A 69177-nucleotide genomic window follows, 5' to 3' on the forward strand; every position below is an offset into this window, starting at 1 on the left:
ACTCCAATAACTTCATTTAAAAAATAATTCTAGGGGCGGCTGGGTGGTTCAGTCGTTAAGCCTCTGCTTTGGCTCAAGTCATGATCACAGGGTCCTGAGATTGAGTCCTACATCAGGCTCTGCGCTCAGCAGAGAGTCTGCTTCTTGCTTCTCCTCCTTCCTCTGCCCCTCCCCTGGCTTGTGCTTCCTCTATCTCTCAAATAAATAAAATCTTAAAAAAAATTCTAAGTACAAAGAGAACCTTTTTTTCCCCTTAATAATTTGAGACTAAGTTGCCTACTTGATGCCCTATCACCCACCCCACCCCACCCCCAGCAAATATTTCCAGCAAATGAAAATATTTTCCAATGTAACCACAGGACACCCAGCAGAATCAGAAGATTAACATCGATACATCACTACCATGGAAACCTCAGACCACATTTAAATTTTGCCAGTCATCCCCATAACTTCCTTTATAGCAAAAAGGTCTAGTTGAGAATCATGTGTTGCATTTAGCTGTCATGTGTCCTTAGACTCCTTCCGTCTGGAGCACTTCCAGGGTCTGTCTTTGATTTTCATGACTTGGGCACCTTTGAAGATCACAGGCCAGTTGTTTGGTAGAGTATCTCTTTATTTGGATTTGTCTTAGATATCCTCATGATTCCACCCCAGTTATGCGTCTTTGACAGGAACATCACAGGAGTGATGCTAGGATCTCAGGACATCCCATCACGTCGTATCACGTGATGACCACTGTCCTGTTGTTGGGCATGCGCACTCTGATCATGTGATCAGAGCCTGTACTGTTAGTGACCCCACCGCAGTCCACAAGGCCCCCCTCTCCAGAAGCCACACTGCTGGGCCATTTGGTGAAGCAAATCCACGAGCCTCAGTCCCTGGTGATGAGAATAACTGCAGCTCCGCCACATCGGCTGTAAAGCTAGGGAGAGAGCTACAGAAAAGCCAAGCCTCCTCCTATCTTTGGCTTTGACCTATAAACAGATGCATATACATTTCTAGGCCCAGACTCAAAAGGGTTTATCTTGTCTCCTTGTTTGTCCTCACTCTGCTCCCTGGTGGACCTCTTAGTCTGCTAAACTCTCTCCACTCAGCCTTGTCTTGTATGAAACCTCACCTTCTAATTTCTTTCCTGAGTACATACTGTGTGTCAGGCACGGTGACACTGCATGTCAGTGGGGATACAGAGACCATGAAGTCACAGTGCCTGTCTCATGAAGATGGCCATTAATTGGCTTCCTGTAGGTAGGTTCTTGATTCGTTAATAACGATGGGAAGTTAGATGCATATCTTTGACAAGAAGTCCAGGGCAATTCTAACAATCGCCTCTTGAATCTCCATCACATGGAGGAGAATGAGAAAACATAAGCAAACATTGACAGCTAACATTTCCTAAGCACCTACGGTGTGGCAGGTATAATTGGAACAGCTTACATATTTTATCTCACTGGATCCTCAACCATTTTGCAAAAGAGGAAACCGAGGCTTCCAGAGATGCAGTGGTTTGCCTGAGGCCCACAGCTGTAAGTGGCAGAGCTGACATGGGAACGGCATAGCCCCTGTGCTTACAGAGTCCCAAGGCAGCCAGGGATTTCCTGGAGGGCAGGTACCTGCCTCCTTCATTGCATCCCTTGAGCCTAGCACACAGGAGGTGCTCCCTACACATCTATTAGAAGATAAATGAATGTATTAACCAACTAGTTGGAAAAGAAGAGAAGGGAGTTGGAAAAGAAGAGAAGGGAAAGATTTCCTGGAGGGAATACCTGGGACCTCTAGAGCTTGCCCGTTCGTTCCTGCAGTCAGTCTGTCAAGCTTCCGAGAAGGCAACTGCTCTGTGCCCACGACGGTGCTTATATTAAAGGACCCCAAAGATACAGGGGCCGTCTTGACTTCCATTATTCCCGCTGGCAGGCCAGGTCCCGGCCCCACTACAGCCTCACGCTATTCCTCACGACGACCCAGTGAGCCAGTCCTATATCCCCATTTTACAGATTTTGAATCTCAGGCTGGCAAAAGAGACCACCCTGCTAACGTGGCTCGGCATCGTCCACACCTAGAGGGCGCAGTAGGGAGGTCGGTCAGGCCAGGAAATACACTTCCACCCGTTCGATGCCCTGAAAATCCCACCTCCTTTCTCGCATCTCCGCCCCGCCCCTCTAGAGCCGAAGGCGCTGGAGTCTTCCGTTGCTGCTGTGGCAACCAGCGCGCCCTTTCCGCTACCTATACGTCATTTCCGGCGCGCCATCCTAGACATATCCGGGTTCCGGCCCCTGGAGCGGTAAGTTACTCTCCCTGAGCCAGTAGCTGTGTTTGGTCTGCGGGACCCGGGGGAGGTGAGTGGGGCCCGGGTGCGGGTAGAGACGGGGTGTGTGCGTGGGTCCGCGGCAGTCGGAGTGAGTGCGAGGGACCCACCGAGCCCCTCCACGAAGCCTGGCTTCCAGCTCCCCATGCTTTCGCGCTCTGCTGGCGTAGCGTAGGTTCTACGCTAGGGTAAGTTGTCCGACTTCCCTGAGCGTCGTTTTTCTTATCTGAACCGTGGGAACGCTAACACTACCCCCGTCCTAGAAGTGACTTGATGCTTACGTTAGCTTCTCAGCCCGAAGAGTCTGGCAAATACTTCGTACTGCTCTGGCCCACGACGTGCGTACTGCTGTGTGCCAAAGGCTCTGTAACGCCTAGTAACCCATCGGTTATTAGGGTGTCCAAGGAGGCAGCGGGATTATTGACTCCGTACCTCCTCTGAGAACATTTCCGTCCTTTCCACTGTTGGTTGAGTTTGGGACCAGCTGCACCCAACCACTGTGCCAGTGAGTGGAATAAGCAGGGAGAACTTTGTGAGAGAACCGATCGGAGGTAGTGAACTCCTTGTCCCTGAAGGCTGCTTGCAGCAAGCAACTGGTAGGTAAGAATCACAGTCACCCTCACATATTGAAAGTATTGTCGCGTAGTGCACCGTGCTTGGCACTTCGTGTGTATGTAATACTTAAACACTCACTGAGTATGTGGTAGAGCTGGGATTTGAACCCAGGCTGTGATTTTAGCAGTACTTTGTTCCTTCCCTAATCCAGTAATAGTAATGATGATGAATTTAATTCTGGGGCTACAGTCACAGCTACTGTTCCTTGAGCGTTTTTGTTCTAAGTGTTTTTTACTTAATTAAAAAAGATTTTATTTGTGAGAGAGAGAACACAAGTTGGGGGAGGAAGGGGCAGAGGGAGAAGAAAAAGCAGACTCCCTGCTGAGCAGCCTGATGTGGGGCTCCATCCCAGGGCCCTGCGATCATGACCCAAGCCAAAGGCAGATGCTTAACCCACTGAGCCACCCAGGTGCCCCTGAACTAGGTGTTTTTTAAGCAGCGTCTCAATTAGGTTGACTCACAGGCATTCTCAGAGGGTAATGATCTAGTTAATCTGCTTAAGAAAGAGACAGCTGAATCTCATTTCCCAGCTACCAGGAGCTGAATACTCCATGGCAATACATGGATGTCTGTTAAAGTAGTGTTTATAATTACTGCTGCTTTCAGGAGGGATTCATGTTTTGCAAGGAAAACTTTAAGTCTTAGGGTCTCACCAAGTAATATATTTCAGAAGGCATATTCTAAAAACAGTCACTCCTGGGACCGCCGAGGGTCCAGATTAATACAAACAACAAAATCTGGCATCCAGGAAGATGCCCACCCTGTTTCTGAGGCAATAATAAATAGAATAACGTGCTTGGTTATTTTCATGTGGTTTATATACATGTGAGCGTGTGTGAAGTTTTAAGACATTGACCAGGACAGAGAAATAGATGCTTAGGAGTCGCCTATTGTTGGGACTGGTCGTTTGTCCCACCTGTTTAAATAGTGTTTGTTTTCTAAAATAAGTTTTTTATATCTGCTTTATTGAACTGTAACTGATTTTAACGGACTTTAGTTTGGAGGAGTTTCGAAGGGGAGCAAGGAGCGGGGGACCTGCTGCTGCTCCCCCCGGACTTACCACAGACTATGCATGCCTTTTTTATTCCTTTCTTTAGTGACTGGCCATGTCACTGTCCCACCTGTACCGGGATGGGGAAGGCCATGTGGATGACGATGATGATGAGCGGGAGAATTTTGAGATCACCGACTGGGATCTCCAGAATGAATTTAACCCCAACCGGCAGCGCCACTGGCAGACCAAGGAAGAAGCCACCTATGGAGTGTGGGCAGAGAGAGACTCAGATGAAGAGAGGCCGAGCTTTGGAGGCAAACGGTACTGGCCAGCATGGAGCTGCTTCCTTCTTGCTTTAGGGAAGGTGGGGAAGATGGAGAGGGGTTTGGGCAGATACTCCACTAAATACACTACTCTCCTAGCCTGAGTCCCACTGCTACAACATTAGCTAGGGGGCCCAGCTTCCTGTTTGGTTGGAGTGCTGCTTTTCTGCTGATTTAACCATCTTTTGGTGTTTAATGAACAGTTATACGTATTAGGTCTTATACTCCCATTCCTTGGCTTCTGGGAGCCCAGACACTAGAGCATGGAGACAGGCATTCATCGACAGTTCCCACAGTGGACGTCTGTAATTGACTTAGGACCCAAGGGAGAGAGTTGGACCTTTTCTGGGAGGCAAGGGAAGATTTCTTTAGAGAAGCTGCCCTTGAGCTTGTATGGCAGCAGAAGATAACAAGGGGGTTGGAGAGGCACGAGTCTGCAGAGGCTCTTAAGGGGAGGTAGCAGGTATCCACAAGGAGACAGAAGGTTCTGCAGGCTGGAGTGGAGAGGAAGAGGGAACATGGTTTAAGAAGAGGCCCCTGGGGCTGTGGTAGAGGGCGGATGATGTGGGTAGCAGTTATGTCTGGAGAAGACTTTTTGATGTGCAGAATTGGCATGGAGCTCCAGTGGAAGAGGGAGCTCTGTGAGACAGAGACAGGGTCCCTGCAGGGGTGGCGGCAGGGAGATGAGGATTCGGGCGGGTAGTCTTCCTCTTCAGTGTGAGTCGTGTGTGCACTGGCCACAGCTTGCTTGACTGGAGCATGTAGCGAGTTTCGGTTTGTCTCCCAGTCCCATCTGTGGCCTATAGGCTCGAGCCCATGGAGACTATGCCTTTTTCACGAAGGAGGTTGGGGAGAAAGAGTATGGAGATAGGCTCAGCCCCTTCTCATCTGGCAAGGAAACCTACAAATGGATGATAAAAGGATCAGAGGTCAAGAATTATGGAACCCTAAGCTAATAAACGGCCAACGTTTGCTGGCCCCTTACTTGTTCTGCGTACTTAACATGCTCGGTGTCCTTTACCTTGTGAGAAAAGTACCATTATTATAATCACATTTTACAGATTAAGAAACTGAGGCAAAAGGCACACAGCCAGGCTAGGAGAATCTGACTCCTGAGTTTGGGCTCTTAGTCCCTAAGTTACATTGCATCTTTTAGGAAACAATCCTCAGTTCTCTTACTGCTGTGGGGTGTTTAAAGACAAGTTGGTCATTGTATAAAGGGAACCAAGGTTTATGACATTTTAAGTACTGTTCTTGGGATGGTCGTGGTCAGCATCATTACTCTCCACTTCACGGAGTTAATTTTTTAGGTATTTTACTTTAGTTTTCATATACCAATAAAGGTAATGGACTTGAAATTTTTCTAAGAATTTGGCCATTATAATTGTTAATATACTTTCAACTCACACAGTTTCTTTTATTGTGTTTAATGATTTTTATTTATCAGAATTTCTTTCTTGCCTGGTTTTTATACATGAAATAGGGTCCAAAACACATGCTTTTTTAAAGTAAGTTAATTTTGAAACACGTAAAAGGAAAGTTGCATTAGCATATCATATTTTGCATTTTTCCCTTTCACTTTCATTGAGACATAATCAATACACTGTTTAAGATGATATTTTGCATTTTTAATCAACGCTGCACTGAGAGGGTAACTCTTCAGCTCTATGGTTGACTTGAACACATCAGGCAACAATGTTCCGTGATTACAGGAAGCTAGATCTGGGGCCCTTTTGGTATAAGTGAATGTGTTGCTCTTTTAAAATGGATCCCTGGAGGTCCCCTCTAAGGGGTTCTCAGGCTAGCAGAGTTTGCATGAGGGCCCTGGGGGCTGTGTGTTTACCCACAGGGCCCGTGACTACTCCGCGCCAGTCAACTTCATCAGTGCAGGCCTCAAGAAAGGGGCAGCAGAGGAGGCTGAGCTGGAAGATTCAGAAGATGAAGAGAAGCCTGTTAAGCAGGATGACTTTCCTAAGGATTTTGGACCCAAGAAGTTAAAGACGGTAGCTCTTCATCTTAGGCTTGCAACTTTCGTAATTGCCTTGGGAGGTTATGCAGCCCAAGCCCTTCCTGCGGGTGGTGAGGGGGTGCACAGCAGAGGCCGGTTGGGTGGGTTTCTCCTCATGGTGGTGGGTTCCTCTGAGGTGGGAAGTGGGTAGTGCAGTCTCTGCTTTCCTAACACATGGCACAGATCTGTTTTTGGTTCATATGACGCTTTTCACGATGCTCTGACTGCCAGACCCTTTCCCCGTCATCCAAGCTTGCTTTTTTAGGTTTTTTCTTCTTTTTCTTTTTCCATCAACTAAACGTTGGGGTTTTTTTTTCTGCTCAGGGTGGCAATTTTAAACCCAGCCAGAAAGGCTTTGCAGGAGGAACCAAGTCTTTCATGGATTTTGGCAGCTGGGAAAGACACACAAAAGGCATTGGACAGAAGCTTCTTCAGAAAATGGGCTATGTCCCTGGCAGGGGCCTCGGGAAGAACGCACAAGGTAGGGCACCAGCGCCTGGCAGTTGGGCAGGAGGGCGGCGAGGCGGAAGAAAGAGGAGTGATCTGGGGTTGCCTTGCTTTTTCTCTCTTCAGAGTACTTGAACTCTGCAGCTTGTTCCGCCCGCACCAGACAGCTGTGCTGCTCAGCTGTCTGCGTTACCACACTCCAATAAAACACTTTTTCTGCAGGAGAAAGAGGCTTAGGCTTTATAAGAACGCTCAGACAGGGCTCAAACTGATAGGCTTCTTTTGGACCTGTCCAGTGTTTGTTAACAAAAGAGTTTGTTGCCAGTATTTATAAATAAGATAATTTTACTTAAGATTTCCGATTTTGCCTGGTAGGAGTGGGTCTTAGCTGCCGAGGACAGTGCTTGTGACCTCCACCACTCCCTGTTGTCTCCTGTCCCTGCACACTTCCCAGCACAAGTTGTCCTGGGCGCTGGAGACTCAGGAGCTGGCTGTCCCTGCTCAGTTATTTGTTTTTCGGGAATAGCAGTGAAACACCGTGTGTGGCTTTTTCAGTCCTAGAGATCGGAAACCTGGATGAGCAAATCCACATCCGAGCCTCCCGTCGGTGCTCAGCAGCCTGGTCTTCTGTCGCCAGGCCTCGTCCACACATTTTTGCTCACACATCCCTGGCTCCTTGATACCGAAGCCACACAGACTGAGCACTTGGCTTCTTCCCATGGAACCTTGCTCTCTCCTTGACTTGTTTCCCATGAGTCGTCACCAAGTGGCTGCAAACAGTAATAGTGCCCATAATGCAAATTCCACCCAGGGTATGCGTTGAACACATTAGGTGTAGGGAAAGTCGGAGAACCTCTGTGGAGCTGGAGATGGTGACCTGGAAAGAGAATGAGGGACTCTCCTAAATCGAGATTGCTCCAGAACTAGGTGGAGGGCAGGTGGGCAGTCCTCACTGAAACGCCGTAGTCCTGTCTCTAAACACTTAGAAGACGACCGTTATTTCTAAGGCTTCCAGGTGCTGCAGAGCAGTTGAAGTCTGGGAGACCGGAGCTACCGAGTGAAAAGGAGGGGGTCTCGCATCACCTCCCTTCATGCAGTCAATAAACTCTGACTGATTGACTCATCTTACAGAGCCCTCCTCCAAACTGTAGAATTTGGCATCCCAGAGTTCCCAGTTACATATGAACAGTTCTCTTTTCTCCCGGTATACCAAAACAAACAAAAGAATCTAAGTGGAAATGAAAAATCTGTATTTAGGACATCAATAACCTAATGTCAGCAGCCTGTTGTGAGCCCCATACATGCTTAGCAATTCCAAATCCCACGGAACCTGAACTTCTTCCAGGGGCAGAGACAGGGGCCTTCCTTCCTCAGCTGTGTTATTCTGTGCCAGGACTAAGGAAGGGTGGGTCCACTGAGTGGCTTGTCCAAATATAGGAATTGCTGTGATCTGAAGTTGTTTATCTTTTCCTGAAATTTGTCAGGTATCATTAACCCCATCGAAGCCAAGCAGAGAAAGGGAAAAGGTGCCGTGGGAGCTTATGGCTCAGAGCGGACCACTCAGTCCCTGCAAGACTTCCCTGTGGTTGACTCCGAAGAAGAAGCGGAAGAGGTAACCAGAAGTTGGGAGTCACGGGCGGGTGGTGCCTGCCATTTCTGACCGTGGTTGGTTCGTGCATTCGTTCATTCGTCCTGTTGGCCTTCAGGTGTCTTTGTCTCTGTGTCGGGCCCTGTGCTGGCAGCGGGCTGTACCGCGAGGAGTGGTTTAGAGCCCAGAGCCGGGAAGCAGCTGCAGTGTGGTTAGTGAGAGCAGGGTGCGCTGAGACGTGCCAGTGTAGGAAGTAATTGGGGGTGGGGGTGACCTACTTAAATAGGGGTGGTCAGGGAAGCTCTCCTGGGCAAGGACACCATCTGTGGACGCATGGCAGAAGGCAGCAGGTGTGGGACCAGTCAGAGGAGGCTGAGCATGAAGCTCCGAGCCTAATGGCAGAGAGGCCTCGGAGACGGCTGTGGCAGGACGGCTTTCGTCTCACATGGCACGGAGCCCGCCGTAAGCTGGGTGTCACTCTGCTCTGGGAACAGCAGGGGCCAGCTCTCCTGAGCGAGAGGACTTCCCCCTTTGCATTTACGAGGGAAAGCAGAAGGCTGCAGATGCATGTGGTCACTGTTCTTGTCACTGAGCCTCTCTTTCTGCTAATGTGTGATCGAATGGGGGTGCCTGCTCCAAGTGGGGGCTTCTGGGAGGCAGGTGCCCCAGGCCCATGGCAGACATGAGTAGGTGAGCCAGGTGTGAGGCAGGCAGGAGTGGCGGGGCCCGAGGTGGACAGGCGAGGGCCTGGCTGTCTGTTCAGCTCCAGGCAACTGTTGCTGTAAATGTGGGCTCAGTAGTGCTTGATCTTTGGATTTTCCTGAAGTGGAAGTCCAGATTGTTTTTAGGGAAAAAAGTAAGAATCTTAAACCAGTGTGAGGAAAACAGAATGACAAGCATAAAACCCACTTCCGTGGGCTGGACTCCACTGCCCTCAGACCAAATTGTCTTCTCTACTGCAGATCTTCCTACAGAAAAATTTTGTCTTTTCAAAAGGTATCTTCACCTTAAGACTCAGGATCCTGCTTATCTACCTTCATTTTAAATTAGAACCAAGGTTTTGGGGGTGCCCGGGTGGCTCAGTTGTTAAGCATCTGCCTTCAGCTCGGGTCGTCGTCCCAGGGTCCTGGGATTGAGTCCCGCATCAGGCTCCCTGTTCAGTGGGAAGCCTGCCTCTCCCTCTGCTACTCCTACTGCTTGTTCTTTCTCTCGCTGTCTTTCTCTGTCAAATAAGTAAATAAAATCTTAAAAAAAAAAAGAAGCAAGGATTTGTATACTTAAAAAAAAAATCATTTATATTGTTTTCTAAGTTTTACATGAGGTGAATTTAAAACTAATGTAGCGCCAGCCCATAGTAGATGCGCCGTAAGTGGGGCCTTTGTCTGGGTGTTCCTCTTTCCAGTCTGAGGTACCTGCTTTCTGAAACCTCTCATTTGTAAGAGAAGCTGGGTGTTGGGGAGTCTCAGGAGATGGTTTAGTATCATGCACACACACTGCTTAGCACAGAACCTTGTGTAAATCTAAGAGTACACCTAGCAAATCTCTAACCGCCCTTCCTTAGTCCTCGCACAGAATAACACAGCCGAGGAAGGAAGGCCCATCTGTGAGTGGTCTCTGCAGCCCCACCTGCTGTAAAAAGCAGCCTTTGTTGTTTGACCACCTCCCTCTGCTTTAGGAGTTTCAGAAGGAGCTGAGCCAATGGAGGAAAGACCCCAGCGGAAGTAAGAAGAAGCCCAAATACTCCTACAAGACAGTGGAAGAGTTGAAGGCCAAGGGCAGGATTAGTAAGAAGCTCGCTGCCCCCCAGAAGGAGCTTTCTCAGGTCAAGGTAAGGGACCCTTGGTTCTGGTCCAGGATGGGCCCTGGGAAACACAAGTACCCCACACCCAAGTCAGGTCAGTCACTGAACATTCTCTCAGGTCATGTTGAATCTTCTGTCTATGCTTTTCTTTTTTTTCCTCACTGGGCAGTGGTGTGCTCCCATTCCCTGCACTCCCATGCCCAGGGAGAGCTTCTGCATTCCAAGGGCTGGGCACTCCTGATGGTGCACTCATGGTATGGGAGACAGACAGTGACCCCTTCTTCCTGAAGCAACAGGCCGTGAGCTTAATAACATTGCCATGATTATAAATGCAGTGTGAAGATTTTTTTTAGTGAGTGTGTAGTTCTAGAGAATGAAGTACTAGATTATTTGGTCCTACCTGTGTGACTAAACCTTTAGCTGTTTTCTGGTTTGGTTTGGAGCTATCTTGTATATAAAGTTTTGGCTGTATTTCAGACATTTTCTAAGGATAGATTCTTAGAAGTTGAATCACCAGGTTAAAAATAGGAAGCTTTTTAAGGCTCTTGAATACTTGAAAGGGTGCACTAACTCAGGCTGTGACTAGAAGTGCCAGAGAGCGTCCTTGGGGCATACCAGTATTTTCAGTTTTAAAAATTGATTCAATTTTCAGCTGCTGTTACATGCACATAGTCCTGGGTTTTCTGTCACTCCCCTAGGTAGCCAGAGAATAAGGGTGACAGTTGTCTGTTGTAGTCTGGCATAGGACAGTGTGTGTGTATGTATGAGTGTGAGAGAGAGAGAGAGAGAGAGCGCGAGCGAGCGGTGTTCTCAGCTGTCGGGGTGTTGTGCATCAGATTCCCAGCAGGGAGGACTGGGAAGCCACGCAGCTATGCAGCTCCTAGCCAGAGATTTGCAGTCAGTACGTACAGACCGGGCCTGGGAAGTTCTGTGTTTATTTTTTTCCACCTGATTCTAATGCACATGGTTCTTGGCTGACACTTTTACTTCTAGGGCTGATGGATGGCTGTGTCTCAGTACGCTTTAGAGTCCACTTTTCCTGTTTTCTTGAAATGCTCCTTTTCTAAGTTGCCTTGTCCAGTCATTGTTTTCTGGTGTGTCATTTTGTTTCTAAATCAAAAAACAGAGCAGCATGTGGTACCATTTAGGCAATTAGAAAACACAGTGGCAGAAATACTGTTTTCCTTCCTTCCAATGGATGACCAGTTTTAACACCTCGAGGCATGTCCTTCTAGGTCCCTTTGCTTAAATAACGCGTTTTTCTTATACCACAGCGTGACAGTTTGACCACATCAGCTGTTTCATTACCAGCTTCGGTCGGTGCAGCCTCTCCCTTGCCATAGACCTAGATTTTCTTCTCAGCTGAGTAGTGTGCTCCTGAGGGACATGTCTGGAAGTGCTGGCTGCATCCAGTGGGCCCATCTCTTGGCCCTCCTGCAGGGATCCCCCACCCCCCGGCTCTGCCATAGCAGGGCTCGTGCACACCTGCATCCTGCCCTCCCGAGGTGCGTTCTCACAGGGCAGGGATGGCATGTGCTGACCCCCCTCCCTCGTCCCCTACCCCGCTGCTGCCTCCCAGGTCATCGACATGACTGGCCGGGAGCAGAAGGTCTACTACAGCTATAGCCAGATCAGCCACAAGCACAATGTCCCTGACGACGGGCTGCCGCTGCAGTCCCAGCAGCCTCCACAGCCTGGCAAAGAGGCCAAGACTCCGGGCTTCGCGCTGCCTGAGCTGGAGCACAACCTGCAGCTGCTCATTGACCTCACAGAGCAGGAGATCATCCAGAGCGACCGGCAGCTGCAGTATGAGCGGGACATGGTGGTCAACCTGTCGCATGAGCTGGAGAAGATGTCGGAGGTCCTAGAGCACGAGGAGCGGGTCATTGCCAACCTCAGCAAGGTCCTCGAGATGGTAGAGGAGTGCGAGCGGCGCCTGCAGCCTGGCTGCAGCGACCCCCTCACCCTAGCCGAGTGCGCCCGCGTCTTTGAGACCCTGCAAGACAAGTACTACGAGGAGTACAGGATGTCTGACCGCGTGGACCTGGCCGTGGCCATTGTCTACCCACTCATGAAGGAGTACTTCAAGGAGTGGGACCCGCTGAAGGTGAGTGGCTGGTGAGATTTTCCTCTGCTCCTGCCCACGGTGGGGGCCTGGGCCTAGAGAGGCTGCACAGGGCAGGGTGGCTGCATCACGGCTGCCTCTCTCTCCAGGACTGTACTTATGGCACCGAGGTGGTCTCTAAGTGGAAGAGTCTCCTGGAGAATGACCAGCTCTTATCCCATGGTGGGCAGGACCTGTCGGCAGACGCCTTTCACAGGTATTCACGTGGGAACCGGGAGGAAGATGCCACTGGGGAGGGCAGGGAGTGGCCCTGCTCTATGGGTTTCTGTGCACTTGTCCACCCTGCGCCCGTGGGCGTCATGCACAGGCCGGGCGCCGGGCTTGCCATGGGGTTGAGGCAGACAGCCTCAGCCTGCAGAGAGTGTGAAAAGCAGGTGGAGGATAAAGAAGCAGACAAGGCCAGGGATGATGGACAGAAAGGACACGCCCGTTTGGGGTAGTGGGAATAACTGGAAGCAGAGGTCTCCGAGAGGTGACATTTGAGCTGTGACCATGAGGTGAGTCATCCAGCTGCACACACAGCTACAGCGGGAAGGCAGGCCATCCCTGGAGAGGGGACCCTTGTGACCCCACAGCAGCCCTGCCAGGCAGGCGGGTACTGGCAGAGCGGTCCAGACCCTGTGGATGAGCAGGTGGTGGCTGGGTGAGGGGGGATGAGGCTGGTGCAGATCTGGCCAGGATGGGGACTGGCCTGGTGGTTTACTGTGCTCATTTCTGTGCCTTTTTCTTTCTTATTCTGGAGAGTTGGTGGTGGTGTACTTGATCTGCTTTGAAACCTGTCCGTGCAGTTAGCCTGCCCGCTGCCTTTCTCCCACAGGCTGATATGGGAAGTCTGGATGCCTTTTGTTCGAAATATTGTCACCCAGTGGCAACCAAGGAACTGTGACCCGATGGTGGACTTTTTGGACAGCTGGGTGCACATTATTCCCGTGTGGATCTTAGATAACATCCTGGACCAGCTCATCTTCCCCAAGCTGCAGAAAGAGGTAGAGCCCCAAGTCACAGGGGACCACTGGAGTAACCAGGGGCCCTTCACTCCCTCAGTGCCGTCAGAAGGCCTAGAATGAACAGAATCTGCTGACACGGTGATTGTCCTGTGGGTAACTCCAGCCCTTTTGTTGGCACTTTACTCCCAACAGATTCCCCTGTTTAAATGGGGAATTCATTTTCTCAGTTTGTCTAATGCAAGCAGAATTTGTGCCATTTGAGAGATTCCATGCAATTGCCCTGGTGGTAGTGGTTTGGTTATGCAGAGGCGTGTGGGCTGCGCGGTGCAGGTGGAATTGCTGTTTTGTCCCACACCTTCTGCAGGTGGAAAACTGGAACCCGCTGACAGACACTGTGCCCATCCACTCCTGGGTCCACCCGTGGCTGCCCCTCATGCAAGCGCGCCTGGAGCCCCTTTACTCCCCCATCCGCAGCAAGCTGTCCAGCGCCTTGCAGAAGTGGCACCCCAGCGACTCCTCTGCCAAGCTCATCCTCCAGCCCTGGAAAGACGTCTTCACTCCAGGCTCCTGGGAAGCGTTCATGGTCAAGAACATAGTGCCCAAGCTGGGTGAGGAAATGGGGAAGGGGCATTAGGTCCAACAGCTTTGATGCCCTGGTTTCTGTGGCCAGCGGTAAGGGATCCATGCTTCTTAAAACACGGGCTTGGAGCTCAAGGAGAAAGCCGAGGACGCGGTACCGCTCACCACAGGAAGTGCCATTTTGTGCACAGAGGTGGCATATAAACGTACCTGGGATCCTGATGACAGCAGCAGCCTGAGGCTCCACAGGCCTCCTGCTTCCAGATTGGTCTAGTTTGGGCTTCTCGTAACATGCTAGGCATCGGTGTTCTGAGATTTTTGTGGTATTTGATTTTAAATATGTATTTATTGTTTCTGGGTTAGAGATGAAAAGGGTTTTCAAGAACTGGCATGTCAAGGACTTAAAACTGATGGATAAAAGCAAATTTAGGCCAGTGTTTTCTGATGAGGATTTTGCTCTTGCTTCTGGGACTCTGCCTTAAAGCCTGGGTTGCTTTTGCAGGGATGTGTCTTGGGGAATTGGTCATTAACCCCCACCAGCAGCACATGGATGCGTTTTACTGGGTCATCGACTGGGAAGGCATGATCTCTGTGTCTAGCCTGGTAGGGCTGCTTGAGAAGCACTTCTTCCCCAAGTGGCTTCAGGTATACCCTGCTCTGCTGTGGTTTTGGGGCAGCTTCTGGGGGGGAGGGGGAGTGGAATGGAGGCAGGGAGGATTACACTTAATTTCCTGCCCAGGTCTGACTGCAGGGGCTTGATCCCTGGGTAACTGTCAAATGCTATCACACAGGACAAAAATAAGCAGTAATCCCAGCAGCCACCACTTACTGAACATACGTCATGAGCCAGATGCGAAGCATTTCATGTGGTTCTCTCCACTCCTCACACCACACCTTTGTGGGGGGACCATCACAGCCCTGTCATTTAGGGGCTGAGGTTTGGTGAGTTTACATTCAAGGGAGCTTAGCTGGCAAATGGACTCCAAATTCTTGGAGTCACTTGGAGTGGAGTCATACTCTGAAAGTTTCTGTTCAGCCCCTGTAATCCCCTACACATCTCCTTGTAGGACCACGACCAAACCAAACAGGAAGCTTTGCTCCCATGTGCCACCATCATGGATGCAGATGTCCGATTTGTTTCTTTTTGGCAGGTGCTGTGCTCTTGGCTCAGTAACAGTCCGAATTATGAGGAGATCACCAAGTGGTACCTGGGTTGGAAGTCCATGTTCTCAGACCAAGTGCTGGCACACCCATCTGTCAAGGACAAATTTAATGAAGCATTGGACATCATGAATAGGGCGGTGTCCTCCAATGTTGGTGAGTGAGGATTCTGCTTTAGGGCTCCTGGTTCCAAGCGCCGTGTTTCTGAACACATAAATGACACAGAAGCAAGAGTTTTCGGGTGCCTGTGGGCTGTCCGCTCCAACATGGACTCTTTCCCACCAGACCCCCTGCCCATCTCTGCCGGCCCTGGGAGGGGCAGGGCCCTGACCCGAGTCTCACTGCAGCCAGATTCATACGGGGGGGGGGGGGGGGGGGGGGGGGGGGGTGCTGCCTCTAGGCCCACCTTCCGGGTTCACTGGCACGCCTGTGAAGAGCTCAGTGTGCTCTGAGTGGAACAGCCTGACACCTAGAAGTTGCCTCTCCTCACCTGGCCTATTTTATTTATTTGTGGAACAGTCATAATGCCTACTTCTAGAGGTTCTTAAAAACCTAGAGGGGTGAAGTGAGCCCTGGTCTGTACAGCACTTTGCAGGTGGTATCTTTGTTGTCTCAGAAGTAGGCAGGTGACTGTCCCCTTCATACCCATCCCAGCTTCTGACCAGGTGAGTCACTGTGCTCGCATCCCAACACAAAGGCCACCGTGGTACCCAGGCCAACCCTGCTTCACAGACAAGTTCCACAAGGCCGAGAGCTTGTTCAAGGTCACACAGCTACAGTGGCAGCTGGGACTGTAATTTCTGTTTTCTGAATCTTTAGTCCTTTGAGCCTGTTACATGAAGAGAAGGTTCATGGTACATATACTCTGCTGAACGAGGCAGATAGACTTCTCAGATCTCTCTCATCTGGGCCCCTCAGTGGGTCATCCTGATCCTTTTCATACTCTCCAGAAACTCTCCCTTGGCCACCCTGGCTTTGGGCCACTTCCTAGAGCTGGTCCCATCCGTTTCCCTTAGCACTGGACATTGTGGCCCTGTACTGTCCTTCAACATCTATTTGAGTTCCCCAAATGCATTCTAAATTCTTCCAGGGCCGGGGCCTCTATGGAGAAGCTAAAAACAGAACTAGGCTAGGCCGTGTGTTGTCAAGGTTTCCAACCCTAGAAGGATCAGTCTTGTGCAGGAATTCACGTTAATCATCTCTCTGGTTGCTACACATTAGCCAGAAACCTTCAGACCAATTTTTGTATGCTTGCGGGTGGCTGTCTAAACTTGCTGAAGGTGCTTGCCATCTGCCTTAGTGCTTTGTGTCTCTGAGGCCCAGCTGCCTGTGAGGTTGGAACCCCACTCCTCACCCCTCTCCCCTCTGGCTCTCCCAGGTGCCTACATGCAGCCCGGAGCGCGGGAGAACATAGCCTACCTCACGCACACGGAGCGGAGGAAGGACTTCCAGTACGAGGCCATGCAGGAGCGACGAGAGGCTGAGAACATGGCCCAGCGGGGCATCGGCGTGGCTGCCAGCTCTGTGCCCATGAACTTTAAGGACCTCATTGAGACCAAGGCCGAGGAGCACAACATTGTTTTCATGCCAGTCATCGGGAAGCGACACGAAGGGAAGCAGCTCTACACCTTTGGCCGCATCGTCATCTACATTGACCGGGGAGTGGTGTTTGTCCAGGGTGAGAAGACCTGGGTGCCCACCTCCCTGCAGAGCCTGATCGACATGGCCAAGTAGAGGGGGAAGGCTGGACCTTGCACCGGAGAGGGGACATGGTCCTGAATAAACGGTATTTTAAGCAGCCTCTGAAATAGTTACTCTCCATCCATGGATATCCCTGGTCAGGTCAGCAAGAAATGACAAAACCTAATGCTAATGCTAAGGCGGGTCAGTCTTTACACTGAGCCCTTCCATGGCATGTCCTCCACTGAGGAGAACCACACTGCGTATTTTCCGGGCTCTTGAGTCTGGCCCGCCACAAAGAAGGGTGCTCCCCCACACGGCCACCCTCCCTGTCATCTCTGGGGACAGCTGCCCTGCCAGGGTAAGTTCTGGTCAGCAGCTGAGGGAGCTCTTCCCTTGTTCCTGATGATTTCAAGGTCCTCACAGTCCTGGTAGTCTGGTTCTTCCCGGAAAGCCCAAGTGTCCGTGGGGAGTCGTCGTAGCTTCTGTACAGGGAACCAGTGGATGGAGGTATCGTTAAATACGTCCGTGTACTGTGAAGTCTCAGGCAGCTCAAGCTCCTCCAGTCCTTTTAAAACCTGAGCAGGAAAATTCAAATGTAAAATACACGAACCTGACGGTCACAGTAAACCCCACACTTCTGGGTGCCATTTATCAGTCACCCCCGGGTTACCCTTTAAAAAAAAAAAAACAAGGATTAGAGTATGTTGACTTAAGCCTGTCTGTGACGAACTGGAAGCTCCAAGGGCGGTGAGTGTGTGGGACTGACACTGAGAGTGAAGGACAGGTCCTTGCTTTCTGGAACACAGAGCTGCTGAGAAAGCTCATGGAGTACAGTAACTTCACTGTGCCTCAGTGAGCCCCTCATGAGCTCCGCCCACATGCACAAAGGCAGAATTCACAATTAACAGGGAAATGGTCTGGTTTCACACCCTTTTTCATCCTAGCTCCTTCATTTACATAGATACCTTTGCAATGTAGGCATAATTTTTCTGTAGAATCCTTGCCAGCAATCTGGAAATTAAAAAAAAAAAAACAAGCCCAGCATGATTAGGAGGTATGGGAGTGGTTTTATCTAACTTAAGACATTATAGAAACGCAAAGTAGCTTAAAGATAGCAAACATTTTAAAAAGGAGGGGAACGTGGAGTAAGTTTAATAATCCGTAGAAAAGATGAATGTCCCATAACCAACCACCCCTTTTGTGAGGGGAGGAGTGACAGTGGACACCTAAGGCATGTGCAGCTGAGAGAGCAAATGGCTTCCACCACTTTTGGTTTTTTTAAGATTTGATTTATTTGTTGGAGAGAGAGCAAGAAGCACAAGAGCACAAGCAGGGGGAGCAGCAGGCAGAGGGAGAAGCAGGCTTCCTGCCGAGCAAGGAGCCCAATGTGGGACTTGATCCCAGGACCCTGGGATCATGACCTGAGCGGAAAGCAGATGCCCAACCAACTAAGCCACCCAGGCATCCCTCTCACTTTTAAAAACACTTGTGCACCTTAAGGGAAGGGAGGAATTCTTGGCAAGCAGACCTCCTTAACTCTGCAGCTTTACTCGGGGTTGGTGTCCCTAACATGCTGGTTTCCTGCGCACAGGTCTGTCAGGAAAGCTCCCGCCGCAGCCTGAAAGGACCTCTGTGCGCTTGCGCTCACCTCTCCTCGAGTCCTCTGAAGCTGTTCCCAATGATGAGCATCTTGGCAAGGGCGTCCACTGACCAGTTACTGCACAGAAGGTTGTTGTACAGGGCTGTGCCGCAGTGGGGCATGTAGAAGATGGTGGGCTCACCGTGGACGCTCCGTCTGCCTTCCTGTGGGGATGGCACGTGCAGTGTGAGCCCCTCCGCTCTTCCCGGGAGGTTGTGGCAGGGGCACAGGGTACGTCTGTGAAGAGCTGAGTGCTCTCACCACAAAGTAATCACAGTGCATGGGGTGAGGGACACAGGTCAGCCACCCTTCTGTATGTGTTTCACAACAGACCTGTGTACCAAGCCAGGCAGCACGCCTTAGACTGAATTCTACGTCTGTGACAGCAGCACCTCTGGAGGAAACCAGGAACTGCGAGGGAGACAAGTTGAAACCACAAGGAAACAAACCCCTTCCTTTGCGAAGTCAGGTTATTGTGTGGCCTAACAGAAATGGACAGATGAAGTGGGCCTCAAAGTCAGGAAATCATGAGGTCCAGAAAGAACTTGCGTTTACTGAAGAGATGTGTGTCCCACAAACACAGAAAGCTCTGGATCAGCAGAGGGGCTTCTTAGGTCTGTGACAGCAAGGGCAGGAGGGGTAGCAAGAGTTACTATCCCCATGGACTGTGCATGGTCAGCCTCTGGGCCTCCTGGGTCCCTTTATGCAGCTGCCTATCACAGTCCCTTCCAAATGTCCGCTGGGGTTAACAACAACCCCTCCTGGGGACCGTGGCTCCACAGTCGTACCCACGGCAGGGACACAGGCCCTGCCTGCCCTGGCCTCTCTGCTCTGTACTCTTGTCCCTTCTGTTCATCACAAACAGGCAGAAGCCTGCCTGGGGCCATCCGGCCAACTCCTGGTGGGCCTGCAATCCCAGCGCCAACCCAGGAAACCTTCCTCTAGCCCCTCAAGCGGGGCAGAGTGCTTTCCCCTCTCTGTTCTCTGTTCTGCTCACCACGTACTTGTTTACAGGCCACACAACTTGACAGGACACTGGGCTCCCTGGAGGCTGGGACTGCATCTATCCTGGCATCTCCGCAAAGTCCATGCCTGGCACAGAGCAGGCACCCAGAAAAGAAGACGGCATGAATGGAGTGGCAGGGTTGCAGGGCCCCACCAACATCAGTGAAGGATTCTCTTGTCTCAGCAGGGCTTGATTTTCGGGCTTTGTAATAAATGAGATGGCCATTTTGGAAGATGGAGAGGGATCAAATGACTACTCTGTAATCCCCCCAGCAACGCAAAACGGCTTGCAGGGGTGTGTGCCTACACTGGCTTCAGGCCCTGCTGCTGAGGTGATCTTGCTCTGCATCTCACAGTTTCACCTCGGGGCAGAAGATCTACCCACAGTTCCCAGCCAGATGCTATGGGTGTACTGGGCTTCCATGCAAAGAGAGATATACTCTCCCCTTCTATGATCTCCCCTAAGACAGGGTAAATCCCAACCAGAAAGCCCTCCTTTGAGGCACTGATACTATGTACCCCTTTATTTTTAACACCAACAGTAAGTACCAACTTAGGAAATTACCAGAGGTTCCTGGACATGGGATTCTCACCAGAATTTGGCAAATATAACAGGTTTCAGTCCATGCCACTTGTGCCATTTGATGTTTTTGTGATGGGCACCACCTAGGCCACGATGTGGGTCACTGCCAGGTCCCCTGTGACAGGCGCCGGGAAGGCACATGAACAGCAGGAAGGAGGGAATGATGGCTAATGCAGAGCAGGTGCCTCCATGGGGCACAGCCTGGGGGCCCCCTTTGGTCAGCAGTCACACAGCCCTCCTGCTCCCCTTCCCCAAGACTCACCTCGTTCTCACTGAGAACAGTCACACCAAGGCTCTTCAGAACTGCAATTTCTTGCTGGCTAAACAGAGGGTCGTACACCCAGCAGTGCCTCCTGGGAATCTGCAGAAGGGGATAATGGGTTCTGTTAACCCAAAGATCTGTGTGCAGACAGTGTGCAAGGCCAAGGGATGGAGTGATCAACAAGAATCTAAAAATGTACCTGGCACTTTTCCAGGAAGAGAAGCAGAAAGGTGAGCTGGTGTCTAGCTATGACGCAGGTGGCAAAGTTTCCAATGCCATAACATACACACTTCCAACAGCAGGTTCCCGGGACTGGGTTCTCCCCTGGGATGAAGCCAGGAGTCACAGCAGCAGACTCATTTGGCGAGGAGTCAAGATGCAGGTTTCCAAGGGCTTCCGAAAGAGTCCCCTCAGGGACCTTCAGTTGTTCCAGATGTTTTTTAAGACAGCTGTTGATGGTTTCTGAAAGAGCAGGCCCCTGAACACAATCAGAGGGCGTGCTCTGACCCTGTGAACTAAGTCCGTCACATAAGTCCACAGACCCGGGGAGAAAAGGAGCAAGTTGGGAAAGGCTTCATTCAGCTTCTCAGGGAGAAGGCCGTGGGACTCACTCCCCAACATGCCTGGGAGGTACAGCCAGGCCCACCAGCACCACAGGCTGTCCCGGGTCCCTGTGCACCCCCCAGCCTGCAACCCCAGAGAACTTTCCAGTAAAAAATAGGCTTCATTTATGGGCACGGTTTCCACCCAGAATTCTAATGTGAACTGTGTCTAATTTATTAAGAGGTACCTGGTAAATGCGGGTTATGCTCTGAAATAACCTACTTTTTTATTATAACAAAGAACCTAGAAACAGAGCTCTCAAAATCACACAACAAAAGGCTGGGAATAGGAATATTTAATGTGTAAAAACTTCAAAGAAAAAAAAGGCTGGGGCTTTTGGAGTCTAACAAAAAATATTCTGTTTAAATCTTCTCATATGGCAGTGAGTTCTCTTGTCTCTCATTTTATTATACTGATACTGAATTTATTTGAACAAATCTGTACACAAAACAACTGTGATGCCACAGTCAGATGCCGATTTTCACTTACTAGCAAAACTACCTTAAAAACAGTCCCCCAGCTTGGAAAGGCTGCGGGCAGAACTGGCTCTTTCAGTCCTTGCTGCTGAAAGTCCTGGTGGAAGTTTTTAGGAAAACACTTGACAGCAGATATCAAGCTGGTCACTGCCTGTCACTGAGTAAGTCCACTTCTGGGAGTATGTCCTGAGAGGATCATCCTAAATTTGGTAAGAGTTTTACACAAAAAGGTGCTCATCGAACAGTTATGCATAAGAACTAAAAAAAAAAAAAAACAAAGGAAACAAACTAACTGTCCCTCAATAAAAATACTAACGGCTATACATTCCCTCCCCATATCAACATTTACGTGGCCACAGACTGTTTAGGGACAGGTCACAACTGCATGGGGAGGAACAGGTCTATGTGGCCATGTTGAGGCAAAGAGTGCATGAAGAGTAAATTTCAACAATGACAGTGGCAGCAGACGCTGATGGCCGCCCCCAGGCCCAGGCAAGCACTGTCCTAACCACTTAACCAAACAGCCTCATTTAATCCCCAAAATTACACCACAGGATATGCACGCTGTCACTTCCCATTCACAGACATAGAAACGGAGGGTCAGGGCTAGTAAGTGCCAAGACACACGGCTGTGAGCAGGAAGTCAGAATTAGAACCCAGCTCTGTGAAGAAAAACAGCACCAAATATGGACTGGACTCCTTTCTTTGCCCACATTCAGGCCCTCCTCCCACACCTTCCACCCCCAGCCTCGGCCATCTGGTACCCACCTAGTGCCAGACTCCAGAAATCAGACAGAAGCAGGTCCTTCCTATTAAAAGAAAAAGGTATGGTCATCCCCCAACCTTCTCCAGGCTGCCCCCTCAGGGACCCTTCTCCTGACCACGACCTGGATGCAGGGATGGAGCGCTCTCCCACACAGCGCTCCCAGAGCACCCAGCGCGGCCCTGGAGTGGAGGATCCACAGTGAGCATGTCCAGAGCAGACCAGTAGGCCGGTGTTGAGAGAGGACAGAAGGCTTGCCAGAGGACATCCCGATTCCCAAGGACCCCTCTGGGTCTCTTTTGTATCCTCCTTGGTCCACACCATGGCTGAGCACAGACACCGAGCTCCATACAGTTGCTAGATGCACAGAGTGCACCTCTCTGAGCTTTAGTTTCCTGGCCTCTAGAATGTGGGAAAGAATCGTCCCTATCGAGCAGGCTTGCAGAAGGGAGCAAATGGGTCAACACAGAGCATTGGGCTTTGCGCACAGTGGGGACTCAAATAAGTCTTTGTTATTATAAATAATAATTATAAATAATTCCAAGGTGAAAGTGAAAGGAGACACGAATCCAGTGTCTGGGCTTTCTTTATTCAAGTCAACTGGCTTATGCAAACCTGAAGCAGAACACAGTCAACAGTGATGTGATCTGAAACAAACTCCATGAACTGTCCGATCGAAAGACATACAGTGGCTGAAAACACAATACCCATCCATGTGCCGTCCACAAAAGACTCACTTTGGACATAAGGACAACATAGACCAAAAGTGAAGGGACAGAAAAGATGTTCTGTGCAAGTGGGAATCAAGACAGAGCTGGAAGAGCTATAATCAGACAAAACAGAATTCAGCGCTGTTTAAAAACATACCACCATTTGTGAGACGCAGCAAAAGTGGTTCTAAGAGGGAAGTTTACAGTGATGCAGGCCTGCCTCAAGAAGCAAGAGAAGTCACAAATGCATGCCCCATTGTGACACCTTGTGATCTAGAAAAAGAACAAACTAAGCCCAAAGTCAGTAAAAGGAGGGAAATAACAAAGATCAGAACACAAATAAATGAAAGAGGGACAAAAAAAGAGAAACGATCAGGGTGCCTGTGTGGCTGGCTCAGTTGGTTAAGTGCCTAAGTGCTGTTCTTGGCTCAGGTCATGATCTCAGGGTCTTGAGACAGCACCCGGTGTCAGACTCTGCACTCAATGTGAAGTCAGCTAGGGATTCTCTCTCCCGCTCTGCTTCTCCCACTGTGTGCACGTGCTCTCTCTCTCTCAAATAAATAAATGTAAACACCACCAAAACACACACACACACACACACAAATTGAAAAAGCTTTAGCTACACACACCAAGAAAAAAAAAAGAGGGGACTTAAAATCAGAAATGATGGAGGAGATGTTATGACACCACAAAAATACAAAGGCACAAAGGACTGCTGTGAACAGCACACAGCAACAATTTGGACAAACTCAATCAGCAATATATTTATTTTTATGTTTCAAGTTTTTATTTAAATTCTAGTTAGTTGGGGTGCCTGGGTGGCTCAGGTGGTTGAGTGTCTAACACTTGGTTTCGGCTCAGGGTCATGAGACTGAGCCCCGAGTCAGGGTCCAAGCTCAGCATGGAGTCTGCTTGAGACTCTCTCTCTCCTCCTCTCCCTCTGCCCCTCCTGTTCGTGCTGTCTCTCTCTCTCTCTCTCTCTCGTATGAATGAATGAATGAATGAATGAATCCTAGCCAGTTTACATAGGCAGTATAATATTAGTTTCAGGAACAGAATTTAGTGATTCAACACTTACATAAAGCACCCAGTGCTCATCATATCAGCAATTTAAAACCTCCCAAAAAACCAAGTTCCAAGACCAGATGCTTTTTTTTTTTTTAAGATTTTATTTATTTGACAGATCACAAGTAGGCAGAGAGGCAGGAAGAAGGGGGTGGGGTGAAGCAGACTCCCTACTGAGCAAAGAGCCCAATGCGGGGCTTGATCCCAGGACCCTGAGATCATGACCTGAGCTGAAGGCAGAGGCTTAACCCAACTGAGCCACCCAGGCACCCAAGACCAGATGCTTTTAATGGTGAATTCTACCATTCAGGGAACAAATCATACCAATCCTTCCAAAACTTTTCCAAAAAACAGAAGCGAAATCTCGCAAACTCATTTGCTGAAGCCAACATTACCCTGATACCAAAACCAGACAATGACACCCCAAGAAAAGAAAATTACAGGCCAATATCCCTGATGAACATAGATGCAAAAATGTTCAACAAAATACTAGCAAACCAAATTCACAAATATGCTGAAAGGATCATACACCATGATCAAGTGGGATTTATTCCAGGAATGCAAAGATGGTTCACACGTGCACATCAATCAAGGTGATACATCATTTTAACAAAATGAAGAACAGCAGTGCCTGGGTGCCTCAGTTGGTTAGGCGCCTGCCTTTGACTCGGGTCATGTCATGATCCTGGGGTCCTGGAATTGGGCCCTGCGTCGGGCTCCCTGCTTAGTAGGGGGCCTGTTTCTCCCTCTCCCGCTGTCCTTCCCCCGGCTCGTGCTGGCTCTCTCTCTCGAATAAATAAAATCTTTTTTAAAAAGTTAAAAAAAAAGACAAAATGAAGAATAAAAATCATGTGATCATCTTGAGAGATGCAGAGAAAGATTTTGACAAAATTTAATATCCATTTATGATAAAAATTCTCAACAGAGTTGGTATAGCGGGAATATACCTCAACATAATAAAGGCCACATATGACAAGCCCACAGGTAACATCACATCCAATAGCGAAAAGTTTCAACTATTACTATTTCCTCTAAGAGTCTCTAAGATTAGGAATTTTCCTGATCCTTCCTCGCCACTTTTATTCAACACAGTATTAGAAATCCTAGGCAGAGCAGTTATGCAAGAAAAATAAATAAAAGAAGTAAAATGGTCACTATTTACAGATGACAAGTATATAAGGAAAACCTTAAAGACTCCACTGAAAAACTGCTGAAACCAATAAATGGATTCAGTAAAGGTACAAGATACAATATCAATACACAAAAATGTGTTGAGTTTCCATACGCTAATAATGAACACCAGAAAAAGAAATTAGGAAGATGATCCCACTTGAAGTTGCACCAAAAATAATAAAATACCCAGGAATAAACTTCAAGTAGGTGAAAGCCTGTATACTATAAGACGTTAAGGAAAGAAACTGAAGACAACATACGTAAATGGAAAAACACTCCTTGTTCATGGATTAGAAGAATAGTGTTAAAGTGTCTAAACTTCCCCAAGCCATCTACAGATTCAATGCAATTTCTATCAAAATTCTAACTGCATTTTCACAGAAATAGAACAAAGGATCCAAAAATTTACATGACGCCACAAAAGACTCCGAATAGCCAGAGCAATCTAGAGAAAGAAGAAGCATGCTAAAGGCACCACACTTGCTGATTTCAATCTATTACAAAGCTAGAGTAATCAAAACAATCTAATACTGGCATAGAAACAGATATGCAGCTTACCAGAACAGGAGAGAGAGTCCGGAAGCAAACACACACATCTATGGTTCACTACCTTATGACAAGGAGCCAAGAATATACAAGGGGGAAAGAAGAGTCTCTTTCATCAGCGGTGCTGGGAAAAACCAGACAGCCACATGCAAAAGAATGAAACTGCACCACTATCTTATGCCATACACAAAAATTAACTCAAAATGAATTCAAGACCTGAGTATAAGACCTGAAACCATAAAACTCTGAACAGAAAACACTGGGGAAAAGCTACTTGACATAGGTCTTGGCAGTGATTTTTTTAACCTGATACCAAAGGTAAAAACAGCAGCAACAACAAAAAACATGTGGGACTACATCAAACTAAAAAGCTTCTGACCAGCAAGGAAACCATCTGCAAAATAAAAAAGCAACCTACTGTATGGGAAAACATTTGCAAATCATGTATCTGATAAGGGGTTAATAGCCAAAATAGAAAGAACTCATGCAACTCAATAGCAAAAAACAAATAAACAAAAAACCCCCACAAGCAATCTAATTTAAAAATGGGCAGATCCAAATAGACATTTTTCTAAAGAAGACATACAGATGGTCAACCTGAACATGAAAAGATGCTCAACACCATTAGTCATCAGGGAAATGCAAATAAAAACCACAATGAGACACCACTTCACACCTGTTAGAATGGCCATTAACAAAAAGGCAAGAAATACAAGCTTTGGTGAAGATGTGGAGAAGAGAAAAACCCTTGTGCACTGTTAGTGGGAGTATAAGTTGGTGTAGCCACTGTGAAAAACAGTACAGAAGATCCTCAAAAAAATTAAAAATAGAACTACCATAGGATCCAGCAATTCCCCTTCTGAGTACCTGAAGGAAATGGAAACACGAACTCAAGAAGATATATTCACCCCTGTGTACACTGCAGGATTATTTACAACAGTGAAAATAAAGAAACAACCTAAATGCCACCAGCAGATGAATGGATAACGAAACTGTGGTCAATACACACAGTGGAATCCTACTCAGCCATAATAAAGGATGAAATCTTTCCATTTGCATTGGTAGATCTTGAAGGCATTATGCTGAGTAAAACAGGCCAGAGAGAAAGACAAATACTAGAAATCACTTACATGTGGAACCTTAAACCAAACAAAACAAAAAACTGAGCTCACATAACAGATAGGTGACTGCCAGAGGTAGGGGGTTGGAAGTGGGAGAAATGGCTGAAGGGGTCAAAAGGAAAAAGAAAATAAACCCAATTACAGCATCTTTTTTTTTAATTAAGTAAGTTGTACCCCCAATGTGGATCAAACTCAGAACCCTGATATCAAGAGTCACATGCTCCACTAACAGAGCCAGCCAGGAGCCCGGAATTATAGCATCTTCTGATGCTCAGTGTTTTGAGAAAGGCTAAAGTAACATAATCTACAATATTCTGAGGGTTATGTATATATTTGGTAAACATAAAAAAGAGAGAACGCAGACTTCAGTCACACACTCAGGTCTGTATCTGGTTCTAATATTTACTATGATGTTAAGCAAGTGACTTTTTAAAAATTTTATTTATTTATTTGAGAGACAGGGAGCAAGAGAGAGTGATCACAAGCAGGGGGAGGGATAATGGGAGAGGGAGAAGCAGAGGGAGCAGACCCCCCGCTGAGCAGGGAGCCCTACAAGGGGCTCCATCCCAGGACTCTGGGATTATGACTTGAGCCAGAAGGAGATGCTTAACTGACTGGGCCACCCAGGCATCCCCACTTAACCTCTTTTGTGCCTGTGTTTCCCAAACTCTGAGGATAATATGAATATTTACTCTTAGCTTTTATTTTTAAACTTTTTTTAAGAATAGTTTTTAAAATTAAGTGAGATAGAGGTCACTTAATGAGACTCTTAATGATAAGAGAACAAATGGTAGATAGAGGGAAGGTGAGAGGGGAATGGACTAGATGGGTGATGGGGATAAGGAAGGCACATGTTATGATGAGCACTGGGTGTTTGTATGTGATGAATCACTCAATTCTCCTGAAACCAATATTGCCCTGTGTGTTAACTAACTAGAATTTAAACAAAAATTTGAAAAGAAATAAGAAAAGAAAAGAAAAGAAAATCCGAAAGGACAATACAGTTAAAGCAAAGTCTGTATTTACTCAAAAAAAAAAAAAAAACAAACCAAACAAACAAACAAACAAACAAAAAAAAAAACCCATGTATTAAGCGGACCACACAGTTCAAACCCACGTTGGCCAAGGGTCAACTGGAATACTGGAAATCCTAGCCAGACCAATCACACAAGAAAAATAAATAAATAAAAGACATCCAAATTGGAAAGGAAGAAATAAAGGTCACTATTTTCAGATGACATATTACATGTAAAAAACCCTAAAGACAACACCAAAAAACTATTAAAATAAATGAATTCAGTAAAGTTGCAGGATAAAAAGTACATAAAAATCTGTTGCATTTTTATACACTGATAAGAAACTATCAGAAAAATAAATTAAAAAAAAATCACATTCATAACTGCATCCAAAAACCCAAGATACTTAATGGAGATAAAATTTAACCAAGGAGGTGAAAGCCTATATACTGAAAACTACAAGACATTAAGAAAAGAAACTGAAGATAACACAAGTAAATGGAAAGACATTCCATGCTCATGGATTAGAATAATTCATAATGTTAAACTGTCTATACTACCCAAAGCCATCTAGAGATTCAATGCAATTTCTATCAAAATTCCAATGACCAAAAAAAAAAAATTCCAATGACATTTTTCACTAACATAAGACAGAGAACCTTTAAAGTTTGTATGGAACCACAAAAGACCGAATAGCCAAAGCAATCTTAAGAAAGAACAAAGCTGGAGGCATCATGCCCCCAGATTTCAAACAGATTTTCAAATTACAAAGCTATAGTGATTGCTGGCATACTGGCTTAACGATAGACATGCAGATCACCAGAACAGAAGAGAAAGCTCAGAAGTAAACCCACACATCTATGGTCCAGCATCTCATGACAAAGGAGCCAAGAATATACAAAGGGAAAAGAACAATCTCTTTAATAAACATTGCCGGGATAACCGGGCAGCCACATGCGAAAGAACGAAACCGCACCACGTGTCTTACATTATACACAAAAATTATCTCAAAATGGATTAAAGACTTGAATATAAGACCTGAAACCATAAAACTCTTAGCATAAAACATAAGGGAAAAGCTGCTTGACGTGGGTCCTGGTAATGATTTTTTTGGATCACACTCCAAAAGCCAAGGCAACAAAAGCAAAAATAAATAAGTGAAACTACATCAAACCAAAAAGCTCCTGCCCAGCAAGGAAAATCGCCAAAAAAAGAAACAGGCAACCTACCGCCTCTGAGAAAAGATTTGTAAAGCATGTATCTTATAAAAGATTAATATCCAATATATATAAAGAACTCATACAACTCAATTAACAACAAAAAACAATGTGATTAAAAAGTGGAAAGATTACCCAAATGGACATTATCCAGGGAAGACATACAGAGAACCAACAGGTACGTGAAACGATGTTCAACATCATTAATCATCAGGGAAATGTAAATCAAAACAACAATGAGATATCACTTCACACTGGTTAGAAGGGTTAGTATCAAAAAGAGGAGAAATCACAGATGTTAGCAAGGATGCGGAGGAAAGGGAACCCTGGTACAGGGTTGGTGGGGATGCAAGTAGGTGCAACCACTGTGGAAAACAATATGCAGGCTCCTTGAAAAATTAAAAATAGGACTACCCTATAATCCAGCAATTTCTCTTCTGGCCATTTATCCAAAGAAAACAAAAACACCTATTTGAAAATATATATGAACCCCCATGTTCATTGCAGCATTATTTATAATAGCTAAGATATGAAGACAACCTACATGTCTATGGAGGGATGAATCGATAAAGAAGATGTGAGGGGCACCTGGGTGGCTCAGTGGGTTAAAGCCTCTGCCTTCGGCTCCGGTCATGATCTCAGGGTCCTGGGATCGAGCCCCGAATCGGGCTCTCTGCTCAGCAGAGAGCCTGCTTCCCTTCCTCTCTCTCTGCCTGCCTCTCTGCCTACTTGCGATCTCTGTCTATCCAATAAATAAAAATCTTAAAAAAAAAAAAAAAAAAAGAAGAAGAAGATGTGATTTACAAATATAAAGTGAAATACTATTCAGCCATAATAAAGAACAAAATCGGCCGCCTGGGTGGCTCAGTGGGTTAAAGCCTCTGCCTTCAGCTCAGGTCATGGTCTCAGGGTCCTGGGATCAAGCTCCGCATCGGGCTCTCTGCTCAGGAGGGAGCCTGCTTCCCCCACTCTCTGCCTGCCTCTCTGCCTACTTGTGATCTCTCTTTGTCAAATAAATAAATAAAATAAAATAAAAAAAGAGAAAGAACAAAATCTTTCCATTCGCAACAACATGGATGGACCCTGAGGTCATGATGCTATGTGAAATAAGTCAAAGACAAATAGTGTGTGACATCACTTTTATATGGCATCTAAAAAAAACTGAGCTTAAAGATACAGGGGGATGGGTGTTAAATGGGTGACAGGGATCCAAAGGTACAAACATCCAGGGATTAAATAAGTAAGTCATAGGGTGTAATGTATAACATGGCGATTATAGTTAATAACACTGTATTGCAAACTCGGAAGTTGCTAAGAGAGTAATCTTAAAAGTTATCATAAGAAGAAAGTTTTGTAAAACAAAACTGTATTTAAACTGATAAGCCATACGCCATTGTTCAGGGGACTCAGAAAGTACACAGTACTGCAAAAATCTGTGCGGGAGGCTGCCCTCACGTTCCTCACAGAGGCTAAGGGAGAGCTTTGTAAACTGGTGAGTGCATACACAGAACAGCATGTAAGGTGCTGGGCTCCTCTCTACTTACAGCACTGGGCACTGCATCACACTTTGGGATACAGGAAGAAGCAGGGAGTTACTGGGGATACTGAAGAAGCTGAGGAAGAATAACAATGCAGGGTGTATGGAAAGTGCCTTACAGGTTTTCCAAATCTGTGGGCATGTTCCATTACACAGATATCTTTTAAGTTCCTACAAAGTCACTGCTGCTTTCTACTCAGGCTCAGTCGGCTGGGCAGCCAACTTCTTTAATTCATTGTTAACCTCTGAGTCATCCCTGTCTCTTGACCCTAATTCTGGGGGAGAGGAGAACATAAAATTGGTCTAATTTCTCTCCATTGGGATGGTCCTTCAGCTGCTGATCTGAATAACTAACAAATACTGTTACTTACTGCGTCCTTAAAGGACTGCAAATGAATAAAGACAACAATAATAACAAAAATAGGTAACATTCATTCCTCTGTGTTAGGCACTGTTCTAAGCCATAAGGTGCACAGCAAAGCATGGAGGCATGAGGGATTGGGATAAGCCCTAATAATGGAGAGCTTTGTAGCACCGTTCTGGAGCCGCAGAGACAAGGACTTGAAATCTGGTTCCAAACATTATCTGTGTCTCTAAGACTCAGCCCTCTCAGGATCCTAGCTGACCGAGATACTCAAACTAGTAAAGTGTGTAAAATGCTTAAGCCAGTGGCAGGCACACAGCAGCTCCTCAATTAACTAATGATAATCAAGAGGATGGTAATCACGTTGGTGTTCCTTCCCCAGCGCTAGCAATAATAATAACCAACTAGTATAATATTAATCCCATACGCTGGTACTACGCTTACCCCGCACCAGGCACCGTGGTTTATGCATTTACTTTCCAAATGGGTTACATTAACTAATTCACTAAATCGTCAAAACAAGCCTATATAGGTACTGTTTTCAGGTTCGTCTCTCAGATGAAAAAACTGAGACAGAAAGATTACATATCTTGCCCAAGGTCACGGAGATGCAAGTGCAATAAAAGGAACAACAACCTTTACTACAATTCAGTCTGTAATAAGCTGCTCCCTCCATTAAATCCGCACAATAACCCTAAGGGTTTGAGGTTCTGCCCACTTTACAGATGCCGAGACTGAGGCTCGGTCCCAGGGCCCAGCCCGCACTCACCCTGCCTCCCGGATGCGACGAAGCAGGATTCCGCAGTCCGCCTCAGGCTGGGCCTCCAGGTCCCGCAGGGCCACCTCCCTGCCCCGCTGTCGCCGCTCCGCAGACCGTCTTTTCCTTCGCGAAGCCGCAGCCTGCCAGGGTTCCAACGCTGCGGACGCCATGACCCTCTGACGTCACGGGCGCGCCTCCGGACGTCATCCACACGCGCCAGCGCTGGGAAAATCTAGGGGGCGGTAGGCGCTGGAGGCGCGTGATCCTGAGGCTTCCCCACCGCGCGCCCGTAGGTAGGGTGGGGAGAGCAGCTGGCGCGGGGCTACCGCCCACACTGCAGGTCCGATCGCGGAGCCCGGGGCTGCCGGGCTACAGGGCTGGGTTGGGTGGATGGCCGGCGAGGGGATACCAAGGGGCGGGACCCTGGCCGATAGCGCCTCTTGGCGGCCCCTCCGCGCTCCGATTGCGTCTCTTGGCGGCCCCTCCGCGCTCCGATTGGGCCCCGATTGACCCCTGTGCCTTTGTCCACAAATGCCCAGGCCACCCCCGGAGCTGAGGCCAGACACTTCAGGTGCCTTTAGCCCGTTCCCCATCGCAGTGGTTACCGCCCGTTTTCCTGGCCGGCTGACTCACTGAGACCACTTCATACACCGCCACCTTGCTGCCTCCAAGCCATTTCTGGCCACTTTTTGGCTCCCTCGGGTACTTAACTGCAACCCCTGGCTGCCGGAGCCTTCTCTGGTCATATCCCAGCACTTGCCCTACCCTATGGACATTACTGGCCTTTTCTGGATCTTTCAGAGATAAGAGCATGGACCTTGGCAGTATAGGGCCCAGTCCTCTGGGAAGGACGGACAGGGGGTTTCAGGCTGCTGTCCTCAAGATACCTAAAGTTGAGAAAAGAGATTCACAAGCCTCAAAGAGTCAGTGGGGTCCTCTCTAGGTACTTCTCTCTAGGAAAGGAGCTTTAAAAAGCTATTGTATTCCCAGGAGGTTGACAGAAGGTGAGCATGCATTTGAAACCCTGTCTCTGGGACGTCAAGCTTGGGCAAAATCATATTAGAAATACAGTTCTGGAGGGACCAAGGAATGCTCTTGTGGAAAAATTAAACCCTGTTTTGTTTTCCTGGAGTGTTATCCAGATCAGCATGGGGAGGTTACTGGGAGGCCAGTTTTCGATAAAGTTAACACTATGAGCTGCCTCTGGCTCTGATGGGAATAAGCCAGAGACCAGGCAGTCTTTGAAGAGTGCAAGAAATAAGTATTCGAGTAAATGATGCCAGGATCCCTTCTGACGGTGAAATCCCATGATACTTAATCGTCTGTTCTCTTGGAATTTGAAAGTCACTTGTTAAACTCCTATTTAGTTTTGAAAACTTGCCCAGCTGTGGAATTCATGTTCAGATCACTTTTGAGCTGTCAAGGTGACAGTTCCTTAATTTGGGTTCCATTATTACTGCAACAACTGCCTTATTTGTATAGCTGTCCTTGGCACACCGAGCTTTTTCACACTAGCTCTTTAATTTTATCTTCTCTGAGGCAGAATCTTCTGTTCAAAGAGACTGAGCAATTTGTTTTGAAGTCCTGCAGCACTCTCTTCTTTGTTCTGAAAGACAATTTTTCAGCTTTCTAGAAGACTCCTTGTGAAGTATACCCTTTGCCTAACCCTGCTGGGTCACATGCTCTCTCATGGGTTTCTGAAATCATCTATTCCTTGTGGTTTATTTTAGGACCAAGGCACTGATGTTTGATCGGGAAGCTTTACAACATTAAATAGAATCTTCAGAATGGCTTTGAACTCGACAAGCTAGAAATCCCTTCAGAACACCACCTTCAGTATGCATCTCCCCCAGTGGGCTTTCCTGGCCAGGAACTTTTTGCAGAGGTTGTGCTGCAGAGCGCCAGAATGCTGATGCCCATGGAACCAGCTTAGTGGATTTGACTTTTCTGGTAGAATTCTCTTGCTGTATTATATACTCTCTCCCAGAGTTCTAAGAAGTGTGGAGGTATTCATGGCACTGAAGAGCCTGTGGGGAAGGAAGTAGCACTTTCATGCTGAATGAAAACCAAGCAGGTGATATTTGTGGCTGAAAACATTTAAACCTTTCACGTCTGCATTTCCTGGATCGGGGACACGGAGGAACAGTCGCTGCTGGGGCACAAGAAGCGATCCCAGACAAGAAAACCCAAATAAATAGAATGAGGGCAACAGGCAAGTAAATGGCCACCACTACCTCAACAGAGCCGACATCAGCCTCCTGGTGAGTAGAAAGGCCTGTGTGGCTGACTTCCTGCCAGGCTGCTGGACCCATGTTTTGGATTAACAGAAAATCCCCAGCCTGTCTTGATTTCATTAAGGGGGGTGGAGGGTGGGGAAAGGCATTTTTTTCTCCGAGCAGGCGGATCCAGCATGTGAGCATTTCTTTCCAGAGCTGCCGGGTTGTGACCTTGCAGTGCTAGAGTGAGTCGAGCATGGCTGGTAGACCGGAAAAGATGGCCATGGCTGGTTAATACAGCCGGTTTTGATGACGGTGTGGGCGCTGTAGGCTTCATCGGTAAGAGATAAGAAATGGCTACAGTGTGGAGCCTCACCACTAGAAGAGGTTTGGCCAGTCCGTCTCTTACATAATGTCTTCCTGAAACTTAGTTCCCTTCTCGACCCCAGCTGGGTTAGGTGTCTCTTGTCAATTGCTTCAGCAAACATTCATTGAGGAATGAAAGCCAAAGGCATGGTTTAAATAGAATGAGCAGGTCTCGGTGAGGGTTGGTTATGTGTGTGGAAGGCACAAAGAGGGAGTCATTCAGAATGACACCCCGGTTTTCTTTTGTGTGCCTGAGCGAGGATGCTTTCACCCAGAAAATGTAAGAAGCAGGTAAACGGGGCCCAGCCGTGGAGTTTCTGAATGGGGTTTGACACATTTTTGAGGCTTTTTGATCTGGACTTGTCCTGCACTAGAAACAGAGTTCTCACTGGTCATCTGGAAGAGAAGGTGGGAGCCAGGCAGGGTGGTAGGGGGAGGGTGTAGATCCAGGGAGAAGAAGGAGGGTGACAGAGTGGTCACAGCTCTTCCTTCTTAACGCTCTAGCCTGATGGGTGTGCTTTTGGAGAGGTAAAACCCAGGCCTGGCCTTTGGGGAGTCTGTTTTGTGGTCTTAAGTTAATTGTGGCTTTGCTGTAGAGTAGACTAAGAGTCCTTTGCGAAGAATGGAGGGTTATAGAAATTGAGAATAGAGATGCCTTTGCATGGAGGAAATCAGAAGTTTGATGAAGGGTCGTGTCAGAGTTCCTCTTAACATAGTGTTAGGGTTTTGCCAGGCAGAGAGGGGTTCAGGGCTCTGCTGTGAACTCTCGGGAGCCCCATTTTCCCATCATAGACTCCCTATCCTACATTGAAACTGTATGTTTACTGTCTCCCTTTGACCACCACAGCCCCAGGTCTGGCAGAGGGAGAGCACACTGTCGGGCCTCATTTACTGTTTGTTAAATGAACTCATGAATTTCTGGCCCAAGGGATATTTCCGGAGGTCATCGTGCCCACCAGCTGTGAAGCAGGCAGCAAAGACACCCCTGTTTTATTATCAGAGCCTTTAGAGACAGCATACCAAACCCTGGTTGTATGGTTAAGGGTCTGTGTCCCAAACAAGAGAGGGCCCTGGGTGATCTGTCTCCTCCATCTACTCTTCAGTCTTTTTGGCCAAACGGCCTGACAGCTGGATAGAGGCATATTTTTAGTTTGACTGGATGGCCCCTGTGAAATGGTTTTTCTTATCTGTTTGTAGCTGCTGGGTTCTTTCTCCTCTGGGGCCACCAGAAGGGTTCTCAAATACAGAGTAATGAGCCCATCTTGCGCTGGGAAAGAGGAAACTGTGTTTTAAAATGCCTTGATCCCTGGATGAAAGGAAACATGGCTCTGTTCTGTTCTCTTGCCAGGTGGAATTATTTCTTCCTGTATGATGGTTCAAAGGTAAAGGAAGAAGGAGATCCGACAAGAGCTGGCATTTGTTATTTCTACCCTCCTCAGGTAAGCACCCCAGCGGGTTACTCCCTGGGGAGTTGGGGGCGGAGGGGGGGTCCTACTGCCTCAGAGTGGAAGCTTTGCAAAAGTATAGCATTGACAGTGGGACAGTGTTCTTCACATCACCCAGGCTTTGACATTTCTACTCTCTTTTCCTTAGTTGTACTATTTCTTGCTGTTCTGGTCTTGAAAGTCCCAGACAGCTCACCCCTTCCATCCTCTCTAGCTCTCTGCTACTATCCTGATTTTCTTTCCGCCTCCCCTTGCTCCCAGGTTTTGATCCTGGATCCAGGTTTTAGCTCCTTGGAAATGCTTTTTAAAATTTTTAAACTTTTTAAATTAATGTTTTTTTGAAGCACTTTTTTAAAGAAGAGATTTATTTATTGGAGAGAGAGAGAGAGAGAGAGAGAGTGTGTGTGTGTGTGTGTGTGTGCGCGCGCGCGCGCTGGGGGGCAGAGAGCAAGAGAGAGAATCTCAAGCAGACTCTCTGGTGAGCTTAGAGCCCAGGTCAGGGCTCTGTTCCACAATCCTGAGATCCTGACCTGAGCTGAAACCAAGAGTCAGATGCTCAACTGACTTCAGCCACCCAATAATAAATAAAATTGTTTTATAATAAGCCCCTAAAACAATTTTATTCAAATGTCTGCAAAAGCAGAGAGGAGAGTATCACGAACCCTCACGAACCCATTAATTAGTAACAATAATTCCTTAATATCATATGATACTATCTGTATTCAAATTTTGCCTTCCTATCTTAGAGATTACTTAATCAGACCTTGCTCCTTCCGTTCCTCCCGCCCTCCCTCCTTACCTCCCCCCCTCCACTTGCTAGTCAGGATCCAAACAAATTCTACACATTCCATTTGCTTCTTTTCTTCAGTTTCTTTTGTCACATACCACTTCTCACCCTCTCCTCAGCCCCTTTCCCCACCACCCCTCTGAATTACCAAAGTCTGCGCCTTTGTGCAGCAGAATGTCAGAAGGCCCCACGCTCTGGATGGGCCTGGTCACTTCCTCAAGGCAGTGTCATTTCAGATCTTCCCCTGTAGTTCCTTTACACTAGTAGTATGATCTAGAGCCTTGATTAAGTTCAAGTCCAGTTCTTTTAAGCAAAACTCTTTCATCGGGGCGTGTACATTTTCTGTTGCACTACACGATGTGTGGCTGCCCTGCAGGGTGGTTAAGGCTCAGACTGATCAGGAGGTCTAGGTATTTGCTCACTTGACTTCCCTCCCAGTTGGGTAGTTGGGGTAAATCTAGGCCACTCTACAGGGGATCTGAATAGGGACCAACGGCTCCTGCTTCTACCCACACAGGGGCCTCTAGTCCTAGGAACAAAAACCTAGTTCCGCACAGACCTCTTGTGCATGTGGCTGTGGACGTTCCGTGGCAGTTCTGACCTTCCGAGCAGAGGGCCGCAGATTCTGTCCTGTCCAACAAGGGCCCAGGAGTGAATACTGAGGCCTTGCCAGACATGGAAGGTCAACATCACATGTCCTTCTTTGTTGTTGCTACTGCCCTTAAATACAAAACCAACACTTAGCTCCCTGGCCATCTGCAACCAGGCAGCAGAGCAGATCCGGTCTGCCGGCTGCAGTCTGCCGTGGCCTCAGCCCCTGTTCAGAGGGATGCCTTATGAGTTCGACAGTTTTGGCTCACCTCCCTGGACTTTGCCTCTTCCCCACAGACCCTGCTCGACCAGCAGGAGTTGCTCTGTGGACAGATTGCGGGTGTCGTGCGCTGTGTTTCGGACATATCCTCCTCTGCCCCAACCCTCGTCCATCTGCGGAAGCTGAAGTTTGCCATAAAGGTGGACGGAGAGTACCTTTGGGTAAGTTGATTGGACAGAACCTGTGCTGCCAGGGTCGCCTCTACTGTGAGTCATCTGTCTTGGTCATGAGTGCTGTGTTGCCAAGGTGCTCTGGAGCCTGGGACACCGCCCCCCCCACCCCGCCGCACCCCTAGGGGCCACATGCCGTACTATCCACGCTTCCTTGGTTCCTCTCTGCAGGTGCCACCATAACCAATTGCTCTCCAGAACATTCCTAACCTGCCCTGCATTGCACATGGCTGCTTTCTCGTTGCTTTTGAGAGATTTCAGACAGCCTGAGGAAATTCTCTCTGCTCTGTGATGCAGGTCAAATTTTCAACCTCTGTCTTTTCTCCTCTGTATTCTCCACGCTTACAGGGCAGTGACCCAGAAACTCACAGATATTGATATGTAGATGTTAGGTTTCAAAGAACCATTAAAAAAAAAAATTAAAAAACCATTTCTTGACATCTGATGGTACCATATACACTAGGGTCTTCTTGTCCCATGCCTACACTTATTTAAAACTGATTTGGGAGGGGAAAGAATGCTTAAGTGTGAAGTGGCATATTCAGCTCTGTGGGTATACCTGCTAACATTTTACGATGACCTTTTTTTCTCATATCAAACCGTTGAAGGAATTTTACAGTCAACACTCACATAGACTTCCTAGGTTCTGCAGTTACCATTTTATTACATATATTACTTATTGTAGTCACTTTATCACATTTCCCCATCCAGCCCTTCATCTTCAGCGCTCGCCAAAATTACACACACTAGTATACACCCCCTCCCCACCCCCAGTACCGCATGGCGCATAACATTAATTAGAGTTCAGTAGTGGTTTGTGCTTTTTTTTTTTCTCTTGGAGTAAGAGTTACATACACTGAAACACAAATCTTGAGCATACCATTTAATGCATATGGACAAATAACACTCCATGCGACACAGAGCCCCATCGAGATGCTGAATATTAGTATCACTCTGGGCAGCTCCCTGATGTCCCATTAATTCTCACCCTTGAGACCCAGGCAGCCATCGTTCTGATTTTTTCCCACACGCAGATGAGTTTTGCCCGTTCTAGAAGTCACAGTATGTGTAGTGTTCCTTTCCGCGGGCTTCTGTCATGTGTGTGACCTCATGGGGCATGTATCCGCAGGTCATTCCTTTTCATTGTTCGGCAGCACCGTCTGAATGTCCATTGTCTGGACCTAGCAGTCTACTGACTTACCTATTTCTGGGTCCATGACCCGTGTCTAGTTAGGAGCAGTTAAGAATAAGGCCCCTAGGAGCATTCCTAGATGAGTCTTGTTGTGGATATGACTTTTCATTTCTTGTGGGTAAATAGCTAGGTATAGATTTGCAAGGTTACAGGGTGGGTGTATGTTCATTTTATAAGAAACTGCCAGACCTTTTCCCAAAGTGGTTGTACTATTTTGCACTCCTACCAGCCATGTGTGAGAATTCTAGTTCTTCCACGTCCTTGTCAACACATGCTGTCCGTCTGTTCAGTTGGAGCCGTTCTGCTGGGCGTGTAGTGATACCGCACTGTGGTTTGCATTTTCATTTCCCTAATGACTAAGGATATTAATGGCCACTGGTCTCTCTTCTAGAAGTGTCTGTCCAAAGATTTTCTGCCCATTTTTTTTTTTTAGATTTTTTATTTATTTATTTGACAGACGGAAATCAGAAGTAGGCAGAGAGGCAGGCAGAGAGGCAGGCAGAGAGAGAGGAGGAAGCAGTCTCCCCGCTGAGCAGAGAGTCCGATGCGGGGCTCGATCCCAGGACCCTGGGATCATGACCTGAGCCGAAGGCAGAGGCTTTAACCCACTGAGCCACCCAGGTGCCCCTTTTCTGCCCATTTTTTTTTTTTAAAGATTTTATTTATTTATTTGACAGAGAGAGATCACAAGTAGACAGAGAGGCAGGCAGAGAGAGAGAGAGAGGGAAGCAGGCTCCCTGCCAAGCAGAGAGCCCGATGTGGGACTCGATCCCAGGACCCTGAGATCATGACCTGAGCCGAAGGCAGCGGCTTAACCCACTGAGCCACCCAGGCGCCCCATGCCCATTTTTAAAATTAGGTTTTCTTCCTTTACTTAGTCTTGTGAGTTCTTTCTATATCCTGGATGTCAACTATTTCTCAGATATATATTTTAATTTTTTTTAATGATTTTGTTTATTCATTTGAGAGAGACAGAGACAGAGAGAGCACAAGCAGGGGGAGAGGCCGAGGGAGAGGGAGAAGCAGACTCCCTGCTGAGCTGGGAGCCCAACATGGGGCTTGATCCCAGGACCTGGACAGCATGACCTGAGCCAAAGGCAAATGCTTAACCATCTAAGCCACCCAGGTGCCCTTGTCAGATATATATTTTAAAGGTATTTTCTCCCAGTTTGTGGCATGCCTGTTTTCTTAATGATGTCTTTTAATGAACAGAATGTCTTAATTTTTTTCTAAGTTTACTTATTTATTTACTTAAGTAATCTCTACACCCTACGTGGGGCTCAAACTCATGACCTGGAGATCAAGAGTCGCGTTTACCCCCAGAATTTTTTATTTTTAATGAAGTCTAACTTGCCAGTTTTATCCTTCACAGTTACTGCCCTCTGTATCCTGTCTGAAATCATTCCCTACCCTGTTGGAGAAGACATTCTCCCATTTTTTGGGCAAGCTTTATAGTTTTAGCTTTTAAACTTAGGTCTGTAACCCAGCTTGGATTAAAATTTATGCTTGATTTGAAATAAAGGTCAAAGGTCCTCTTTTTCCCTATGGATATCCAGTGGCTCCAGCATCATGGTTGAGAAAACTCTCCTGCTTGGATTCCTTTAGCTCCTTTGCTGATGATCAGGTGACCATTGCAGTAGGGGGTCTGTTTCTGGGCTCCCTTCTTTTCTGTCTATCTCTTGGAAGATCCCGTATAAGTCCTCACTGTCTTGAAACCAGATCGTCTAAGTCCCCCAGCTTTGTGCTCTTCCAAGACAACTTTGGATATTTTAGGTCCTTTGTAAGTCTCTCTTGTAGAGTCAGTGTGTCAGTTTCTGAGGAAACGCTGGCAGATTATGGTGAGAGTTACATTCAGTCTACAGATTAATCAGGGGAGAGGTGAGCCCTGACCACGTGCCAGTTGTAAACCCTTGGATTACATCAGTGAACAAAACAGAGATCTTGGTCCTGGTGGAACTTCCATTCCGAGGGAATTTATTTATTTGTTTTCTGCCAGGGTTTCTTTGTTGCTTTAAGTTTCTGGCGATTCCCTCAGGAAAGATTCCTAGAGGTGGAATCATGGAGTCAAAGAAAACAGACTTTATTCAGGCTCTTAAAACATACAGCCAGATTCCTTGCAGACTGAGCACATGTTTCTCTTCTGTGGAACTCAGCCCCACAAAAGCGTTCCAAGGCTCTAGAATGGTGTGATGATTCAGCCAGTTCCCTTCTCGAAGCTTCCAGGCTTGGACTCAAAGCAAAGGAAAATGCCCATCTTCTGGTTTCCCTCTTTCCAGGTCCTGGGCTGTGCCGTGGAACTCCCTGACATTAGCTGCAAACAGTTTCTGGATCAGCTTATTGGAGTCTTCAACTTTTACAATGGACCCGTTTCTCTGGCTTACAAGGTATGGAGATAGTGGTGAGGAGTCTTCAGCAAATCCCATGTTGCCAGAACACAACATGATTCTATGAGCTGTTGTAATGCTTGGCGTAAATACAGCATGTCCAGCAACAAGATCAAGGGGCCTTGAAGTCCCTCTCAGATGCCTTTGTTCCCCAGTGGTGTAGGTCACGTCCATTGCAAATGTCTGTTCCCATGTCCTCCTCCCTGGGACTGTTGGAAAAGCAGGTTACCTCTGGCCCCAGCACGTGCGCTGGGTCTGTGGTGGCTGAGTTCTCAGCGGGGGCAGGGGGTGGGGGTCTCGTGTACATAGGAGGTTTAAAGTAGGCCCTGTCTTCTGGCCAGTGTCCCGGGTGAGGAACGAGTTTTGTAGGCATAGGGAGCCTGGCCGAGGGGTGTGTCTCATGGGATCTCAGACACTGACATCAGGCGGTTCCCGTTTTAGAACCACTCTCAGGAAGACCTACGCGCCGAATGGGATACCTTCATTGAACAGATTCTGAGGAACACCAGCGATCTGCACAAGATATTCTGTTCCCTCTGGAACCTGGACCAGACTCAGGTAACACCCTCATCCCCTGTACGTATTCCATGTAGAGGAGTAGAGCCCACTTGCCTGACCCACAGACTGCTATCAGAGAGCCCACAACTGTTTACATGGTGCTTAACATGGCATGAAGTCAATAGTCCGTAGAGGGTAGTGTTATTTCGCTAGTGTCCCAGGAGTGTGGAACTCGGGCATCTGAAGGTCCCTGTCTCTCTTGATAAGGATATTCCACGATTGCCTTGTGTTCTCAACATCAAAAATGCCCGGTGGTACCATTTTAAAAACAAGGTCTCTCTGTGTCCGGGAGAGAGTGCTTGGGAGCGTTTTGTTGCAGAGCCGTTCCATAGGCCACTGGCGTTCAGTGATGCGTAGACTGCTTGTGTGGCTGGTCTGACCCCCCACACTGCCTGTTGCTCAGTGGCCTTGATCTCGGTGAACAGCACATCGTCATTGTCAAGGGCCAAAGAGAGATGCCAGGCTGTGCCCCTTAAGAACCGACTGCCTGTGCCCCCAGCACCCCAGGAGGTGCGTGGGCCGCATCTCACTGCAGTAGCTAAGAGGGTCCTTTCAACAGGGATGTGGCGTCGTGACTCTGCCTTCACAGAGCCCGACTCCGGCTAGAAATGGGGGCGGGTTTTCCTGGCTCCTGTTGGGGAAGTGTTCAAAGTGGGCCCCAGAGCGCCACAGAATGGCTGGCTGGGACCGGGCACTGTCTCGAGGATGTGAGAGAGGAGCGTAAGCTCCAAAGCTGGCTTCGCTGGCACGGAGCTCTGACGGTGATGGTGCAAGTTCTGGCTGCTGCAGTAAATAGGAAGGAGGCTGCTGGCAACTCTTGACCAGGTCCAGATCCTTCTCTGGTATTTTTAGGAACTTGTAGGTAACAGACTCCTTACAAGGATCTTGGAGCAGAGGAATCTTTCTCTGAGTGAGAGACCGTGATGTTTTCATTTGCTGTTAAGGGACAGAGTCATGAGGTCACACGAAGTGTGCTCTATGGCAGTGGGGTTTAGGCTTCAGACGGAGGGGAGCGGCGGACGGGGAGGGTTGTGTTTGAGGGATAGGCTCTCCTGTCCTCTGCCTCGTGGTCTCAGCATCGAGTCAGGGTCTCCTGAGCGGAGACCTACCTTTCTCCCTGTGAGTGGCCATGGGCCCTGTTTGCCGCACCTTCCTGCATCGGCAGAAGCCGCCCCGTTCCAAGAACTTGGCATTTTGCATCTTCCACAGCTCTGGGCGGAAAGAGGTGGAATGCAGACCCAAGACGTGACACAGATCTTACCACATGTCACCTTCTGCTTTTTCCCCATTTTGGCTTAGGACCTGCGCCTCTGTTCCATAAAGGCCCCCTCACCCCCACGCCTTTCCACCTTGGCTGATGGCAAGTATGCTCACTCGGGGCTGTGCTTCTCCCCTCGCACAGGTGGAGCCCCTGTTGTTGCTGAAGGCGGCGCTCATCCTGCAGACCTGCCAGCGCTCACCTCACATTCTCGCCGGCTGCGTCCTCTATAAGGGACTGTGAGTGATGCCAGAGCCCTCTCCTGCACCCCGTGCCCCTGCTGCAGGACCCTCCCAGCCACCTCTAGGTCACAGCGCAGGGTGGGAAGGGGAAGCTCTGTCTCTGGCCAGTTCCAAGAGGGCTGTTTTGGCAAAGAGCAGGTAGTTTCAATTTGACCTAGGGGACATATATGTGTTTTAGCAGAGCCGGGAAATGGGCAGTTGTGTTCAGAAGAGGGTTAGGAATATAAAAGGCAGCTGTAGAGAGACCTACGGAAGTCTTAGCATGGGGTACCCCTGGGTGGCCAGCGGCCAGCGCTGTAGGCAAAGGGGTGTGGACGCCTGCTGTGTGTGCCTCCTCCCACTGCACTTGCTGCAGCCACCTTGCCTAGCAGCAGAACGGCCTTACCTGCTTCTGCTCAGGCTCCTGCCGGCCTACCGGCTGGGTCTGTCTCTTGCTTGCCTCTGAGGTCTCAGCACACCTCTTTGTGTAGTTGGAGGGCATCAGAAAAGCCCCTCCGTGCATGGTTCAAGGCGGCGCTCCTCATGGGGTCTGCTTACTGCTTGTGTCCAGAGCTTTCTGACAACTAGATGAATGTGTGATTGGAGAAGTTCTGGGGGCCTGATGGGCTGGGTTTTCAGTCCTGGCCTCGCTTTCCCGGCCCTGTGACCCCGGGCAGGTTGCTTGCTGAGTTTTCTCTACCAGGAAAGAATGAAATGAGAGGGCAGACCTAGAAGGACCTAGCCCAGGTCCTGCTTCCCAGTGGCCCTTGGCACAGTGCACCATCATTCCTTTCCCCTTTGCTCACGATGATGGTTCTGAACCTGCGGGTGGTGCCTCCAGGCTCACCGGTGGCATGGCTTCAGGCATATTTTCCTCATGTCACATTCCTTACATGGTTGTTTTGTTCTTTTTTTTGTTTGTTTGTTTTTTTTTTTTTTTTTTTTTTTTTTGTTTTGTTCTTTTTTAAGATGTATTTATTTATTTGACAGAGATCACAAGTAGGCAAGAAGGAAGCAGACTTCTTGCTGAGCAGAGAGTCCGACGCGGGGCTCCATCCCAGGACCCTGGGATCATAACCTGAGCCGAAGGCAGAGGCGTTAACCCACTGAGCCACCCAGGCACCCCTCCTTACATAGTTTTAAATCATACACCTAACGTATGAACAGAGCCTCCTTGTGGGAAAAAAAAAAAAAAAGAAAAGAAAAGAATCAAGATAGAAACACACGGAGCACAGTTTCCAAGTTTCTCTGAGCCCAGAGCCCCGTCAGCAGGTGGATGGGCATCCTCTCTTTTCCCGGTGTTTCCAGCACATCAGCGGACATTGCTTCTGTTTATTTTTGCCACATCCATAAATGGGATCCTAGGGCTCTTCAGTGTGTCGCACAGAGATTTCTCTATCAGCCCATGCTGGTCTACTTTATTCTTAGAATCGCCACACACCTTTGGTGTTACAGCTGTGCCATGATTTCCTCAACTACTCTCTAGTCGATGGACATTTAGCGATTTCCCCATTTTTGTAGTAATTTTGCCATTTTTTCTATAGTCAGTATTCTTCATCATGCATCTTGGTACAAGGCAGGTCAGAGGATTTGGACATTTTGAAGTTCAGTAGGAATGGCCAGAGTACCCTTCATAAAGGGCTTTGCCAGTTGAAACTCCCCAAGATCTTTTTTTTTTTTTAATATTCTATTTATTTATTTGAGAGGGAGAACTGAGCAGGGAACATGACATGGGGTTCACATAAATCTGTCGCGGCGGAATGTGCATGCGTTCCACACCAGAGCTGGGGCAGTTGCGGGGATATGGTGACAGATGCGTTCTCCGGAGGCGTAAAAGGGTAACAGGAATCCTCACTTTCCTTCCCAGAGGAGGGAAACAGCAATTAGAGCGTGAAGCCTGATGCGCATTGGTGGGGGGGTGGCTGCTGCCTGTGCAGGACGCAGGTTCTCGCCTGACCCCGGCCGTGGTGGTGAGCAAGCAGCTTGAGGCAGCTTCTGTTCCATCTGCTTGGCTGCTGGCATGCGGTGGGGGCCAGCACGCTGGGCCTGGCTGCGTTTCACGAACAGATGGCACAGCGCAGTCCTGATGATCGGGTCGGGAGGAGAAAGCGGTCCCCGGCGCCAACTTCTGTGTGTGTTTATTTGCAGAGAAGACCTGCAGGAGGGGGCGGCCCACAGGAACGGGGTGAGTGGCAAGGTGTCTCAAAGCATCTTGAGAACGGGGTCTTCTCTGCTGCCTGTCCCCTACACAAGTCACAGGAGAGGCCACGCAGTCCCATGGGTTAGCTCATCTGTTCATAGATTAGGAGAACAGTTGAGAACTTTAAGAACGAAGTTAGCCGTCCGAGAATCCTGATCATAAGGCTCATGATTTTAGGCGTACCTTTTAAATCCCTGTTTTCAGATGCTCCCTCATTCATTGTTATGATCCTGGTTAGGAGGGACTAAGATAAATGGCAGCGGCCACAAAGACCTTCTGCGGGATGTGGAGGTGTCCCCGAGAGGGTTACTTTGTTTTATTTTGAAGCCCAAGTTAGGGCAGATCCCTATTGTCAGTTGGAAGTGCTTTCTTACAGCTTTGATCTGTTTTTTTGTTTTTTGTTTTTGTTTTTTTTTAAGTGCTGCTAGATTTTCTTCCCCCCAAAGTCACCTTTCTCCACGGCAAGAAGTAAAGCTGCCCATGAGGGGTCCTTCCTCGCTGGGCACGAAAACTGTAGCTGCAGTTTTGTGTATTTTGTTCTGGGCTGAGGAGTGTGTCAGAGTGCTGTTCTCTGAGTTGGCGTTGGGTTGGCTACATCCCCCCAAGAGCGGTGACTCCCCTTCCATCTTCTCTGGCCCAGAGCTGAGCCCTGTCTGTGTTGCTTTGTGATTCTAGGAGCAGCACTCCCCCCGAATGTCCAGATCGTGCCTGTGTTCCTGACCAAAGAGGAGGCCACCAGTCTCCATGAATTCCCGAGGGAGCAGTCAGCCAGGTACCAGAGCGGCCGGGGTTCCTCATGGACTGTAATGGAGGGACTCCCTCCCATGGGTGTGTCCACACAAGCCCCCAGACAGCCCAGCCTTCCATATGCCATCTTCTCCACGCTCTGCCATGACAGGGGCATCTGGGACTTGAGCATGTAGATAACAGGCGGCTGGTATCGTGACATGGGTGTGGGTTTCAGGTTCCAGATCTGTCGCACATCAGCTGTGTGACCTTGGGCAAGTCCGTTCCCTGCCAGAGCCTTAGGGTTTTCATCTGTAGACCCCATGATAAACCTACTTCATGGGCTCAGTGTCACAATTGGAAATAGTATACGTATAGCCTCCAGTCCAGGGCCTAACTCAGAGCGGACTTGCACATGGGGGAGGCCGTCTCTCACACTCTGGGCCCTGCTGTCTCCAGCAGGTGATCTGGTAGCACCGTGTGAAGCTCTGAGGGCCAGACGGTGCCTTCCTTTTACTCCTGTGGTTTGACCACCAAGGCGTCTTCGGCTCTGTGGCCTCGGGCACCCACTTGTCAGCAGCGGCCCTGCTTTTTATGGAAGCAGAGCTTTAGTATTCTCCGGGGAAGGGCACCTGCCTTGTGTTTGGCCAGGCGCCCCTCCTTCATGTCTGCCTTGTTGCCAGCCCTGCTGCAGCACCAGCCAGACTCCAGGGGCGCCCAGCCCGGCAGCCTCCACGCCCTCAGAGCACCGTTGCCCCGACAGACAAGACCACTGGCCACATGGAAGCCATGGCCTGGATGCTGGCAGCCACTCCTGAGTCTGCGTGTCCTGATGGAGCCTGGCCAGATGGCAGCGGGGAGAACGGGCACTTGCCTGGCCATGATCTGGAGGACGTCAGGCCTGCAAACCTGCACAGCCCTGCCAGGGACAAGGGTCCCGGTCTTGGCTGCTCCCTGGCAAAGGAATTTCATCTTACCTGGGGGGAGGAGGAACCAGACTTGTCTGCCATACACATTCCAGAAGCTCAGGAAACAGGAGCATCCTCGGGTTATTTTGCCCTCCCAAGTATGGGTGCCCCAGACGGTGGTGGTCCTTGCTTTGAGGAATTTGTCAGCATCTCTGGCGACCGGGAACCAGAGCCACCTGATGCCCTGCCTGTGGTCATGGCCTTCAGCAGCCTCCTCCCTCCATCCACTCCTGAGATGCTCAGCCAGAACGGAGCCCTGAAACAGCACGATGACCTCCCAGAGGACAGCAGCCAAGCCCCCTTTCCCAGGGAAGACCACCTGTCCAGAAGGACGAGCAGGCCTCGGTCTTGGCCTTGCTCAGACTTGAGGCAGAGAGGAACCATGCTGCCCATGAGGGGACAGGGCCTGGAGTGTGTTGGGGTTCACGACAGCTGCTCAGTACCCAGCAGCTCAGACTTGGCAGAGTCTCAGGATGACAGCGGTTCCCCTGCAGACAGAAGTGACCCCAGGTCAACCCCAGCATCCTGTATGGGCCTCGTGCCAACGACGCTCTACACCCACAGTGTTAACGGGCTGGTGCTGTCCCTGCTGGCCGAGGAGCCGCTGCTCAGCGACGATGCCGCCATCGAGGAGGTGGTAAGTGTGTGCAGACCTGCCTTCCGGGAGCGGGGACAGGCGTGCAGGGGCCCGCCTTGTAGCACTGTGTAGGGCTGTGAGACCTCGTGGGTCATCCCCACCTGCTGTACACGGTGGGGATGACGGTAGTGCCTACACCCCGGGTTTGGCAGGGGTGAGTGAGTCCAGCGCAGAGCACAGTGCTGGGGGCAGAGGCATCCCACAAGCTTAGTCCCCTGACCCTTCCCCACTTCCGTTTTCCCGGAGTGCAGGGCGGGATGTTCTGGCTCCCCCTCGGCAGGGTCGGGGTGCTGGCCAGCCCTGCCCTTCAGGTGCAGTGCACGCACGATCATACAGGTAAAAGCGGGGAGCACGGCCAGGGTCGTGCCGCCACCCCTGCCACCACCGCTGGTGGCCTCCCCTCCCAGCCTGGGCAGCTGTAGGTCCTGTGTCAGCTGGAGTCTGGGTGGGGACTATTCCAGAAGGCTGTGCTTTCCCTCCACTGAACCGAGGTGATCTGAAGCTCCTTCCTAGCGGTCCTGAGACATCTGAAATGCTAACGGGCTCCAGAAGCCTCCTCTTTTTTTTTTTTTTTTTTTTTTTTTTTTTGTAAGATTTATTTATTTATTTGACAGAGAAAGAGAGATCACAAGTAGGCAGAGAGGCAGGCAGAGAAAGAGAGGAGGAAGCAGGCTCCCTGCTGGGCAGAGAGCCCGATGCGGGGCTCAATCCCAGGACCCTGAGATCATGACCCGAGCCCAAGGCAGAGGCTTAACCCACTGAGCCACCCAGGTGCCATCCAGAAGGCTCCTCTCAAATCATTCCAGCCTCTTCCACCCAGAGCAGTGAACTGACCTTCTCGGAGCCCACACTGGCACTAAGCTCCAGTTGCTATAGTAACAGCCTCGCCTGGTTAGCCTGGAAGTGGGAGCAGGAAGAACAGCAGCTTGAAACAGCTGCAGGGCAGATAGTGTCCTGGGGCTTGCCTTGTTTCTGTTCTTAAATCTGTATTATTCTAAGGCGGTCTTATTAGCATGCAGGGCTTGGTAAGCGAGCCAGTCCCCTTGGAGCACAGAGGAGGGAAGGCAGCTTCCTCTGTGCTGAGCCTGCTCCTCTCCAGGCCTGCTGGTTTATCTTCCCTTTCCATAGTCTGCACGGCACCTGGTGGTGGTTGGGTTGTTTCCTGCACCCTCTTCCACTGCAGCTGGGAGGGACTGACCCTCCCCCTTCCACCAGCACCCCAGGGCCCCTGGGTGCCATGCTGGGTCTGTCGTCTCCCTGACGATACCTTGGTACCCGTGGCGTCTTCTGCTTGGTGCCAAGCTGCGGACAGGTTATTCTGAAGGCCTGGCATTTGGATGCCATGAAGTTGGATATGCTATCTTTATGTTCCCCGCCGCCCTCTCCCCACCCCAAAAAAGAAAAAAATAGCATAGGCTCCTCCTGAGGAAGGAAGAAAATTAACATGTACTCTGAATTCAGTGGCTTCTAAGGCCTTGACATCTTCTATTTCAGCCAAGAATGAGAGCAGCACGGGGGGAGGCACTATAACTCCTGTTTTACCAGGAAGAAGACAAAGCGGAGGGTCCAGAATCCTGGCTTGTTCCCCGTCTCCCTGCCCCTGCTCGTCTGCTCCCCCACTGATCCAGACCCCTGGAGTGACCGGCCTTGGTTTGTCCCATAGGGCCCCTCCGTGTCAGGACAGCGGCCTCCATGGGCTTTCATACAAAGGAGGGTCTGGTGTGAGGTGGGCCCCAGGAAAGCGGTGCGGTGTAATGAAGAAGCAAAACTCTTTTCTAAAAAGAGTCGGGAGTAACTAGCTTTGATCAGCTTGCTGGTTTGAGAGCTGCCTTTATTGATCAGGCCCGAAGGCTGTCTGTTTTATAATTGGGAGAGCTCTTTTCTTGCCTTTCTGTCCTGGAACCGCATACAAATGCTTGACCTGATTTCCCTCCAGACCTTTGGCCGCTGTCGGGAAAAGCAGGTCCGCTGCAGAGCGGTAAACCACAGTTCTGATAGGACAGCAAGGCCCCCCGCACCCCGCTTTGAAAGGGTTCCTTGATCATTTTACACACCATCAACCCATCTTTTTTAGTGAATGGACTGCCACCCCTTTTATGTTTGCTGAGGGTTGGGGCAGGGAGCTGGGTGGAAGAGGGTTAGGGGAGAGAGGGGAGCAGCCAGGAGAGGTTACCCATGGTTCCAAGAAAACCCGAGTGTGCTCACACCAGGGGGCAGCATAGAGCCACTGATTCGTTGCTGCTCAAAACCCAAGATAATCTCACTGACCTTCAAATCCAGGGATCAGATCAATTATTCACTGCTACAGTAGGACTTTTGAGCGGTTGGTATACAGCAGATGAGGCCTGAGGTTAGTGCCAGGGTATCAGTGTAAAATTCTTCATGAAAATGTACCCCTCCCCCGTGAAACTAGCACTTTGGGTGAAGGTATGTCACTGTTCCACTTCTTCCGCACGCTATGGCACACGCGGACATTCAAGCCACTTGCTTTACCGCTGACTAGAAGCTGAAGGAGCCAGGAATTAGCCCCAGCTCCGTGTCTCCTGGGGCTGTTGTGAGACATGTCTGCTAGTCTGTCTCAGGGCTTGGCAGACTTTTAATGTAAAGGAACACCTGGCGCGTGTTTTTCAGCTCTGTACAGTTACCCGGCTCCACTGCTGTAGACAATATGTAGACAGACGTCGTGGCTGTCTTCCAGCCACACGGTACCTATGGATACAGAAATTGGAACTTCGCTTTCTTCTTTCTCAGCTTTTCTGTTCACCTCTATTTTATGATTTTTTTAGAGTTTATTTATTTTTAAAAGATTTTATTTGTTTCTTTGATAGAAGGAGACACAGTGAGAGAGGGAACACAGGCAGAGGGAGAGAGAGAGGGAGAAGCAGGCTTCTTGCCGAGCTGGGAGCCTGACACGCGGCTGGATCCCAAGACCCCGGGATCACGACATGAGCCAAAAGCAGACGCTTAACCGACTGAGCCACCCAGGCATCCCTGACTTTTCTACAATTTAAGAAAGCATTAGAACATAAAGGTGGGAGGGGCACCTGGGTGGCTCAGTCAGTTAAGTGTCCGACTCTTGGTTTCGGCTTAGGTGGTGATCTCAGAGTTGTAAGATCACGTCTTGTGTGGGGCTCTGCACTGGATGTGGAACCTGCTTAAGATTCTCTCTCCTGCCCTTCCATTCCCCATGTTCATGCGCTCTTTTCTTTCTCAAGTAAATCTTTAAAAAAAAAAAAAAAGAAGAAGAAGAAGAATATAGGGCGGGAATTAGTACTTCTCCAAAAACAGGTAGAAACACCAGTCAGGGTCCTTTCTGCTGATCAAATGGCCATGCAGGTTTTCCCTGGGTTGTTATTTCTGAGGCCCCGGCCCACTGAGGTTAACCCGGCCGTTCCTTTGCAGTACCACAGTAGCCTGGCGTCCCTGAACGGGCTGGAGGTCCACCTGAAGGAGACGCTTCCCAAAGACGTGGCTGCCTCCCCCAGCAGGATGTACAACTTCACGCATTATGACCGCGTCCAGAACGTGCTGACCAGTAAGGAGAGGCACATGGGGCCCAGGGTGGGGGTGAGGACTCGGGGCTGGCGCCCCCGGGGTTGCTGCTGTGCCCAGAGTCGTGGCCTGCCCATAGGATGCTGCTCTCTCGCTTGGGAGCCAGCTCCCACTGAGTTTAGAATTCGCCTGGCAAACATTTCTTTACTCATTTTGTCTTTTTGGTTGTTTCTCCAACATTTTGAGAGAAGCACACACATGTTCAAATATCTGTGAGAAGGTCTGCCTCGAAATGTTGGTGTTCATGGGCAGAAACCGGTGTTGCTCATTCTCAGGGACATCGTGCAGTCTGTCACATGGTGGCAGCTGAAGCGGCCCAGCATGTTGGGTGCTGGCTCTCATGGCCCTGAGTCCCCCGCCACCGCTCTCCCAATGTATAGTGCTGGCGGTGGGGAGGGCAGGGGAGGAGTCTGCCACCCACAACTTCTGTGTCCTCTTCCGGAAGCAAACCTGCCACAGGCAGCCACCTCCCAGGACCGCCGCTTCCTCCGGGCCATCAGCCTCATGCACTCGGACTTTGCCCAGCTGCCCGCGCTGTACGAGATGACTGTCAGGTGAGTTTCCCCCCAACCCGGTCACTCCTGAAGTCCTGCACCCAGAGCAGCCTTTCCAGGGGTCTGGGCCACAGTCTTTTCATAACGAAATGAAGAACATTCATCCAGTCCCCTGCCCACCATTACCTCCTTTCACGGGACCTCTGTCTCTTGCCAAAAGCGATGCCCGAGTGCCGTTGCTGCCCACCAATATGGTCACGTGCTCACAGAAACGGTCAGACTGGCACGAATCTAGGAAGTAAAAGGCTTGCCTCCCCTCACCTGTCACACCCAAAAGACCGGTTAGTCTGGTTCTCTCTCTTTTTTTTTTTTTTTTTTTAAAGATTTTATTTATTTATTTGACAGACAGAGATCACAAGTAGGCAGAGAGGCAGGCAGAGAGAGAGGAGGAAGCAGGTTCCCTGCTGAGCAGAGAGCCCGATGTGGGGCTCCATCCCAGGACCCTGGGATCATGACCTGAGCCGAAGGCAGAGCCTTTAACCCACTGAGCCACTCAAGCGCCCCTAGTCTGGTTCTGTTACTCCGGGTTTTGTTGTTGTGGTGGGGTTTTCTTTTTTGCTTAGAAAAAAGAGATTGTATTTTTGTTATTTTAATCGTTTTTTTTCTAAAAAGTAGGATCACACTAATGTACTGTTTTATAAGTTCCTTTTTTCACTTTATTATATATCCTAAGCATCTCCGTATCAGTAGGTACAGAGCTATAAATTAGTATCATATAGTATTTAACCAACTGAATTCTACTTTTTCTCCCTACATGCTTCTCTTATGAAACCATAGGAGAAAATCAGGCAAGTGAGAGGGTCAAGAGGGAAGGGCGTGCTCTGTGTTTGTTATTCCACTCAGTCCTTGGGATAATTTGGACGGGTGCATGTTTTTGTCCTCATGGTACAGACGAGGATATTGAGGCACAAACAGGATAAGTGGCTTGTCCCAGTGTCACAGTCTGATTAAGGGACAGAGCCAGGATTTGAACCTGAGTCTCTCTGACTTTAACATATACATTCTGTCCACACATTTCCAGCTCAAGGGGGTGGGGGAGGGCAGTCGAAATGGAGGGGTGTGGGCCCTGGACTCTCACAGACATGCCCTGGGGCCTCAGCCATCACAGTGATGCTCTGCCAGTGCCCTGCACATGGGGTTTCGGGCATCTTTGCGGCCCAGCGCCATCTCTGGCCAATACTTCAGTGTATCTTTCCATAAAAATGTGCTGTCTCCAGCTTTAAGTCTGAGCTGCCCCAGGCTGGCAACCTAGATGAACGTGTCCTGTCACAGGTATGGGAACCAGTTGTGCTGGGGTGTGGGGGGTTCTGTTTTGAGAGGGATGGAAATAAGTGAAATGTCAGCCTGAGATCTGTCAACCTCCTCGCGGCCCTGTGATACTCCACCTTCCTTGGGGAAGAGAGGGTTTTAGTGTTGGGATACGTGGCTTATTTTAATAGTAATAGAAGCAGTAGCCACAGTTTCTTAATCCCTCATCACGTGCTAAGCAATTTATATCTTTGACTCATCTTGTCTCTTAAAAAATCTCAGGGATGGGATTCACTATCGCTCTTATCCATTTTACAGATGTGGGACTTAGAGCTGGGACTGAGAAAGGATGAGTCACTTACCAGGGGCACACAGCTCGGGAGCCACATGGCTGGGATCAGCTTCTCGGTGTGTGGGGCCCTAGCTCATGCTTGTAACCACGAGGCCGTGGAGCCCCCTCTCCGTGGCTGTTGTGACATGCCTCTGACTCTGCTGGTCCAGGGAGTGGCACAAAACACCTAGGCCAGGGAGGCCCTTCTAGCCCCTTGAGCTCCCAGGGAGAAGCTAGAGGAGGATGGGACTCTCCTCCCTCCTCGCCTGGAAGCAGAGATCCCAGTGAGGGGGGCCCTTGTGGTTCTTGACTCTACCCTCTCTTAGTAGATTTGGGGAAACAGACCTAGTAGAGCAGTAGTCCGAGGCCGGCAGGATCAAGGAACCAGCTGGTTGCCTGGCCCTGGAGTTGCTTCCTCCCTCATGGGTCCTCCTTTGCACAGGACCTTTATCCCTCCGTTTCTGTGATAGGTTTCCTGTCACTTTATGTCATATCCCACTCCTTTGCCCATATTCCCTTCACTCTTCCAGCTGCCCTCCATGGACAGTCTGTGCTTGGCAGCCTGGTGGCATCACCCAGCCCCACGCCGTCAGGGCCCTGTCTGTCCCATGGGGTCACCCCTCTGCTGCATGACTGTATGAGGCTGTTCTGTCAGCACAACGTGCACCCATCTGTGCACCCATGCAGCTGCCGTGCCCCCTTCGGGCTCTGTGGCCAGGGCCACCACACACAGTCACAGCGTCCCGGTAGTGGAAAGGAAAGAGATGGTGACGGGCACGGATGCTGGACCTCAAGTGCAAACATCAAAGCCCGAATGGTGGCATTTGGAGTTGCGGGGCCCCCGCAGCACCTCTCGAGGTCCCTGTGGGCAAAGGCCTGCACAGGTGGCACAGGGACGGTCATCTGTGCCCTCTCTCCCCGCAGGAATGCCTCCACTGCAGTGTACGCCTGTTGCAGCCCGGCCCAGGAGACCTACTTCCAGCAGCTGGCTGCGGCGGCACGGAGCTCCGGCTTCCCCAGCCCGCAGGACGGCGCCTTCAGCCTCCCGGGCAAAGCCAAGCAGAAGCTGCTGAAGCACGGGGTGAACCTGCTGTGAGCCAGGCTGGAGGGCACGAGCGGCTCCCAGGGGGAGGCCTGCCTTCTTCAACAGAAGACGTCCCTCGGTTTTCTCTGTCTCGGTAGAGTCCCCTTTGCAGACACCGTAATGACACTTGAGTGTCTGTGAACTCGTTTGGGAGCCCAGGGTTTCAGTGGGTAGTACTCTGGGTCAGCAGGTCCAGAGCTCATGGTAAGGGGCCTTATGACACTGACCGCAGCCTACCAAAGAGGGCTGGGGCCTGACGCTCACTCTGCATCTGAGGCTCCCAGCATTTCTCACTACTGCTCCCATCAAGGCTTAACTAGTACCACGAACGTTCAGGTGACTGTTTCCTCCAGAACCCCATTGTCCTAAGTCCCGTGGACATCGTGAGGTGGGCTGCACGGGGGGATAGAAGTGGTTTGCAAGTGAACAGGGACTCCCACACCTCGGGTGGGGGTTCCTCAGAGCGCCCCTCCCGGGAGTTCTCGACACTCGATGCAGAGAGGCGGGCAGCAATGCCGAAACCACCTTGTTTGCCTTCTTCTGGAACTCTGTGCAAAACCAGGAGCCCGGTCTTCAGAACACCCATGGTGGGAGCCAATCTTGATACCGTGCAAAGGAGCCTGGTGTTTTCAGGTAACTAAGCCCTGGGGTGCCGAGACGGGGAACCGGGTGTTCCTTTGGTGCGAGGAGGGCCGTGCAAGTGAGTGTCCTCAGCAAGGAGTTTCCACAATGTCTGGGGCAAAAGCAAAGCTTTGTGAAAGGGAGCGGCACGCACGGGTGTTCTTGCCCATGTCCGAGGCAGACGGTGTGTGCTAACGTGTTTGACGTCACAGTAGGAAGTACTTACCGGAGGCTTAACTGTTCCCTGGGAGTACCTGAGATCCCACTGGAAAACTGTAATGTTAATAATTTCCTAACGGTGAACCAATGTCTCTTGTTGACGACAATATCTTTTTCTTAAAACAAGTTGCCAATGGTTAAAAATAAAACAGCCCAAACTGCTGTTGGGTTGTGAGTAATGCTAACATCTCCAGTGACAAAGTTAAGATAAGGGTTCACATATTTTATGAGTGTGTGTGTGTGTGTGTGTGTGTGTGTGTGTGTATTTGGTACAGACACCTTTCTCGGTGCCGTGCCAATGTGGGCAGGTGAGGGGGGATACACTTCAGACTGGTACACGGGTGTGTCCGCGAGGAAGACAGTGCAGCCACTGACCTGGCTTCAGCATGGCTGGCCCAGCACACCAGGCCTAGTTAATTTTCCTCCCTGGGGTCCCTCCCGCACTGGCTGGCCTAAGTTAAGGGTCATCTTCCCAGATGGAGGAGAGCGCACCCTAAGCTAGGGTAAATGTTTACTGTCCTACTGCTCTGCTAAATTCTCCCAAGAAAAAATTTGGCACAGGCCTCTGTGTTACCCCTTCAGGGAACCTTCCCACGACTGACTGACACAAAACATGGCCCTTTTCTGTTGTGGGGTTATTTTTAAGCAGCCAAACTCTTCCTTTTGCTCACTGGGGCTCCAGAATTCTGAAGTCCCCAGATTTGAGCTCAGGGACATTACAACCTGTCCTGTGTTGAAATGGGGACAGAATTTGGAGCCCAGAACCCATTTTCATCTGCCTGCTCCCAGCTTAGCTAATGGCCTGAGTTCAAGGACTTTTCCCAACCCGATCCATTTCAGGAAAAAATCACTGGGCTGTCACTGGGGTCTTTCCTAGATATCATGCCATCTGCAGACCTTAATCTTACTGGGTGTGCTTTTGGAAACCTCATTCCCCATCTACTTTCTCAGAGCTGCCATTGAGCCTAAAAACACTCTTAACACAAAATGCTTTTGTTTCTGAGAATCCATGTTCTAGGCAGACACATGCTTCCTCTTTAGATCTGACCCCAAATTAAGTCTTAAAAATTCACTGTAGAGCCAGAGATCAACACAGCAGAATGTGAAGACCCACACGCAATGGTTAGTTCAAAATAATGAGCACAAATTCTCTACAACAAATTAGGGACCTACCTTCTCCCTTGAGCAGGGCCTATACTTAGTGATTTGCTTCTAACAAACAGAACGTGGTAAAAACGACAGTATGACTACTGGGAGCAAGTTACACAACACGTGGCAGATTCCATCTCTCTCTTGGTTCGTCTCCTTTGGGGGAAGCTGACATTCAGGTAGCCCGTGGAGAGGCCCTCGTGGTGAGGGTCTCCCGCCCACAGCCATGCGAGGGAGCCTTCTTCCTCCAGCCCTGGTCAAGCCTTCAGATGAGTGCAGCCTTATGACAGTCTGAACCAGGACTGTCAAACCAAATTGCTTCCGAATTCCCATTATGTGACATAATCAATGCGTGTGGTTCTGAGCCACCATTTGGGGGTCGTTTGTTACACAGTAAGAGCTCATTAAGACACTTGGGTGCAAATATCCCATCCACCAAACTAGGTTCCTTACAACTTTGGCACAGGGGGCCATTGAGCCAAATGCTAGACGAAGCTGCAGGCTCAGATCCCAGCTACTCCTTTCCCACTGGAGAGAGCAGGGCTGGACAACAGCAAGATACTGTGAGCGCTCCCTCAGCTTTCTTCCTACAGCTTCCTGAGCCGGACATGAATGCCCAGCTGGGTTCCCCCCTTTCCTCTGCGCATTGCCCTGGCCTCTCTTCTTACTCCAGCCTCGCAGGTGCCTCCATGCAGGTCACCCTTCTCTGAAAGTAAACAACCAAATGGCCCCAAGCCCCCAGCCTTCCCGGCCCCAGCCCAGCTTGCTTCTTGGGGAAGCCCAGTGAGGTGCATGAAAACCCACAAAGCTTTCTGCTGGAGTTTGAGGAAACGCAGGTGGAGCTGGGTGGAGCTGGGGGACGAGCAGCAGTGTGGGGGAAGCTGAGACAGTCCCTCTGGATGCTGATTTCCTCAGTCCTAGGATACATGTCCAAGAGCTGGGGGTCACCTGGAGAGTGGCCTCCCCTGGTGTGCATTTCCACTGTTCCTGAAGCCTTGAACATCTCCCCGTCACCAGCCCAGCACTGGGCTCTCAGCTATGGCGGCTTCAGCACATTGCCCTCTGGCTCCAACTTGCCCTCAGCCAGTGTCCCCCAGCACCAGAGCAGAGAAGACAGCTGCATACAGTCATTTGTGCTGTGAACCTTCTCCTGCTCTCCACCAAGATGGGACTTTACAAGTCCTATTCCTTGTGTATGGAAAAGCACCCCCCCACCCGAGTCTCATCGACCCGGATTAATTCAGAAAAGCTGGAGTCCATAAACATGCACAGGCACACCCCTTCCCTCTGCTTCTCTGGTCCCATTTACTTTCTGCCGTGGGGCTCAGCTCCATGACCTCAGTGGCAGCCTTGACCCTGACCGGGGCCCAGAGGCCACTGGAAGCACACTGCTCAACCCCCCGTCTTCCTGTTCAGTACTACAGAGGTCTGGTGACTGAGGACATCATTTCCGGACAGTCCCAGACCCATACTCTGAAAATTAGCATCTGGACTCTGGGCTCCCCAGAGCAGGATCCTCCTGCTAGAGTGGGCCCCATACCCCCGGGGCTGGTGTGCCCCCAGGGAGGTGGCATTTGCAGGAGAGACCCTTCCCTGCCTTGGTTTACAGGTGACACCAGAGTGCCCACATCCCCCTGGACAACAGCCTCATGCCAGCAGGGAACACGGGATGGGGAGGAAGGGAAGGGTTCTGTTTTGGGTCAGTCCATGCTGGTTGCCCAGCATCGACTACTTGTGAGCCTCCAGGATCAAGTTCCCCTGGTGTGATTAATAGTGGCATTCAGACTGCTTCTGGGAAAGGGCCTCTGGTCCATGGGCAGGGCGGTGGGGTGGTGCTTTGAGCCTAATCAAGCTGCCTAGGGAGGCTGGTGGGGAGCATCCAGGCTCTCTGGGTCTTGTCACATTGACAGCAGTAGCACGTGGAGCCTGGCGGCCGCTCCACACTCTCTCAAGTGTTAACCCCACAGTGGTTCTCTCCAAAGTGGCGGACATGCCCTTCACACCCCCACCAATACCACTTTCCTAACACCCCACCCTGCAGTGAGTGGGGGGCCCCCAGAAGTACCACCTCCTCATTCCTGGCTGCTGCGTTACCTCAGAAGCTAAAGATCCTGCTGTTGTGATTAAGAATCTGGAAGTACATGGCGTGCCTGGGTAGCTCAGTTGGTTGAGTGGCTGCCTTTGGTTCACATCATGATCCTGGAGTCCTGGGATCAAGACCCACATCAGGCTCCCTGCTCAGCGGGGAGTCTACTTCTGCCTCTGACCTCTACCCTCTGTGCTCTCTCTCTCACTCTCTCTCTGATAAATGAATAAAATCTTAAAAAAAAAAATCTGGAGATGCAGAGAATATTCTGGATTACTCCAGTGCCATCACAAGCCTGCTTAACAGAGAGGCAGAGGAAAACGACTCCTGTTGAGAGGAGGTGACGTGGAGGCAGAGACGAGTGACATAGCCACAAGCCAGGGCCACCAGATGCCTAAGGAGGTGAGGGACGGATTCTGTCCTGGAACCTCGGGACAGCACCCACAGGAGACCAACACGTCTGCCTTGCAAGTGATTTGTGTGTCCTGGCAATTCCAAGCCGCTGGTCTCTGGACAGTGTGGTGCCACAGAGCACAGATGGGGCCCCACCACCTCCACCACCCCCACCGAGAAGCCCTGCATGCTTACTGGAGTGCTGGGAATTTATCCTGGGCAGAGGAGAGCTTTGAAGCAGGGGAGTGACTGGATCGGACTCTCATGAGAAAGGTCACTGGCTCTTGAACAGATGAGAAGCAGGGTGATGGGAGGAAGAGTCCCTGTCCCCCCCAACCCCTGGGCCATTGTGAGGAGACTGGGGAGGACAGGGTGTACAATCAACACTTGTCAGCTGGGCGGAGGAGAAAAAAGATACTCTGGATCTTTTCTCAAGGTGTTTTTTGAATCTGGGAAGCTTAAGGTAAAGGTTCTCAGGGGTTTGTGAGACTGAAAAAGGACGTTTCCTCTCTGTTTACCTTTAACAGGTAAATTGGCTATCCTTCTCCTGGGAATAAAATCCACAGTGCTCATGAATCCTGTTAGAGCCCAGAGGCCACTCCCTGAGTGCCCGTGTGTGTGTGTGTGTGTGTGTGTGTGTGTGTGTGTGTGTGCGCGCGCGCGCATGCGTGCACAAGTGTGCATGCACCTGTTCCAAGCAGAGTGCCCCAGGCAGGGCTGGAGGCCTGGACGTTGAAACCCCATGAGGCCCCCTAGGCAGGGGGAGGGGGAGACAAGCAGCCCCACCTCCCTTGGGCAGGCGAAAAGGCACTGTGTATGTCTTCCCTCCAACCAGCCCGCAGGGGCTTCTGTGGGCCCTGGGCTCAGATCACATCTCTCTGAGTTGCTGGGGCTCAGGGACTTGACTTCTTGGAACCTGAGTGTCTTCTCTAACATGGAGAGGAAAAGGTAATTATGTAAAGGCATGGCATATTGTGGGGGCTCCCAGAATGTGGGGTTCGATGAATGTCCCAAGAGGACAAATGGCCTCTCCAAGAGGTCCCTGTGCCAGCCATGGAGGCCTGAACGTGTGACTGGAGGTCAAGAGGCTGCCAGACAGCGTGCCTGGGGCCTGGCCTCTAATTCCAGCCTGGCCTTCAGCTTGCCACGTGACCTTGGCCACAGGGACTATTGCCATGAGCTAACTTTCTCTGTGTTACATGCACACAACTGTCTCTCTTCCCCCAGTGTGGGCCCCAAGGACTCGTGGGATACTAATAGAGGCAGAAGAATATTCTAGAGTACACAGAGTTCTCTATACCCAGGGGAGAAAGCACTCTCACCTTGGGTTTGGGGTGTCTAATGCATCAGACATGGGGAAACGTGGGGAAGGGTAGGTGATCAGAAGTTAGGACCGACGTGTGTGCCTGGGAAAGAGGCAGAAAGTAAATCCATCTCTGTGTGTGTTGCCGCCTGCCACTTAATGTTACAATCTGCTTGAGTATTTCCACTGCCATCTGTCAGCAGCCTGAAAATATATGGCCTTATTTTGTCCTGTTCCCTGTGTTTACATCTGGTTAGCAAGATTTAGCAGGGAGGTGTATCTTAGGGGGAAGTTGCTGGCAGCAGGGCCCGATGGTCCTCACAAATAGCATTTTGTACTGAGCCTTTGCTTTGATTACTTAACATTTAAAAAAATATGTATGGAGCACTTCCTATCCACCCAGATTGTGACATACTGTTATCTTACTCAAAGCCCACTTTAAGCCTGTGAAGGTAGGCATTTGGCCCATTTTATAGATGAACCTCACCAAGTGGGTCAGGACTTTTTGGTGGGAGGGACAGCAACTGCAGATCAAATTTGGCTTCAGAATAAAAAGGGAGTTTATTGGCTTGTGGAAGTGGCAAGTCCGGTGGTAGCACTGGTTCCAGGCAAAGCTAGATTAGGGACTCTGGTGACCTCCACACGATGGCACCTGCTTTCCTCTGTGGATTTCACTGTCAGATTTTCTTTACACTAGATCCCCACCTCTACTGCATGAAAAGTAACTTTTCTTTCTCAATGATCTTAGCCAAAGGACAGGATCCTGTCAGCAGCCCTGACCTAATTCCTGAGTGCTGAAGAGTTTGGAAGGCTCTGACTGGTCGGGTCTGGATGGTGAACCCAGCCCTGCAGCTGGGGCAGACCAGACCCTAGAAACCCAAGAACTAAGAATGGGGATGCTACCTCTTGCAAGGGGCTCAGCAGGGTACTGTTGGAGGAGAATGTTACAAATAGCGGTTGTTCACTAGAGACCCAGGTTAGAAGTGGCCTGGGTGTCACAGAGGAACACCGTCCAGACTTTAACCTGGAGCTGGCTGGTTTCAAAGGCCTTGTCATTCTTAAGAGGCATTGACTCTTGTTCCCATTAGAATCAGGGCAGGAAATGAGTTAAAACACATACGGAGATCCGGGCCCCACCCCTTGAACAAAGAAATGAGATGCTTTGGGGCGGGGGTGGGGGGGGGATTGTGGGCATCACTATTTCTCAGAACACCCCAGGTGATTGTATTGTGCAAAGTCAAGAACCAGCGGATTAGATCACCTTTCCCCTCCCTGGCTATACGTGGCTATACACCATAGGCCATTCAACATTACAAGTGTAACCCAGAACCCAGACAATCTGGGTGAGTGCAGCGGTAGGGGGTAGGGATAAGGAGCAGATGCCTGGGAGCCCTGGGACGTGACCTTGTGTGGTCTGGGCTTGAAGGTGGTTTGGGCTGTGTCAGGATGGAAGCAGGGCTTCTCATCTGAAGCTGGGCGAGCACCCTTAGCTGTAACGCGTAAATTATTTTAGCAATTGCCTAGTTGGCAATGCACACTTCAGGAGAGCGAGAAACATCTCAGCCCCGGGCAAGTGGTGCTCCTCCCTTCTGCTTGTTGAGAGAGCCCAGCCAGGACTGCAGCTGGAAGCAAGCTTGCTAGGAAAACACCAGGCAGCCTGGCTGCTCTGGGGGCCCCAGGCCACCCGCATCACCTACCTCTTTTTAAAAGGAAAAATTTCAACTAAGGGACTTGCTTCTTCCCCTGTACTGAGGCGGTGGGAAGGGGCCATTGGCTCCCCAGGCCACCCCCACCACTGATCAGACATGTTGATCTGCCTCTTTCTTACCTGTCCTGCCTCTCACCTGTCCCCCTGCACCTGCTCAGAACCACTATGGCAGAAAGGGGACCTCACTGCTACTGTAGGGATGAGGCCATATCTGCAGAGGAGCACAGCGACGCTCCCAGAAGCTCCGTGACTTGCCCAAGGTTGGGCGGAAGCCAGCTCCTGGCACGGAGTCCTGAGTACCTCCCAACCCCTACCTTTCCTGAAGCCATGGTCCTTGTTCTCTGCCTCGCGTGCCACTTAGAGCTCCTTAACGTTCCATGGATCTGCTCCTGTTAGCCCACACCCATCATTGGAGAGCTCCGTTTTTGTCTCACTCACCATAGACAGCGGTGCCTGCGGGGCCCCACCCGTCTCTGCAATGTGATCCAAACTCCCAGTGGCTCCTGCCAAGTGCCCTCTTTTCCCCAACAGACCACTTTCACAGTTCACTCTGGTTTTCAGCAAGGTCCTTTATTTATCTCCTGTTCCCCAAGCACGGCACATGGTACCCGTGTGGGCTGTGGGCTTTGTAAATGGAGAGCAGTCAGTATGTATAGAAATCATGCACCTCGGTGATTCTTTGACAAGATACTTAATGAGTAAAAAGATTTCACGTATGTTGGAAACTGCTGCCCTGTCCGGCATTCCGCTCACTGAAAAAGATCGGTGTAGAGATCTGACTCCAATGGAAACAGGTTTTCTTTGCTCACTTGCCAGTCACTGCCTAGGGCATCTCGGCCCAGGGTCACTTCTGACGGCCATTCCTCCCGGAAGCTGCTGGTTCTGTTCCGAGAGAACCCTGGACCTGTACGGGTGACCAGCTGTACACCGCCCACTGTATACATCAGACACTGCCCGTGATACGTGATTCGAAAAAGGCATCTCTAGGACAGCTGGAGGCTACTCTTGCACACCTCGGGTCACAGGAGAATGTTTCTAGAATTTGTGCCTCCAGCTGGCCATATCCTTCACAAGAAACCGAAAAGCCAGCTCCACCGCTGTGGGTCTTTTGGGTTCGTAGGTCTCTGCAAAGGCCCCGCTCACACCCCCTGGCTTAGGTCATTGTCACCTGGCATGCACCCCTGAGCAGAGACGAAGACATGGGGCCGACCCCTCCACTGTCTCAGAGCCCAGCACTTGGTACATTTATGTACAGACAAATAAATGGAAAATCATAGGCAACAAAACTCCATAGCAAAACAGACATTTTTTTGGTCAGATCGACAATTCCAGTTTTGCCAGAGGAAGGTGCTGCTGGAATGTCACCGGAGGAGCACGCAGTCTCATGCTGCCATAGCTCCTATCAGCCAAACGGCTGGTCTGAACGTTCATCGCCGCGGACTCGAAGCGGCTGCGCAGGGAGTGTTCCTGGCCCCATTTGGCAGGAGGGCTCCTGTGGGCAGTGAGGTAAGCGGATCACACATTCGGCAGCTGATCCGTGGGAGCCCCGACTTGGCTCTTGAGGACACCAGCCTCAGCTTGGAAGGAAAGCCGTGTTTACACAGGAGCCTCCAGTCCCACCAGCCAGATGCTCCCCACTGTCGGGGACCTGAAGGGGTTTGGGAGTGAGGGGAGCGACGGTGGCAAGTCTGTTCAGGCCCAGCCGTGCATGCCGCCCCTGACTGGGCTCTCCCTGCCCGTGAAGCTGGCTGGGTGTGGGAACTGCAGACTCTCCCCTGCCCCAGGGTGGCTGAAGGGTCCCCTGTGTGACCGTGACGGCAACAGAGGCCAAGGTCTCTAACACTCTGGTTTGCAGTTTTTGTTTTGTTTCATTCGTTTTTCTTTTCAGATGACCACAAGGAGTTTTTAACGTGATTACATTCAGACAGATAACCGCTTGGTTACTCTATTCCAGAGCACTGAAAAAACCAGGTATGTGACACGGCACAGACAACAGTCACACCGAAGGCACAGAGCCCCCAGTCACAGAGCAAAGTAACGCGCTATTAGGCAGAAAGGAATCGCAGAAGCAAATGACTGGAAGGAAAAAAAGAAAAATCTAAGGCGATACAAGCTGAAAATTTCCCATTTACAATAACCAAAGGAAAGAGGGAGCCCACGTGATCTCAAAACCCCAAATAAGAACTTTCTGGTGAGGCAGGACTCAGAGCATGGATTCACAGCACGGGTTGGGGCTGGACCGTACCCCAGTCTGCCCGGGCTGACCCGCGGCCACTGTCGCCGACTCCAGCACAGAAAACGTTCTCATCGACCCGGAGCAAAGATGAAATCCAGGGCCTGACGTTCGGCTGCTGCCACATTGGGATGCCACAAATCCACCATGAAAACCACCCGTGGGCCATCCTCTGCTGAACCTGGGAGGGGGGTGCGAGAGAGGATAGGTTCAAACGTTCCAGAGCCAGGACCCATGCAGTGCTGGACCCCCACAGTGAGCTTCCGGGCAGGGCCCATCCTGTCCCTTGGCTTGGATCGGAAGATCGCCTCCTCTCTGAACAGGAACGTTACCACGGTTTCATAAGGTTCTGGGTGGAGCGTGTGAAAGGAGAGGGGCAGAGGACGGCAGGAGTGAGTAAGAGGACTTTTTGGCTGGTGGAACTGTTCCCGTATGATCCTGTCAGGGTGCATCCGTGTCACTATACATTTGTCAAAACCCACAGAACACACAGAAACAAGAGTGAACCCAAAGGAGACTAGAGTTCAATTAACGATAACCTGTCACTCTATGTGTTGCTTGCAACAAATGAACCACACTAAAGTAAGATGGTAATGGAAGGGGAAATGGAGGGGGGGGGGCTTATATACTCTGCTCAGTTTTTCTGGAAACCTAACTGTGCTAAGAAATAAAGCCTATAACTTAAAAGAAAGAAAAGAGAAAGGCAGCCGCTCACCTTCGTGGAATGCAGTGTGCAGGAAAGAGTCATCAAAGAGCAGGCAGCGTCCTTCTGCCCAACACTGGGGCTCCCCCCCGACCACCAGTTCGCAGCCACTTGGGGTTTTGAGACCTTTGAGGGAAAAGCAGAGAAAAGAGAATGAAAGCAGGTGGGATGGGGGGAATGGGCTGTTTTGGTACAAATTGTCAACTTCTGAAGTGTCCTGGCCTTCTGCCTCACCCCTCAGAGCCCTGTCTGGGCTTTGGCAGGGTAAATACAGGCTGTGGACCCCGACCATCACCGAGCTCCCTAGAAAACCACATTCCTCCATTGTCTTCATCTGTTCTGGGTCATGGGTCACTCTGCCAAGTCTTGTGCTGCACTTTTGAGACCCCTGAAGCCCATCTGTGGGACCTCCTATTCCAACCCCCATTAATTGAAGAAGACCAGGTTTATAACCCGCCTGGCCTGGTAAACCAATCTCTAGGGCTCCTTTGGTTAAGATGAAACCAGGCCCTCCTCTTTGGGTTCCAAGCTTTAAATCCATGTTGGGGCCTGAGGATGGCATGTTCTTAGTCTAAGCTCCTCTGGCCGCCCTCTGGGACACTGATGGTCACCCCTAAGGCCATGCCTGAGCTCCACGGAGAAAGAGGCCCACATCTTTGTAAGCCTCCATACATTCACAACGGCGAGCACATGAGGTGCCAAGCAGGGGTGCATAACCGCAGGGAGCGGGCCTAGCTGAAATGCTGCTGTGTGGCCACTTTCACGTCCCTGCCTCCCACCCTAGGATCCAAGGAAACCCCCGGACCTTGTCACTGCCTGGACATCTGTAAATGAAGGCACCACCACAGCCGTGGAACAGAGTCCCGAGGGGCTGGGTGGGCCCCACAGCTCTCAGGAAGGTTGCATCGGGAGGAAGCAGGGTCCTGCCAGAGGGGATGTGATCGTGGTGGTCTTGTCTGTCTTTGGGGACTACGGGCACAACCGTGAGGCAGGACCAGTCGGCCCTGCCCACCACAAGCCCCAGCTGACTCCTTAGGATGAACATGAAAGAGAGTTCTTGCTAACAGAGCATTTTAATACGCCCCTTGAACCGGAAGCACGTGTGCAGGAGGAAGTCACAGAGGCCACACAGAGGAGTGGCAAGGACAGAGGACTTGGGATTAGAGGGCCAGCTCTGACCCTTCACTGCCGCGGTACTCTGGGCAAGTCACTTCACCTCTCTGAGCCTGTAAAGGGGGAACAGCAGCGTGCTTACCTTAGGGGCTACGTGGCCACTGTCCTTGCCACGGGGAATACACAGATTGCCTGAGCGCAAGTCTGGGCTAAATCAGCACTTTTCAGACATCCCTTCAGCCCCTCTACAGACGGAGCCGCTGAGATTCAGAGAAGTGACGTGACCTGCCAGAAGTCTGCTATTCAGTCCTGGTGGGGACATGAGGTTTAAATCCAAACCACAGAACGGGCTCTAATGACACTGGACAGTATGTCAGCAGTGGTGGCACGAAAGTGCTTGTCCATTCCTGTAGCAAAGGCTTCCACTGTCAATCTCACTGAATCAGGCGAGAAGGGCCATTCCAACTCTGGAATCATCATTTCCCATCTCCTGCTACTGGTAACAACTACTGGGGAGGGCGGTGGGGTTTAGGGCTGCGACGGGCCCGGAGGAGAGAGCCCTCACTGACTGGACGAGGCCATTAGGACTCAGTGGTTCTCTGCAGGGACCCTCCACCCCAGGGCTTCAGAAAGCAGCTCTCCTTTCTCTGGGCCACTAAATGATTCATCACCATGCACCACAGCACAGCAGAAAAATGGTCTGGCCTGCTGGCTTAACAGCCCCCTGCTTACTTTCTTCTCTTCTGCCTTCCCCTTCATCATGCCCCGGCCTTCCAGTGCCCCCCACCCCATTCCTGCCTACTGCCCCCAAACCAGCTTGGTTGGCAGAGATGATCAATACCGTCCCAGAGAGAGTGATCAGGGGGCTCTTGGGGATGGAGCTAGGCCCCACGTGCTCTGGCTGAGGGCTTGCTCTTTGTCCCTACCGACCACCCAACGAGGCAGGTCAAGGCTGCAAAAAGGGCTCAGCGCCCCTCTCCCCCGACTTCAGGACGCTGGAGGCTGGCACTCGGGTGGGCAAGGCAAACACAAGCTGGTCTGCCAATTCCACCCAGCCGGTTGGCCCAGAAATCCGACACCAGCACGTGAAAGGCAATGAGAGTCTAACTGTGCTTCTTGAGCAAGAATTTGCTGAATATGCTCATGCATTTTCATCTACCCTTTCCTGAGGGTTGGCCGTGTGGAAGGACATCTGCCTCCCCAGTCAACGTGCCTTGTGAACGTCAGAGGTCACTTGCTGGAGGTCTGTGGCCATGTGGTCAGGACGTCCCAGCCCCACAGCCGGAGCTGTGCCATGGCGCTACGTGGGGTCCAGACCGAGGGACGCCACCCCTAGAGCTAGCTAAGAGAGGTCTTTGGTGAATGAATGGACTGGGGGGAATGCACAGCCGTGGCCGGGGTTTTAGGTGTCTGTGGGGTCAGCTCCATGAGTCACAGCTCAGATGGCAGGCAGCCAAAGGGGACAAAGGCTGGCATTTCCAGAGCAGGGCTCAGGAATGGCGGGTGTCTCCTGCGCTCCAGCCAGGTATTCTGGCCAAGGCGTGGTCACCAGGGACGTACCAGGCTCGCTCCCTCTCTGGTAACACCCAAGGTCACAGGGGTCGAACCCACCTTTGTTTCATTCCGCGGTGGATTCGAACATGTGCATGATTGTGGAAAGAAGGAAACGCTGAGCAAACCTAACCAGGGAGCTTGCCCCGGCCACGGGGAAGCGGCCACAGTCCAGCGGGACTCCTTCCAGGAGAACATGACACGGCCCAGTTTTTCTGGTGGCAAGAACTAGCAGGGTTGAGAAGGAAACGGCAGGTCGTAAGGAGGGCCTGTGGGGGCGTGGTTTACACTCACACAGGCACCACGCAGGTGCACGACAGCCTTTTGTGCACAGAAGGCAAAGCCTAGCTCTTCTGCCCCCCATCCCGCTGCCCTTGCCACTGAACACACCTGCCTGGAATTCTACCTCAGTCCAGACTCCCTTCCTGCCGGGTCACTCTGAGGCTTTTGAAAAAGAGCCAAAGAAAACCTTTGAAGAAAGCACAGTACTGTTCCCCATGGCCCCAGTCTCCATCCCAAAGCTGGGCATAGGGGGGCTCCTGCATGGCTCGCTCCCACCCAGCCTGTCTGACCTCGGCCCCCCACCCTGGACTCAGCCACGTCTGGGGGCTCAGGGGGAAGTCTCCTCTGCTCCATCCTAGCGGCCCTGGCAGCCCGCACGCTGGGATCTGAGTGGGCCCTGGGGTCCTGCATGGCGACCTTACTGAGACCACTCAGATGGCCACCTCACCCCCTCGATTAATCAGAGTGCCCTTTGTCTGAATACCCTTTACCTGCCCATAGTCTCCACATGCTACTTCTCATCCTCCAGAGAGCCCCCAGGCACAAACTGTCACCCTTGTGCGAGGCTCATTGTTTCGGGGTCCCAGCCAAGATCACTCAGCAGATGGGGCCAACAGTGCTGAGTCCGGGGGTGCTTGCTTCCGAAGCCTGATGGTTTCCCACTGTTTTCTGAGGGCCCAGGTTTTAGGGATCCTTTCTTAGACTGTCCAGCCCTGGTTTCATCCCAGGGGACTAGCTACCACCTCTCTCCCTGCCAAGCAGCCACAGAAAATACCACTTTAATCTTTCAGTGGTCCTGAAGTAAGCGCTACCTCCCCATTTTACAGATAAGGAAACTGAGGCACAGAGAGACTCTGTTCCTTGCCCAGAGTCCCAGAGCTGACCACGGATCCAGGCCCCCTCTTCTGGCACCTCTGCCCTGTCCTGCCTCTGCTCTGTAAACACTCACAGTGTCAACTGCTCGAATCTAGCTGTCTCTCAAAGTGGCGAAGCCCTCTGTCCACGTCCCATCTTGCTCAGGATCCCCACATGGGGCAGGGGAAGCAGAGGGCTCTGGGGAAAGCGGGGCTGGAGAGCCCAGGAGGCTGCCCTGTGGTTTGTCTACAGAACAGCACGAGGCCCCCCGCTCCAGCCCTGACTGGGCTCCTCCATGTCGGCTTTTTCATCCTCTGTTCCGAAGCCAAGGCAGCTGGAGCTGAGAGTTTCCTGAAGCCGACCCTACCCGGACTCTGGGCATGCCCCCTAATCTGGGATGCTAACTGGGGGTACCCACCCATTATCATGACTCACTAGGCACAAGGCATTTGGGGGAACAAACGTCCCCGTGTGCTGAGCTGTGGCAAAGCCCCCCTCACGGGTGAGTAAGCACTCGTGTCCGGCTCCGTGCACATAAACGCTTCACGACACGTGTTCTCAGCGGACCCTCCAAGTAACTCCATGGGAAGGAGCTCTTTACCTCTCCTCTCTAAGTGAGGACATGGAGATGCAGGGAGGCAAAGTGACTTGCCCCAGCTGACACAGCCAGCAGCCGCTGGGGCCAGGACGCAAACACGGCCAAGCTGACTCCAACCCCATTCTTAGGGCCACTGTCGCGCACAGTACTGACTGCCCTCGAACCTGAATGAACTCGGCACT

At 50.2% G+C, this 69177-nt stretch overlaps 4 protein-coding genes across 5 annotated transcripts in view; 2 read left to right on the plus strand and 2 right to left on the minus strand.

Moving 5' to 3' along the window:
* Positions 1-2265: 2265 nt before the first annotated feature.
* Positions 2266-16698, plus strand: LOC111159991 (tuftelin interacting protein 11). Its single transcript, XM_022522724.1, has 13 exons — positions 2266-2333; positions 4015-4232; positions 6084-6237; positions 6567-6723; positions 8174-8301; positions 9953-10105; positions 11658-12185; positions 12293-12399; positions 13021-13189; positions 13515-13758; positions 14232-14374; positions 14881-15046; positions 16269-16698. Exons 2-13 carry the CDS (start codon positions 4024-4026, stop codon positions 16622-16624), a joined length of 2514 nt encoding a protein of 837 aa, XP_022378432.1. The 5' UTR covers positions 2266-2333; positions 4015-4023; the 3' UTR covers positions 16625-16698.
* An 80-nt stretch (positions 16699-16778) lies between these two features.
* LOC111159992 (SRR1 domain containing) lies at positions 16779-31583 on the minus strand. 2 transcript variants are annotated; one of them, XM_022522725.1, is made up of 8 exons: positions 31423-31583; positions 21910-21950; positions 20262-20524; positions 20063-20161; positions 18546-18623; positions 18222-18376; positions 17539-17584; positions 16779-17148 (listed from the first exon to the last, which is right to left on the minus strand). In XM_022522725.1, exons 1-8 carry the CDS (start codon positions 31581-31583, stop codon positions 16903-16905), a joined length of 1089 nt encoding a protein of 362 aa, XP_022378433.1. In that variant the 3' UTR covers positions 16779-16902. The 2 variants fall into 2 exon arrangements, with proteins under 2 accessions (XP_022378433.1, XP_022378434.1); XM_022522726.1 differs by lacking the exons at positions 18546-18623; positions 31423-31583 and having other exon boundaries at positions 21910-21976.
* Positions 31584-31912: 329 nt separating this feature from the next.
* On the plus strand, positions 31913-54259 carry LOC111160092 (HPS4, biogenesis of lysosomal organelles complex 3 subunit 2). Its single transcript, XM_022522923.1, is given in 14 exon segments — positions 31913-32417; positions 33144-33674; positions 35344-35434; positions 37116-37259; positions 40737-40844; positions 41286-41402; positions 42805-42967; positions 43036-43040; positions 45030-45066; positions 45757-45853; positions 46491-47412; positions 50815-50947; positions 51410-51518; positions 54022-54259. Coding segments are annotated over 13 exon segments (2139 nt in total). The 5' UTR covers positions 31913-32417; positions 33144-33633; the 3' UTR covers positions 54194-54259.
* Positions 54260-62209: 7950 nt separating this feature from the next.
* Positions 62210-69177, minus strand: part of LOC111160062 (aspartate beta-hydroxylase domain containing 2) — an 8276-nt gene continuing 1308 nt past the window's right edge. Inside the window, exons 2-3 of the mRNA XM_022522871.1 lie at positions 64609-64722; positions 62210-64074 (exon numbers count right to left, since the gene is read on the minus strand). Coding sequence (XP_022378579.1) covers positions 63965-64074; positions 64609-64722 — 224 coding nt within the window. The 3' untranslated portion in view covers positions 62210-63964. The remainder of the gene's footprint in view (positions 64075-64608; positions 64723-69177) is intronic.

The sequence above is a fragment of the Enhydra lutris genome, unplaced genomic scaffold (genome assembly GCF_002288905.1).
Source record: "Enhydra lutris kenyoni isolate GAN:26980312 unplaced genomic scaffold, ASM228890v2 scaffoldscaffold73, whole genome shotgun sequence".
NCBI lineage: Eukaryota > Metazoa > Chordata > Mammalia > Carnivora > Mustelidae > Enhydra > Enhydra lutris.

Coding starts and splice junctions, on each gene's coding strand:
- LOC111159992 (XM_022522725.1), bottom strand. CDS start 31,583: ATGGCGTCCGCAGCGTTGGAACCCTGGCAGGCTGCGGCTTCGCGAAGG. Junction 20,162..20,261: donor TCTTCCTGGAAAAGTGCCAG/GTACATTTTTAG, acceptor CCCCTTCTGCAG/ATTCCCAGGAGGCACTGCTG. Junction 17,585..18,221: donor TTCAGAGGACTCGAGGAGAG/GTGAGCGCAAGC, acceptor TTTAATTTCCAG/ATTGCTGGCAAGGATTCTAC.
- LOC111159991 (XM_022522724.1), top strand. CDS start 4,024: ATGTCACTGTCCCACCTGTACCGGGATGGGGAAGGCCATGTGGATGAC. Junction 6,724..8,173: donor CCTCGGGAAGAACGCACAAG/GTAGGGCACCAG, acceptor GAAATTTGTCAG/GTATCATTAACCCCATCGAA. Junction 12,186..12,292: donor AGGAGTGGGACCCGCTGAAG/GTGAGTGGCTGG, acceptor CTCTCTCTCCAG/GACTGTACTTATGGCACCGA.